We start from the raw sequence: 72,089 nt of genomic DNA on the forward strand, positions 1-72,089 counted from the left end.
CAATATGGCTGGCGGCTTTATTTCAGGAGTCAGTTTTTCAATCACATCCTGTATCTAGTCCTGGTTAAATAAAAAAACAAAACACGCCAATCACGCAATCGAAAATTTTCAAATTTCTATGGCCCTGAAGTGTCCCGTAAATTAAAAAAAAAACAATAATTTCAAAATTAAAAGAGAACCTTAGAATAAACCATCTATAAATAGTATCAAAATCTTCGTAATTTGTAGCTAGCCAGAAACACTGTTTGTCTCGCTCGCTCTAATTGCTTGTTCGGACCCGTGAATCCAATTAGTAGAGCGGGACCGTGGTATCCTGAATTTATTACGCGGCTCTTGTTTAGTTTGCTGGTCTTTTTAATTGAAACGAAGTGCGTAACTCGCGCGGTCGCCGGTCAGCTAATGAGAACTGCTGCTTTGGGATCGTTTCAGTTTGACCTTCTAATGAAAATGCTGGTCTGTTTTTCTAAAGACCTAGTAGGTATGACTGATATTATTTGTAGTAAGCTGCGTTCACATCGAGTAAAGAAAGCAAACTAGGCAGAACCATGCGTACAATTCAAAACCATGATACATCATTCCTAGTTTTAAATTCAGTTTGGCTATCGAGGATAACAATGCAACCTGGCGCCATACAATCATTTAGATAGTACCTAACTCGGCTTTATTTAAGTATTTATCAATTTATGTACCTACACAAAAACAATAAACAGAAGTAATATCCTAGTAGTAAGGTACAGATTATTTCAAATTAAATCTCTGCCTACTTTAATACCTACAAATGAAAAGAATTCATAAAAGGAATGTCTTCATACCCGACAGAGTAGACAGAACCAATGTTCATAAGACTTAAACTGAGTTTGTGACTAATCACACAATTAAGTCTAAGTAGATATGTTTTAGCTGCATAATATTAAAAAAAAAACATACTTTAATAATGTATTTATATCTCGTAAAAGTGGACTTAGGGAATAAGCGCATTCAGTGTAAGTTTCCACCTTGGTTTCTAAAGAAGAGACATGGTGTGCCAGCTGGTTCTCTTCACGCACATATATAAATCAAGGCAAAGGCATAAAACTGAGAATTCTTCATATAGGCGATGCAATCCCAATTCCGTTATTCAATATCAGCTGAACCTTTGAATCATTTTGAATCTCTACAGTTCTGTTTAATACTCTGTAAAGACTAAATGATGTATGTATAATAAATGAAAATATTGTTGAAAAGCCTAGAAACTAGTAATCACTTACAAAAGCTCTTTGATTATGTAGCCTACTTACTCGATATTTTCCTATTTACGTACACCTTCGTACACGATAAAATATTTGCCTGCCATCTAGCGCCCAATAATGAAATGTTGAGATGTTTGTCCATGACATCTAGCGTCAAGTAGCATACAATTTATGGTATGACAGTAACTTGCTTTTGATTTACTTTTCAGAATCGAGTTTATGATTCGGGATCATTCATTCTTTTCCTGTCATTTTAAAGTCGCTTCACTTCGCTAAATTGAACTGTCAAACAATTTCTGTAAAAACTAAAGTTGTGTGGTCAAGTGTGGTGTGAAACTGAAAGGATAAAACTTTTACGAATGTAAAGGTTTTCGAATTTTATGTTTAATACAAAAGAAACAATCAAGCAAAATGTAAGTAACTCAGTTGTGTTAATTATTTCGGAAGCATTTATTGGTAATTCTGATTTGAAATTAAATGCAATGAAGGTAAGCATGTTTTTACTTTTTGCAGGAGTTTTGTCGATTTGGCGACCCTGACTATTCATCGGCAAAATGAACTTGAAGCCCGGGTAAACTCTTTTCTAGATAAAAGTAGCCAAGCTATCAACCAAATCAAAAGATTAGAAACGCAGGTATGTCCATATTTTATTGTGTTAGCCATGCTGTGTAAGCAAATTTTTGCGTGTACCTACCTTCTTGCAATTTTAAAAGTTAAAACTAGTTCTGGTTTTATTTAATACTGAACATACTTGAAATGTTTTTAAGGCGCTCTCCATAAAAGTCTAAATGCAACAAGGGCTAATGCCACAGGATGATGACACAAACATCATAGTTTTATTTTAATCATGTTGTCCATCATGTTTCTGTCTCGGTCCTGCTGGAATAGATTATCCGAACTCGCGTCATGGCTCTAGTACCCCGCAACTAGACATGTAGCGACAAGTTAAAATGTGCATCCAAATGTTTACTCCCGTATTCATCTCAAAGAAGAGACTGAAACTGAAGATGAATGTCAAGGACCATCTCACGCAAAAGCTTTTGAAGCTCTAGAAATAGCTTTTAAGTGGTTTAAAAGACAGGAGGAATAGGATTCCTTACAGTTGTTACAACTGAAGCGCATCAGGGATTTGGCTGCAATGAAATGATGTGATTCACTATGTCAAAGTTCAGTAACAAGTTATTTTCAACCAAAATTGTAAATAACATTGGTACATATTACAATGTCATTCATTATTATTTGAACCACACATACATATGTATATGTAATTGTTTTTTAAATCCTTTTGTCTAAAAGACAAGGTACATATGTCAAACTCATTACATAATATAACATTTAAATTTCAAATATTGTTTGACTATAAAACCTATTATCCGGATTTTCGATTATCTGAATTACCACTGGTTTTAATTGATTCGGATAATGGAGCTTCTACTGTACATGAATAAAGTGCACAGGGTGGGTAGAATAAAACATATAGATACTTTTACCCATCATTTCAATCAGGGCTGATTTCTATCTGGGACGCAGCTAGTACTATTTTAATTATTGTAAATTGACCATTGCAGGCTCAGAGCTTTGTACGGTGTCTGAACTGTCAGCCATCAGAGCTGAAGGAGAGGTTCCTGTCCTGCATGCACCAGCTAGAGGAGTACACGTATCTCATAACTGACTTCAACCTCGCTCTTGCGAAACTTGGTATGTCTTTTTGTATCTAGCCCTTCGATCACGTATAAAAAATATTAAACTTATATTTTTTATACTTGATCTTACTCATTGATAATATTTTTTAATACTTGATCGAAGATGTAGCCAATTAAAGTTTGTATTTAGTATGAATAATAATTAAACTATCTAAAGTGACGAAAGAAAACAAAGATAATACACGAATGTTTTAATTTTATATTTTCCCAATAGATAACACCCAATGCATGGACTTTACCCCAGTCCTGGAACAAAACTGCAACTCTAAACCGCCTCCGTCATCGACCCCGTTCAACATCATCGACATTCTCAGCGAATCAGCTCCATCAAAAACAACCACTTGCCCACACTTTTGCCAAACAGCGGAGTTGAAAAAAGTGAAGGTGCCCAAAAAGGAGCAGATACTGATTGAGTTCTCAAGCAATTCGTGCTCTTCGGAGAGTGTCCCTTCTAACAAGTGCGAGGATAAGGAGGTCCAGTGCGAAGTGGCGACGGGGATAGAAAACATTAATATCAATGGTAATATTTTTGTTCTTTTCTTTTTATATGATGTATTTAAGCTTTTACATACAAACATATAACCATGTCAACATTTTTGAAATAACTTATAGGCCACGTTCAGCTGTTTGGCTTAATGATAAAATTTAGAATCGAATAGTGATAGGTTGCTAGCCCATCTTAAAAAAGAATCAAAAGTTAATAAGGCTATCCCTTAGTCCCCTGTTACGGAATCCAGGTGGTGGTGGTCCTATTCATTTTTATATTAGTGCCGGAAATCTATAAGCTTTTTGAAGCAAGTAATCTTTGTCTATGGATTTTAATTCATATCGGATACCTACATATATTTTTTTAATAATCATTCAATTTTCAACGCTCAAAATGAGTGCAAATGGGAATATTCTTTATTGAGTTTAAAACTTTTTTAGACAATGTTGAAGAACAAATTATTGCGCGCTTCAATTCCGTGAGAATTTCCGGTACAAGTATCTTATGTTACTCCTGTAGGTTTTGTTGACGTGATTAAGCTATACCTTGTATCCTCTTTTGGAAATACAACCATTTCTATTTGTCTGTCTCTGTGCCAAATACCATCAAAATCGGACCATTTAATTTTGAGCTTATATTCTCTTTAATAATGGAATTAGTATGGATTTGTCTATGTATATATTTATTAATCAAAAGCACATACATTTACAGAAGGTGCATCGACTTCATCGGGCAATGACCCATACAACCTGCCTGCACAAACTATTCTTGAGACTGACCGTTTGTATCCAGCCACCATTATGAGTGTGGATGGAACATCATTCTGGGTCATCATTGAATATCCTGAGGTTGTTTATAAGTGAGTACGCATTAGTCATGACGAATTTTTGCGAATGTCTTGCGTTTTTTTTTTTATTACTAATCGTCACCATAGCTTCGAAAACCCAGAAAACAATTCCACTACTGTCTAACTTCAAAGTCTGTAGTCTTACTCTATGATTTTTACACATAACACAGTCTATATCCCTTGCGGGGTGGACAGAGCCAACAATCTCGAAAAAAACAACAGGCCACGCTCAGCTGCTTGGCTTAATGATAGAATTGATATTCAATTAATGACAGGTTAGCTCATCACCTAAAAGAATCCTAAGTTTAAAAGCCTATCCCTTTGTCGCTTTTTACGACATCCATGGGAAAGATGGAGTGGTCCTATTCTTTATTCTATTGGTGCCGGGAACCACAACTTGACTTTTGTTATCAAATTTTTTGTCACAGGTTAATGACATTACTACAGGGTGATTCACGTTGATGTAACGAATATTCGTATCTGCGAATATATGCGCTCCCTAATTTTTTATTTAAATTTTTATTTTCTTCTTGCACTAGAATTTAGAAAACGAAAAGAACAAATCCACTTTAATAAAAAGTTTAATAAAATAAAGAAGGTCTCTTATTCGGTGACATTCGCGTGTAAGTAAATACTATGATTTTCTTTTACACAGGTTGATGACAGACATGACAGATTACTACAGGATGAATCACGTGCCGATGACGGTGACGGAAGTGACGTCACTTACCTACTGCGCCTTTTTAGATGATGAAGGCAATTCGTACTATCGCGCTTTCTTCATCAAACTCGTTGAGGTAAATTAAAGCTTGCTTTACCTGTAGATCAATCTATCTGCGTATATATATATATTTATATCTTATATATAAAATTCTCGTGTCACAATGTTTGTCTCCGTACTCCTCTGAAACGGCTTGACCGATTCTCATGAAATTTTGTGAGCATAATGAGTAGGTCTGAGAATCGGTCAACATCTATTTTTCATACCCCTAAATTACTTAAAATAATTTATATGGCAAAACAACGTTTGCCCGGACAGCTAGTAGGTATATACATAATATAATCAGTTAAATATATACAGGACAAATTACATAAAATGAGTTAGCATCGAAGTAAGTTTGAAACTTGTGTAACGAGATACCTACTTACTTGAAAATACTTTATTTTATAATAAATACTTATATAAATAAACATGCAAGAACCAGGCTAATCAAATAAAAAGTTATTTTCTTATAATACCCTGGCCAGACTTCGAACCCGGGACCTGTGTTACAGACAAAGTCTTTGTCGGCCGCCAAAGACGTTGTATTTATATATATGTTTTGGTCGGTATATAGCATGTTTGTTCTTTCAGGACTTAGTTCAAGTGTTTCTCCTGGACACGGGTGAAATGCGCTCGGGGCCCATCACAAGCGTTCAACCGCTGGTGCCTCAGTTCTGTGAGAGCCCGCCTTACGCGCGCTGCTGCCATCTAGCGGGGGTGAGTGTTACATACATACATATGTAATCGTGCCGTGTGGTTCCCGGCACCATCAAAAAAAAGTATAGGACCACTCCTTGGATGGATATGGATATCGTAAAAAGCGACTAAGAGATATGCTTATAAACTTGGGATTCTTCTTTTAGGCGATGGGCTAGCGTCTGTATTTAAGTCTCAATTCTAGCATCAAGCCAAAAAGCTGAACGTGACCTGTCAGTCTTTTGAAGACTTTTGGCTCGTGTCTACCCCGCAAGGGATATAGACGTGACTATGTATGTAGGTACATACAAACTACGTCACTTTGGAGCGGTCGATGGTCTAATGGATAAGGTGCACGAGTAGAATCATTCCCATCGTATTTTGAATGAACATTAACATTTTAAAACTAAAAATTTACGTATAGTATTTAATTACCTGTATTCTATTATGTTATTAACGATATTGTTTTAAGACCTTGTCATAATCCCTATTCTAGATTGACTTGACGGTAGGCGACGAATCTGAAGATCTGACAGAGAAGCAGGAAGAGTTCCTAAGACTCTATCTCGGCGTCCAGTGCCACATTGAAGTCGATGACAAGTAGGTTTACCTATTTATTTATTTTTTAAGGTTCACCAACAGTATTTATCTATGACACTAGAGCCGCCCGCGACTTCATCCGCGTGAAATAAATCCCGCGGGAACTCCGGGATAAAGAGTAGCCTATAAACATATAGGAATACCCAGACCCAATTTTTACTATTTCTTTTTATCTTATTATCGTAATGTTGTATTCTGTTATGTGTAAATAAATAAATAAATTAGTGGTGCAGAATTCCTGTAGCAGATTATTAATTTATATTTTTGTTTTAGTACTTCGGAATCGATGGGTGTATACGTGATTCTTCCCTCTTGCCCGGAGTCTCTCAACCATCTGATGGTAAAAGAAGGACTCGCTGTTACAAGTAAGTATTTATTTTATACATTTTATGCAAAATTTTCCTATAGAGATACGTGCGTGTCGCTCTTTTGAATACAACGTTTTTCACTTTGCAAATTTACTTTTATTTTATTAAGAAGTCAGCAATTCTTCATTATTCTTTTTCTTCCTTCTCCTGGCTATAACATTATCCTCATTTGACCATGGATCCTGAATTGTGTGTCAGTCAGGGTTTTTACAACGAAGCGACTCCCGTCTGATCTCCGCCTTTGCAGGGAAACCAAACTCGTGGGCCATGGTTGTCTGAATGTGCAGGTTTCCTCACGACGTTTTCCCTCACCATAAGAGCATCGGTTCGCATTTAAACAAATGTACATAACTACAGAAAATAATCATTGCTACATCTTTATTATACATAAAAATATGACTTAATGATTGATGAATAAAAAAGAATAGGATCACTCCATCTCATTTCCCACGGATGTCGTAAGAGGCGACTAAGGGATAGGCTTATAAGCTTGGGATTCTTATTTTAAGCGATGGGCTAGCAACCTGTCACTATTTGAATCTCAATTCTATCATAAAGCCAAACAGCTGAACGTAGTCTACCGGTCTCTTCAAGGCTGATAGCTCTGTCTACCCCGCAAGGGATATAGACGTGACTATAAGAATGAAAAAAAAAATATGACTCGTTTGTACGCAGTTGACAAGAACGTACCTACGACGGGCCCGCCGGAGCTGGTGGACAGCGATATCGATAACTACATCACAAACTGCCCCGAGTATGAGGATCCCGTGGAAGCTGTCACGGTAAGTAAAGCTTGACCATAATTTAAATAAAGCTGACCTGTCAATCACGGCAGATCACCAAATAAAGCACATCAGAGCACCATGCAAAGCTTGACCAGAACTAAAGCTGACCTGTCAGTCACGGCAGATCACCAAATAAAGCACATCAGAGCACCATACAAAACTTGACCAGAAATAAAGTTGACCTGTCAATCACGGCGCTCGATCTGCTTTTTATATAGCAACACCAACGGTCAGGTCAGATGGCAGTCGCTTCCAATTTAAATCATACCTGGTCCACTTCTCATATGCAAATCAAGGCGAGGTGGCTTAGCTATCTCATTCCTCCGTACTACAGACTCTTTCTCTCAAGAAGTGTAACCGACATTTATAGTACTCTGACCAACTGCAAAATCCTTTTTCTCCGTCACATTTTTTGCTTTGGAATTGTTCATCTGAATTTTTATATTTAAAATCATGTTTACCTCAGATTTATTAAGCTAGAATACTGTATTATAAGACAGCGTAGGTGGTCGAATTAGTAAGTTAACCTGGTATTTGTAATGCGCAGAATGACACAGGTTCAAATACCACTTCGGCCATGTACCAATGACTATTTTGGAAGTTATGTATGTAAGTTAAGTTATGTACATTAGTTTGAATACTAACTGATGCTCTTTAGGTGAGGGAAAACAGGTTCCCTACCTGCACATTTAGACAACTGGATGTGTAACCATGATCGATCTAATACGGGTTTGGTTTTCCTACAAAGGTTGCGGAGGTCAGATTGGAGTCGCTTCGTGTAAAAACCTGATTGACACACAATCCAGGATCCATGGCCAAGGCATACCCTGGGCTCTTCTCCAGAGCGTTGAGAATGCAACCGGGACTAAAGCCAGGAGGAAGTTGAAAGCGGTATTATATAACGGAACTAGCTGTGCCCGCGACTTCATCCGCGTGGAATAGTTATTTTGGGTATCGTTGAAGCCCTCAAGGATGATTAATTTTCCCCGTTTTTTTTTCTCCTTATAGTTGCAGCGTGATTTTATGTAGCCTAAAGCCTTCATCGTATAAATGGTCTATTCAACGCAAAAAGAATTTTTCAATTCGAACCAGTAGTTCCTGAGATTAGCGCGTACAAACAAACAAACTCTTCATCTTTATAATATTAGTATAGATTATTTAAATCTGTGTTACTAACTCAGGGCTACCACAATCGCGACGAGTTCGACATCTGCAAAAACTACAAGGGCGGGCAGGACAAGATGTGCTTCAAGGGCTCCCGTTGCAAGAAGAGGCACGTCGTCAAACACCCTGGTAAATTATAATCTAATATATTATATAACTGAAAGCCTAACTCCTAAGTATTTTTTTAATACAATTTTTTTTTAATATTTATTGCTATACATCTCTTTCTGATTATATGTCTGTCTTTTATTTTTTGGTGGTTATAAAGAGACTCCTAAGTATTTTTTAAATATTAAAAAACAAAAAATTTGAATATTTTTGCTATATATCTCTTTCTGATCACACCGTCTTTTATTTTTTGGTGGTTATAAAGTAACAGATGAAATTTTAAAAAGTCAAGGTAATTTTTTCCTGGCTGAATTTTGGATATAATGTTAGATATATAATTCCTAAACGCCACCTACAAAAACCTACAGGTTTTTCGCAAATCCTATGAGAACTATTTTTTTACCGAGATGAAAGATTCCCTAGATGTCCCTCTCTAGACTCTTAAATACATATGATATTTCAAGAAGATTAATATATTTTATTCGATGCACCTGTGTCTCTTGTTTTTTGATGTAGTTAGAAAGAGAAAAATGAAATTCAAAAATAATAAATAGTTTTAAATTATGGAATAACATTTTTGTTAGAGATGACTTCTAGTAAGCATAAAGATATTTTCAGTTAGAATTCTATAGTTCTTTTTTTCTTATAGACGGCTGGACTCTTGACAAAGTGGAAGCGTTTGTATGCCAGACTTTGCCGCTGCCCGCCCCCGGCACTTGGCACAAAGTGGTTGTCACTTACGTCTGCCACTATAACAGAGCCTACGTACAGTTTGTCGACGAAAATATAGGTATGTATAGAACGATATGAGTTACCTGCGCAGACGGCTTAATTTTTGCATAGCGCCTATCAGGTGCCATATGGCACCAATAAAAAAAGGACCACTCCATCTCGTTCCCATGGACGTCGTAAAAGGCGACTAAGGTATAGGATTATAAACTTGGGATTCTTCTTTTAGGCGATGGCTAGCAACCTGACATTTTTGAATATCAATTCCATCATAAAAGCATACCAGCTAATAATATAAACCTAATAATATGTATGTATGTACTTGTTAATGAGGTCGTCATTTTATTGAGTTTTCATTTGGCATGTTGCGCTATTTCACGCAGTCAAATATTATCGAGGCGACTTATAAAAGTGGTAATTCTTCAATCGTATTTGTTTTCGCAGAAGAACCACCCGTGCCGAGTTTCGGAGTGGTGTTGCCGCCGACCACATTATCGGCTCTGGTTCGTGACATGAACAGTCCTGCCTCACGACTGGCATATAAGCCACTGACGGTGAGTTTATAGCAACCCCCTTTTTTTAACCGACTTCAAAAAAGAGGTTCTCAATTATTTTATGTATGTTACGGCATCTCCGGTATTTATAGTCCAATTTGAAAAATTCTTGCATTCGAAAGAGTAGTGTCCGTGTGGTCCCATAGAAGTCTGAGGGGTCACTGCTGACTGCACTGTGAATTCTTTCTTGATACACCATTATATACAAATTTACTTAATTGCAGAACTTATTCTCTTGATTTTTGAGGTGACACTAACCCCCTCTGGTCATAAATGTGAAAAATATTCCAGAGAACACCTCAAAAATCAAGAGAATAAGTTCTGCAGTTAAGTAACCTAATTGGTGTATGCAGTGTATTAAACTTACTTAAAAAGAGCTAACGTAATGCTTAAGGGTAAAGGAGAGAAAGAGAGCAAATGTTATGCAATAATCATGTCATTGAACTCACACTTAAAAAGGATTAAATATAAAAAATTAAAACAGACTAATGAAACACCTAATCTAAAAATAATTTAAAATAAACTAACAATACGTCGTACCTAGTATATATGTAAGTGAATTGCACCTAACCTACCTACATCAATTTTTGGAGACAGTGCTCTTGCCAAATTATTCTTTGTTTGTGCAGTGATAGTGTGTGATAGTGATATTGAAAGGAGAGTGAACGCGGGGAACATGGTGAATGGAGCTTTGCATGCCTTTATGAGCAGTCAGAAACTATCCAAAAAGGCTCGACTGGCTGTGCACAGGGGCGTGTTGGTCCCGACATTAATGTATGGGAGTGAAAGTTGGGTATGGCAAAAGAAGCACGAAAGCAGAATAAATGCAGTGGAAATGAGAGCGTTAAGGAGTATGTTGGGTGTGAAATTGAGTGACCGGATAAGGAACAGCGTGATAAGGGAATGTTGTGATGTGAAAGAAGATGTAGTTACAGGAATAGAAAAGGGTATGTTGAGATGGTTCGGTCATGTGGAGAGGATGAATGAAAACAGGTTGACTAAGCAGATATACAAGGAGAGTGTGGAGGGAAAGGTCGGGGTGGGAAGACCTAGACGAACATATCTTGATCAAATTAAGGACGTCCTGGTGAAGGGTCAGGTCAAAAGTGCCCGAAACCGCCGAGCTTGCATGAAGAGAGTTATGAATGTGGATGAAGCAAAGGAAGTATGCAGGGATCGTGGCAAGTGGAAAGAGGTAGTCTCTGCCTACCCCTCCGGGAAAGAGGCGTGAGTTTATGTATGTATGTATGTATGTTGTGCAGTATATGGTAAGCTATTTTCATCGAAGGCATAAATTGTCTCGTCATCATCATCATCAATTATCCCACCAATCGTATCCCAAATTTTCACTATAAGATACCTTAGATACCATTACTTGTTTGCAAAAAGCTAAACGTTAATGTTTCGGAGCCAGCCACGAATCGCCCTAATTATTCAAAATAAAAAACCAAATAGGTTCCCCAAGAAGAAGAACAATAAAATGGAAATCACCACTGTTTCAGATGATTCCAGCCCTGGGCGAGATGGTGGCAGCTTTGTACCCGCTAGACAACAATTGGTACCGAGCGCGGGTCGTCAATTTCTGCAGGGCTGAGCAAAATGTTGAGGTAAACATACTCTTCTCTTCTTCTTCGTCGTTACCTTTTCCCACTTTCTACGTGGGGTCGGCACAGTATGTTAGTTTTTTCCAATTACTTCTGTCAATTGCCATCTCACTGGTCACATACTACTACTACGTCTACTGGTTGAGGTAAACATACATACATATATAAAAACGCCACTTTCCCGGAGTGGTAGGCACAGACTTCATCTTTCCACTTCTAACGATCCTTGCATAGTTCTTTCGCTTCATCCACATTCATAACTGTCTTCATACAAGCTCGTCGGTCACTGGTACTGTTGACCTGTACTTCTGCCAAAACGTATCCGATTTGATCAATGTACGTTCGTTTTGTCCGTATACTGAGGTGAAACTACAGAATTATTGATTTAAATATATAATAATCCTATCATCTTATCTTTATTCTACAGGGTGACATTTAAAACAACTGCATCCTTTTAAACATAGACTATACCCATGCTTCTGAGCTGTTTGAGCCTATTTTTATTTAAATTAAACGTCATCATTTTCACATTTAAAAAACCCTCAAAAACTACGTCACACGCTTTATTAAAGACCAATACTACAAAAAGAATGTCTGAAAAATAAATTATTTTTCTAGTATCAAGATCAAGTAAAGTACAGAGTTGTCGAGATCGCTCAGCTGAATGAATTGTGTCGTTGACCTATGAATCTTACGCGTCGCTTTTCCGCCGGCCGGGGTGATATTTAGGATCGTGGATTTTGATACTTTTATTTTTTCGTACTTTCTGAAATATGAACTGATATTTTTCTATTAACATTTTTAAATATCCTTTAGATGAGTACACTTAACAGTTAAATTTATGCAGTTGAATTAAAAGTCACCCTGTATAAGAGTCCACTGATTGACAGGTTTTATGTCTAGGGAAACGTGGCTCCGACGATATTGAGTCTTAGAGTTCAAATTCTCCGCTGTAATTGGTTGATGGCATTTGGCTTAGAGAGGGCGCCACAATCGCATAGCCTTATAACACAGTTATTTGAATCAAACTATTATAATCACAGGCGGACCCCGGAGTCTTCCTACACAGGACGCAACCGAGACTTAAGCCATGAGGATGATTAAATTCAGCCACACACATTATTTCTGTACAAAATTAGATTCATTGTATATTTATTTAAAATTTTATTATTTTATTAGCCTAGAGATAGAGACGCGAATAGTCCTGCTTTTTTTGTTCCCATGGGAATTTTGGGAAATCCTCTCGCACCCTAAATCACGTATTAATTAATCTACATGCCTAAGTTCATGTCTCCAGAAATAGTGGTTCGGGCTAAGCGTTGATGTCAGTTTGTCAATGATATTTAATTATATAGAAGACAAGCGACCCGCCCCGGCTTCGCACGGGTAGCATACATAAAACCTTTCCTCTTCAATCACTCTTATTTATTTAAAAAGAACTGCAAAAAGATGTAAGCGGTACGCGGCAAGCGACTTTGCTTTATATTATACTATGTAGTGATACTCGTTTTGAAAGATATGGGTGATTCTACAAAATACTTTAATAATTTTGTAGAATCACCCATATACATATATATATTTAATCTATCATTAATCCAAATAGCTAAACGTGGCCATTCAATCTTTTCAAGACTATTGGCTCTGTCTACCCCGCAAGGGATAGAGATGTGACCATATGTATGTATGTTAATTATTATCTATATATTTATTTATCTATAACAGGTGATGTACGTCGACTACGGCAACACGGTCTGGGTGAAGGAGAACGACATCCGAGCGTTGCCGCCGCGCTGGTGCGCCCTGCCCGCGCAGGCGGCGCGCGTGCGGCTGGCGGGCGTCGCCGTGCCCAGCAGCGACAGCAAGCTGTGGGCGCTCGCCAAGCAGCGCCTGCACGACCTGGTGTACCAGCGCACGCTGCAGCTGCACGTGGTGTCAGTGCTCTCTCTTCTATCTCTGACTCTCTCCCCAGCAGCGACAGCAAGCTGTGGGCGCTCGCCAAGCAGCGCCTGCACGACCTGGTGTACCAGCGCACGCTGCAGCTGCACGTGGTGTCAGTGCTCTCTCTTCTATCCCTGACTCTCTCTCTCTCCCCAGCAGCGACAGCAAGCTGTGGGCGCTCGCCAAGCAGCGCCTCCACGACCTGGTGTACCAGCGCACGCTGCAGCTGCACGTGGTGTCAGTGCTCTCTCTTCTATCTCTGACTCTCTCCCCAGCAGCGACAGCAAGCTGTGGGCGCTCGCCAAGCAGCGCCTGCACGACCTGGTGTACCAGCGCACGCTGCAGCTGCACGTGGTGTCAGTGCTCTCTCTTCTATCTCTGACTCTCTCCCCAGCAGCGACAGCAAGCTGTGGGCGCTCGCCAAGCAGCGCCTGCACGACCTGGTGTACCAGCGCACGCTGCAGCTGCACGTGGTGTCAGTGCTCTCTCTTCTATCCCTGACTCTCTCTCTCTCCCCAGCAGCGACAGCAAGCTGTGGGCGCTCGCCAAGCAGCGCCTCCACGACCTGGTGTACCAGCGCACGCTGCAGCTGCACGTGGTGTCAGTGCTCTCTCTTCTATCCCTGACTCTCTCTCTCTCCCCAGCAGCGACAGCAAGCTGTGGGCGCTCGCCAAGCAGCGCCTCCACGACCTGGTGTACCAGCGCACGCTGCAGCTGCACGTGGTGTCAGTGCTCTCTCTTCTATCCCTGACTCTCTCTCTCTCCCCAGCAGCGACAGCAAGCTGTGGGCGCTCGCCAAGCAGCGCCTCCACGACCTGGTGTACCAGCGCACGCTGCAGCTGCACGTGGTGTCAGTGCTCTCTCTTCTATCCCTGACTCTCTCTCTCTCCCCAGCAGCGACAGCAAGCTGTGGGCGCTCGCCAAGCAGCGCCTCCACGACCTGGTGTACCAGCGCACGCTGCAGCTGCACGTGGTGTCAGTGCTCTCTCTTCTATCCCTGACTCTCTCTCTCTCCCCAGCAGCGACAGCAAGCTGTGGGCGCTCGCCAAGCAGCGCCTCCACGACCTGGTGTACCAGCGCACGCTGCAGCTGCACGTGGTGTCAGTGCTCTCTCTTCTATCCCTGACTCTCTCTCTCTCCCCAGCAGCGACAGCAAGCTGTGGGCGCTCGCCAAGCAGCGCCTGCACGACCTGGTGTACCAGCGCACGCTGCAGCTGCACGTGGTGTCAGTGCTCTCTCTTCTATCTCTGACTCTCTCCCCAGCAGCGACAGCAAGCTGTGGGCGCTCGCCAAGCAGCGCCTGCACGACCTGGTGTACCAGCGCACGCTGCAGCTGCACGTGGTGTCAGTGCTCTCTCTTCTATCTCTGACTCTCTCCCCAGCAGCGACAGCAAGCTGTGGGCGCTCGCCAAGCAGCGCCTGCACGACCTGGTGTACCAGCGCACGCTGCAGCTGCACGTGGTGTCAGTGCTCTCTCTTCTATCTCTGACTCTCTCCCCAGCAGCGACAGCAAGCTGTGGGCGCTCGCCAAGCAGCGCCTGCACGACCTGGTGTACCAGCGCACGCTGCAGCTGCACGTGGTGTCAGTGCTCTCTCTTCTATCTCTGACTCTCTCCCCAGCAGCGACAGCAAGCTGTGGGCGCTCGCCAAGCAGCGCCTGCACGACCTGGTGTACCAGCGCACGCTGCAGCTGCACGTGGTGTCAGTGCTCTCTCTTCTATCTCTGACTCTCTCCCCAGCAGCGACAGCAAGCTGTGGGCGCTCGCCAAGCAGCGCCTGCACGACCTGGTGTACCAGCGCACGCTGCAGCTGCACGTGGTGTCAGTGCTCTCTCTTCTATCTCTGACTCTCTCCCCAGCAGCGACAGCAAGCTGTGGGCGCTCGCCAAGCAGCGCCTGCACGACCTGGTGTACCAGCGCACGCTGCAGCTGCACGTGGTGTCAGTGCTCTCTCTTCTATCTCTGACTCTCTCCCCAGCAGCGACAGCAAGCTGTGGGCGCTCGCCAAGCAGCGCCTGCACGACCTGGTGTACCAGCGCACGCTGCAGCTGCACGTGGTGTCAGTGCTCTCTCTTCTATCTCTGACTCTCTCCCCAGCAGCGACAGCAAGCTGTGGGCGCTCGCCAAGCAGCGCCTGCACGACCTGGTGTACCAGCGCACGCTGCAGCTGCACGTGGTGTCAGTGCTCTCTTTCATTTTCTCTCTTTCTCCCTCTCTCTTTCTCCCCCTCTCTTTCTCCGTCTTTCTTTCTCTCTCTCCTCCTCTCCATCACACACTCTCTCCTGACAACGGCTGCAAGCTGTAGGTGCGCGCTTGGGCATGCACCCGGTTCCCCTTTGACATATAAATCATTATTATATTATGAAAGAAAGATTTTTCAATAGAATCTAGACGAACGTATGCATCTTGATCAAATGAAGCACGTCCTGGCAAAGGGTTAGGTCAAGAGTACCTGAAACCTCCGTGCTTGCATGAAGAGACTTATAAATGTGGATGAAGCGAAAGAAGTATGCAGATATCGTGGCAAGCGGAAAAATGTAGTCTGCCTACCCCTCCGGGAAAAAGGCGTGATTTTATGTATTTTTCAAGGTCTGATTTTATCAGTAAATCAGGTTTACACAAGAAGCGACACCTGTCTGACCTCCGCAACCTGACTCTCATATTGGATCATAGGCACACATCTAGTAACTTGAATGTGCAGCTTCCATCACGATGTTCCCCTCGCCATTAGAGCGTCGACAATGTTCCGAGATAAGATTAACGATTCCCCCGCCGACGCCCTGTAATCATCTATCACAAAAATACTATTTATCGAATGTGAAATCACAACAGTAACTTGATCGCAATTTTTTTTTAATATCCAGAGGCCGCGACTACGACGAAATAACGGTTGAACTATTCGACGATGATGTCAACCTCGCTAATGAACTCGCAAAGTTGGATATAGTGGTGATAGAGGACTACTCTATAGAAGATGACACCAATGTGAACAGAAAACAAGTGTTACCTTGACCCGATACGAAGCAAATGAAAATTAAAACCACTCGATTGTAAGTTTTCTTGCCAAAAGCATGTTCTGAGTTTAAATTTGTTATTATACTTATATTGAATAGTCTGAGAAATTCAATTTTTAAATTTATTTTTGAGAGTTGGCAAATGTGTTCTTCGTTAAAGTGTTAGGTTTCTTATTATTGAATTTTTTACCGAAATTGGAAAGATTGTTCTGTTTTTCTTCCATTGTAAATTTTTGTTAGAACTGTGCGTATGTTTTAATAAAGTGATAACTAGATTTAAAGCCCTTGGTGTCATATCATTGATTAATTTTTTTTAATACTATGTAATTGTTTCGACGCCGAAATTCTTTTGATGTTTCAGAATTAACGTATGACAAACGTTAAGTTTATTTAGTTTTATGTTGACAATGGCAAAGGCCGCATTATATGAAGTATTATATATTTTGTTTGTATGCTCGTCGGTATGTTAGCTTCTTCACTTTCTTGTATTGTTGACGTATTCATAAAGGTGTAGCAGGCCGGATACATAGTGCAAGAAATAATTATATATATATATATTCCAATCTAGGGGTTCCCATGCAAATTACACATAGGCTACCGGTAGTCGCTTCGTGTAAGAACCTGACTTATCCAATCCATGATCATGGTCACTGGCGCAGCCCTGGCTTCTCTCCAGAGAGATGTGGAAGCAACCAGGACTAACATCAGGTCCCAGGAGTTTAAGTACACGGCAATTTACGTAGGTTGGCACGAAATGCCATGTATTTTAATTAGTGATGTGCCGGATCGTTAAAATGTATCCGCGAATACGGATATTTAGTATCAAGATCCACGGATACGGATCTTTATTTTTTTACTTAATCGGTGTCGGTGCATGGTATTGTTTACGATCTTCATCGTCACAGACTTTTGGGGGACAAAGCTGCCAAGTTACTCTTTTTGAAATACTTTGAAATACAATTAACCATTACTTAATTTCAATTATGATTAATAATGTTTTCAAGTTCTTGTAATTTTCTTGTGTTCACTTGTGTCATCTAATATTTACACTTTATATAAGCAGCAGTATTAATTTACTTTATTAGAACAGTCATTCAATTAGAATTAATTTTTAGTTTTCTCATCATCTCATAGTTAGTAAAGTGATGCTATAAATTATAATTTTAATGGTTTATGGAACTTAATAGTTTTTTTATTCTACCTTATGTCCTATTACAAAATAAAATTAATAATGTAAAAGATCCGTCAAAAATCCGTGAGAAAAGTAACGGATACAGATACGGATCTTAATTGTCCCGCGGATAATTAATTATCCGGAACATCACTTATTTTAATACTGCTGGTCAAACATGAAAATCAAAATGTAGATCATCACTAAATTAAATAAAAAACAAGTGCGTATTAATTAAATCTTTTTTTATCAAAATCTGTATCTGACCTTTGAGTAGTCCAAATTCAAGCCAATCTATCAATTGAAAAACGATAGACTCGTGTATATTTTTATAGTATGTTTGAAAAATTGCGCCTGTGATAGTGTGAATGAAAAAATGCTCAAAGTACTCAATTTTATGAATACTCATGAGATATTTAGATTTAAGGCGGTATTCTGAACGACAGGATAGAAGTACAGAAATTATTCTTGTAATGCCATTAATTTGGATATCCAACCAAATTATATATTAAATCAGGGTTTGGTACCATACCCTTTGTTACCCTTGGCTGTATATGTAAATAAAAGAATAATCACTGCAGTTGCAAGCAAAAATACAACATTCAACATTCCCAATAATAAAACTCTTTAGAATTTTTAAAATATAATACATTTTATAAAATCAATTTTCTAGTACAACTAATATTTAACGGGTAACTATTGCAAAATTATCGCATATTTTGGGTTATTATCCGACAGTTTTGCACAACTTACATTAAATGTAGGGCTTGTCTAACATATAAATAGTGACTTTTTTTCCTTGTATGTGAGAAACTTGTTCCAGTATAAATGTTATTTTTAGTTATCGAATCGATACGATGTGTTGAATATTGTATGTTAAGTAACAGCTTTGACTGATTACGAAATAAAACTATTTTTTCCAATATATCACATTGTTATTATTTCCAAAAGAGGTTACAATTTTAAAGTTAAGCACACCCTATCTCCACCACCCCACGGGCCCTCTTAAGGCACTTCCTCTCTCGCCACCACCCCACGCTGCGTATTTCGAGCGTCGACGTATTGCTGGCGCCTACGCAGCGTGCGCACACGCTGTCGTATACTCATAATAATTTTAATTAATAATATATTATAGCATAGGTACTTTTAATTAAAGACTGTACCTACGATTCAGATTTATATAAGCCTATCATAACTTGAAATGAGATTCACATTTTGGATAAAGCTCTTAACTACGTCACATTTGAAAGATACTAGTAAGCACAGTCTAATTCAAAGGTTGCTAATAAATTCAATGCCGCATGTATGATAATATTAACGTTTTATGCAACTTACATTACACATTAAACTTGCATTTTTGAATACGGCCTTTGATTTTATCAAGTATGAATAAAAACATTTTAAGAACATGCTAATTTTAGATAATGCACACAATGCTAGTAAAACTCGGCTAAAATGTCAAGAATTCAATTTTACGATTTAGAGATTGATTTAAACTTTGGTATTATATATTGGCAACTGAGATTATTATTTTTTTAATTTTAATCTTATTTATGATTTATTTTCATTTAATTAAAATACTACTTAAGTTATCTGCCACCTTGTCTTGGTGTTTAAACTTTAATTCATAACACATTAAACATTGTTACTTTGGATTTAATCTCTGAATTAACGATGACAAGCATTCTGCGTGACTGTAAATTAACTACACTATTTATAGTTTAATATCATGTAGGTATTTGTATGTACTAAATATAGATATTTATAGAATATTATTCTGATACATCGATTATATAATATGTAAGATTGAAAATGACTAATTGATTACATTGAACACTCCAGGCAGAAGTCATATACTTAATGAAATAAAAATATTCTACAAACTAATGACTATAAAAAAATTCTCAAACCACTCCCAAATTCTCCTAAAACTAGGCCACGGGGACCTTGGGAGTTATAAGAGCTGTCTCATCCAAAAAATATTGCATAGAAATTCTTACACAATACTAATTTTGTATTAATCAAATAGGCATAATGCCTGCATGCACTTAAATATTTATTATCAGAAATCTATCCACTTATTATTTAAAAACACGAACTTGATTATATTGAATATAAGCTATAGCAATGTACCTTATTGCAACTTAATATCGAAACTTATAAGTCAACTCCAAAATATAAGTCAAGGGCAAGCAAGCTAAATTTCTTAAAATGACAATTTTTAATTTATATCTTTGTAAAATCCGCCATTCATAAAATTAAGTTGCTTTACCTGCTCTAAACATATATTAAATTCAATATGGCAAATACTAATGTTAAAACGGATGAATACTTGTACAAACTAAATGAGTATCAAATTAATTGTCAGCAACAAACAGTTTTGGTAATTCAGATTCTAAACGAATAACTCTTACTATTGAAGTTAGGTGCCAATTGTCATCAGGATTAGTGTTTTTTGGGCTGTTAGGTTCAGGAGCAACGAATGTGCTGTAATAGGATATAAGTTCATGCGTCCTATCTCCGTCTAGGTCTGCAATCGTCAATGATTTCTCCTGGTACTCTAAGTCAGGCTGGCAAGTAGGCAGAGCTGCTTGCGTGTCAATGGGGCCACGCACACAAATCTGCAAGATATCTGTCTGGCTTACATTCACATTGTGCGTTTGCATCTTATCAAATGACACAAGCACTATCCTCTCAGAAATGTCATGTGCTGTAAAATTGTCATATTTTATGAATGATGATATAGAAGCCACATTTATAGTGGGCCGGTAATAGAAAATGTCGTAAATGTTCTTTGGGCTCTGGTTCTGAACATTGTATTGTATTTCATCAATCTTTAGTGCACCCTTTGCCAAGTGTGCACTGTTCCACTGTCATAATTTCAGCACAAACCCCCTGATAGAGTTAGCAAAAGCGAAAGAGCTGGGTCTCATGGCATACACATGGTTTGCAGAGTACTCCCAGCTCACATTGGTGGTTCCATTTCTCTCAAGCAATAACTTTATGTTAACTCTGCATGAATAAGGGCACTCTCCAGAATTTTCCACAATAATTTTCCCAGGGCCATTTGTGAATATTTCTCTTGTATTACCGATCTTTTTCTTTAAACTTAGATTCACTTTTTTGGTTGATGAAATAGGAGGTGTATGATTTGTATTTTGATCAATTTTCAATTGTTTTTTGTAAAGAGATGTATACGTAATTGCTCTGACTGCCTCAGTGGTTCCATTCTTGCAAATGTAAGTTATGGCATCTGACTCTGCAAGAAGTTTGACTGATATGCAATCTGGGATCACCAAGGGTTCCCCAATAATGTTGCCAGTAGCACCTGAGACTACAACCAAATTATTATGATTGGAACTTGGTGAGATGGTTGCTACAGTCAAAAGATCATTCACTTTGTCCTTATCTATATCTTTAAATAAAATCGGAAAATCAATGGCGACTATGTTTGTAAAAATCTGGCCATCTTTATGGATATACCAGTAATAAGTACCAGACAAAGGGTTTATAGCTGCCAAAAGGCCCTTGGACCCTGAGAACACACAATCCTTTTTCTTATCCCTGTTAACATCAAGAAGGTGGCAGTTAATTTCTGTTGGTATTCTCTTTTCCCGTATATACCAGCCCACTTTGCCGGAATTTCCAACAATAAGAAGAACTCCATTGACATTGTTGTTGTCATTTGTCTCTTGTTTCATGTGGTTGCCTCTATAAATGAGTATCAAATTCTTGGTATTTGGTAAAGCGCCGTCTACGATTTGTACAGCGCCAGATAGCTCGATTTCGTCGTAAGGAAGCTCCCAGCTAGTGGTTTTGTCATGCCATTCAATATTAGCACAGCTGCCGGCTTCAGTGCATGGTATAACCCACAAGAATACGACCACGGTGAATATGCAAACTAGAATGGATGTGATAAAGGCGAACCGCCGAGGAAAAGACATCTTATTTGAAACATCTGACTGCAAGAAACTAACATTATCCATTGTACTTTCAACAGTGTTTAGATTTGTATTGAACTCGTCCATATCACTGAGGCTATAGTTTTTGGACGACTGCAAGCCGCTGTTGAAGTCTAAATTGTTGCAGCTGTCTGTAGATTTAATGTGAGCAGCATTTTCCAGTTTGTCATCTTCGGACTCTGAATCTGAGAGGATCTGTTTCAAGGGCGCATAAATGCCACCGTTCCCATTCGCTGACATGGCGTTTTATAAATTATATTAGCACATCACATTCTTTCTATTTCTCAATCATAATTATGTTTATATTTTATTCATTTATTAACAATTTGAAAAAAATCGATAAACAAATCTTCCCCGCTTTGTCCTCTGCTGTCCTATTTTTCAGCGAAATTAGACATTGACAAATTGGAGTTTGATAGTGACAGAAAGTGTATGATTTTTTAAATTATCTATCTCTTGAACGTAACACAGAACTGCACTTTTTAATCCATGATTATAAACCGTGTCCTAATCCTATAAAATATATTGCTTTCTATTTGCTTGATAAGATTATGAAGGACTATGTACCTATATTGGGTAATTTGCAAACAAAGTCTGCGGTAACAAGCAACCAATAATAATCTCAACAGATTGGAAGCAAGGCATATCAGGGCTCTCTTCAATCTATTGGAAACAAAAAAATCTAAAGAGAAAGGAGATGAGATCTCTCTCTCTTGATTTCATCACCGTGATTTCACATGTCGACGTAAGCTGTCTGTAAAATCATAGGAACCAAATAAGTAACAATAGTTCTATTTTTACTGTTTTCCTATAGACTAACTAGGAAAGACTACTTTTTTCTGCACTTCTTTGATTGTCCAGTCAGACAAAGCCATAACTATGTAGCTACAGTACCTTTGAAACTTTCATACACCTGACCCGACGCTGTTTTTCGTAAGCATCTCCACTACAAAATATTGTGTAATCATATTGGCCATCATCTAAACTAATATTATAAAGCTGAAGAGTTTGTTTTTTTGAATACACTAATCTCAGGAACTACTGGTTCGAATTGAAAAATTCTTTTTGTGTTGAATTGACCCTTTATCGAGGAAGGCTATACATACATTACACTGCAACTCTTGTAGGAGCGAAGAAATGGAAAATGTGAAAAAGACGGGGAAAATTATTCATCCTTGAGGACTTCAATGATGCCCAAAATAGCTATTCCACGCGAACGAAGTCGCGGGCACAGTTAGTTAAATAATAAAACTTGTATAACATTTTTAAGAGCTAGCTCTTGTCGGTGGAGTAAGTGCATCGTATTTACAGATTACTCTTAACTTTTGCACTATATATTTCATTGATTTTTTAATCTAGATCTGGTCTTTTTCTCCTTTGAGATTTTCAGAAAACGAAGCAATGCTAATAGCAAAGAAACTCCCGAAGGTGCCAATTTTCAATAAAATTGGTTCAGGACCTTTTAGATTCCAATTCTAAGAATGTGTGCATCATCTGTTTCAATAACAAGAAGACATATCCCGTTCCTAAATGCTTATTAATGTAAATATTAATACACTCTGCTGATGAAAATACCTACCTATATAAAAATCGGCATAAATATATTTGATTGATAAGTAATAGTCATTTCAATTTATATGTCTGTAGGATTCATCCTCACAAGAAGGGGAACCAGGACAATGATTAAGATAAGTAATCCGGTTCGAATGAAGAAAGATTTCAATAAAACTCCACCTTTAAGACAGAATGTATATTTTGTATTCTGTAAGTATATAAATTATTTGCAGTTCTTTCGATACATTATTCTACAAACATTACACACAAGTTTTTCTATTATGTCACACTTATTTAGTTGGTGCCCTCCCCTTATAAAACGGTATAAAAATAATCTTGTTTCAAAATATAAATAACAGTATCCATTTAGGAGGCTAGCACGCGACTTGCGGTGTTAATACCATTAAAAACCCTTTTCGAGGGCTGACAATAAAACTTTCGTATAATGAGTTTAGTAACGGAGCCCAGTGTTGCTTACCTCTAAATTGTTACCCCAACCATCGCAACATTACTCATAGTGTGTGATTGTCTTGAAGTCGGGTGTAACATCAGAAATTTTAGTATTGTAGCTCTTAAACTAACAACCTCGCATTTTATTTCCTCTTGAGTACTTTCAACTTTTATAACCACAACTAAAACGTTGCTTTTATAATAGAAATAGTTCTTCAGAAAAAAAAATGCGGGTAGTGATTAGTGTTAGAGTTGCAACTTTAATTAATGCCTATTTATGTACAATATGGATCTACTTAAAATTAATTTAAATACTTAGTTAGATACATATGGTGGATCCTAACTGAGATTATGTAAGGTACACAATTAAACCTAAATTAGTGATTGTCACTAGCCTGCGTTCTACTTCTGTACATAACCGACAACCATCAAATGATTGCGGCAACTTAACTAACAGCAGTTTGTACACCATTTTTTTAGCATTCCGAACGAATCCGATCCGTTCGATTATAATCCATAAGAATACAATTCGAACGATACAAATAGTATTTTATTAAATTCATATACATTGTGATATTTTGTAATAATATAGATTCGCTCTAAATGGTAATGATATCCTCACACTGCTTTCACTATAATTAAGGAAATAAATAGAAAACAAGAACTATGTTCAGCCTCAAAAATACTTCCATTGGATAATGTTAGCGGCTTTTCGTTTTGATGGCACTTACAATTTAAAACTAAAACAGTGGTGTCTGGGACAGGAGAAACTAGTCTTAAAGAAAAATAGGAACAAGATGAAGTAAGCATTTGCAAGATGCGGTTTTCATCGATACGGAGATGATTTAGTATTAAAAAAAGGCATTTTCACAAAATGCCAATCATAACTTCGGATAGAATTTTAGTAAACTGATGTATAAACGCAAGTTAATGAAACCTTTAGAAACCGAATTGGATTTTAAAGATTTCATAGACTTTGTATAAAATATAATTTCGCTGCACACCAAATCTAATAATACCAAATGCGTTTCGTTGAACACCGATTCTTAAACTGCTTGTTTATTTACTTATACTAATGTATATCCCAATATTAGTGTTGATGGTGAACAAAATGACGACATGTATCAGTTGATTTGATTCCATAGTACAATGAATCACCAAACTCAGACATGCCTGGGATATGTAACCTAAACCTAAGACGAAAATAAATTAATAGAAATATAGATCTATAATATAATGTGATGATTTCTTAAGACAATGGACAAGAATTGGCATTAGTGAACAATTTCCTATAAAATCAATAGTGGAGCCCTCTTGCTTCATAAAGCCGCTTAAATTTTTACTCAGGGTAACATTTTTATCTCTACATCACGGCAAAATATGAACAATTTTTTTCTCAAATCATATTTCACCATATAAACTGATTAGTTTTTAATTAAAACGAAATAACTCAGATATTTAAATAAAATTTTTAATTTGAAATGTCATGTGTCTGAATTTCAGAGTCACCAAGCCTGTACTTGATGCAGAATATCCCTCTAAAAAGTCACAATATTTGGTTAGCAGAGCCTTAAAGCGGAGAGATGAAGCGAGGAAATATGCTCAATATTTCCTTTTTTTAACAGAATTGCAAAAAAATCTCCGCTTCGCAATCCTGTCTCGCGCGTCAATGGACAGGCAGCCTTTATTTCGTTTTTTATGATAAAATAAAAACTTACCCTGAATATTAATTACTATAAGCAACCTTAGGCAGACTTCGGGCGTTCATTCAGTATTACAATTAGACAATCATCAGTCTTTGTGTTGTTTTCACGAATCATCTCTATATACAAACAGAATCAACTTATAAACAAAATAAAATTTGCTTTAACATTCCACTAAATACCATAGTTGAGTCCCATATTAAATACTTATGAATAATACAGTTTCTTTAATTTTAATTTTTTATTCAAATTAACGTTAGTAGCTAAAGAACCTGACCCTTTTTCTAGCATCCTGTTCTACATATTTAAATACAATGCATTTGTACAAACTGAATACAATATTATGATAATGCGCGTATCAAGATCACGCGCCACATTCAACCGTGCGGCGTCGCAATAGATGTCAATGCTAACTTAATACGCATTTGCATACACGTTCGTAGCATTCCGCGCGCGCGCACTTCCACAAACTAATATCTTGCGCATCGTTGATGCGATTTGACTAAATAAATAACTAAGGTTAGATTGAATAGGGATATTTGCCGAGATATTCTATGAGGGTTGCAGGGAGAGGTAGGAGACGATATTTGGGCGCGCACCACAGTTTAGGTTGGCTAGGATTCGAATCTAAGGCTTTGTGGACTGCTAACCGCGCGCAGTGGAGTAAGCTTGGCGGTGATTTCCTGAAGGGGTTTCTGAGGAGTACGGGGGAATGCTCGCAGCCCTCCCGGTTGACCCACACGGTGCCCGCTGCTCCTCGCTCGCCTAAGCGGGTGTAGTACTGCACCAGATCCACGACGCAATGAAATTTTGGCATGTATTTTACTAACGGCCTGTCGCAATCTAACCTGTAAAAGAAAAAGGAATTAAGGATTAGAATTAATTTGTGTTGTTTTAGTACAGCTAAGATTTATTGTTTGACAAACTGTAAATTTTGATAATAATACCTGATATGTAAATAATATTTGCTCCTATTCATAAGAAAAATAAAAAAAGATTTTAAAGAAAACGTTTATAATTTATTTCCACCAGTTCCAAACCTGGATACCTTAGACTTTCACTTTCATTTAAAACTATTAAAGTAGTAAAATAAAAAAATATCAGATTCTCACCTAAAGAAGCTATGTTCGTAATGGAGGCGCACCGAAGTGGGCCCCCGGTCGGTTTGCACGGACAGTGAGAAGATGAAATTCCTGTCTCCAGAATCCCTGATCAGGAACGCGCCTACGCTGGCATCCTTGAGCAGGTTGATTGCACCCTGGAAATAAGAGAATAGTTAACTATTTAGTAACCTGCATTAAAAATTTAGCTCAAAAAAAGATCCGAAAAGTCGCATAACTCTCATATTATTTTGGCTGAAACGACTTGCAGCAATATTTGCGGACAAAGTGTGAGAGACTGACTGACTGGATGAATCTCTCAACCCAATAACACAAGCTAAAGAAAAAAGACGACACTTTGATATTTGCACAAACAGATTGCCAAAATAAAGTTTATATCGTCCTTATATTGTCACATGGGCATCATTGAAGATTTGTCATTATGTGTGTATATTTACAAACAAATATAAGCTAATTTCTCGAAAAGTATGTTATTTATAGTAATGAAACTATTGCATTAAGGAAATACACAATAAATATTTTTATATAACGTTAAATTTATTAATATTGTTTATTTTATATTCGAGAAATCTTTAAAAGTTGATATATAATTTAGCCGAAAACCGAGATAAACTCTTGTTAAATTCATTGTGAAAATATAACTCGTGTTTTATGGAAACTGTTTTATCTTATAAGAATTTATGTAAACTTGTATAAAAATGAAAATTGTTATGACTTTATAATGCAAACCAGAGAAAATTTAATGAATGTACCTATCCTAAGCGCAGCTATGCACGACACCAAAAATTGATATAAAAATCGAGGTTCTTGTGAAGGTATTACTCCGACCCACGATAGTAATGCAATTGCATTGTAGTGCAATTGTTCCAGTTTAAAGTGAAAATCAAGAAAGAAGAAGTCCTCAAGAAAGAAAGTCTTCAAGAAAGAAAAAGTCCTCAAGAAAATATAAGTTGGAGTAATACCTACCTCATAGTGAAAATAATAGTGCCCAGTAGTGTAATATAGTTAAGAAAAATAGTATAAGGTGTTGTGCATAGTGCGTGGACGGACAAACTGTTTAAATTCTTTTATTATTTAGTTAAGTGGACGTTAGTGTAAAATCTTATAAGACACTGTGGTAGTGAGTAGGTATTCCAATAAGTGAAAGTGCTATTGGATTACTGTGATTGGACTAAACTGTAAGTATTTCAGACCTTATTCAGTGACATAGACGCTACCTTACAGTGAATGAATTTGCATAGAGATAGCTAACAGTGATACTTTGTTAGTGCGGTCAATGACCCCACATATGGTCAACGTATTTGTTAGAAATGAAACGCAACAATTTTTAGTTCCATACTTTTGCCGTATGTGGCAGCACTTAATTTTTTTACTCTCTGTCTTTCTTCTTGCCAAAACTGTATTGCACAAATAAAAGTAGGTACCTCAGTCCGTTAAATATTCTTTGTTTTAATATCAAACTACGCAAATAATCTTACAGTATTGACAAGGTGCTACTCATTGCAACATTTGAATAGTAGAAATTTACTTAGACATAGGCTTTTGGAAGTAAGGTTGATGACCTCATTTTTACACCATCTATCAGTCAACGATTCTTTGTTGGCATCCCTGCCGCGTTCGCAATCGTTGACTGCTCATCCCAACGAAGGTGCGGACTCCTACTGGAGCGGACTCCGGGATTCCGTGTGAAGTGAAAGGGAGGCGAGGGGAGGCAGGAACCTAATCAGGCTATTCTGTCGTTTCGACCCGCAACGAACCCCATATAGGTATATTGTTCATTATTAAAATAAAATCTATGGATCTCCAAAAAAATTTTTGAATGTCGGTCTGTTGTAAGCTATTTCATTTATATTTGATTACGAGCCCAGTTAATTTAATATAGGTAGTCAATTCAGCATAACTATATATATTAAAATCGAGAACTTTGCCACAGAAGTGGGGCCAAGCCAAATCCCAGTAGATCCCTTCAAAATTGTATCAAAAGTATATTAACATATGGTTATCAACGCGAAATCTGTAAGAAAATAGTACTATCTAATTGACGTATATATTATTCAGATTTCTTATCATATAGTACCTTGAAGCCCTTTTATTAGTCATATATTCACAGTATATTATATCGAAACACATTACAGGAATTTATCACTGGCGTCATTACTGCTATCTGTTATTTCAGGAATCGCTAATTGCTACCAATTAATTGCTATACTTACATGGAACTTTATCGGAAACGTATTTTGGTTTAAATTTGATAAATTTCGTAACTTTGTTTAATTAAAACGAATACATAATTGTGGTGTGTGTGGTATGATACGGGGCGGTGATTGACCAAAAATATTTAACTTTGTTATTTTAATTATTTAATTTTAATATCCTTAATAAAGAGAGTAAAATATGTAAAATTAAAAAATACATTTCAGCCAGGGAATGTCTCTGAGCAGTAAAAAAATTAACACGCTGGCAACTTTTCTAGTATCAGAGGAAAAGAGCAATAAAAAATAATCGATCGAATGAATAGATATCAGAGTTATTAATATACATATAAAATGCAATCCTTAAAAAAAGTAATTTTTTTTTCGAACCTACCTTTTCCCGACTGTGTGAGAAACAAACTCAGCATAAAACGCTTTCATGTATACGACGTATCTACCCTCACCAACACACTTCTCAATTTAATAGCTTCATTTCTAATGTTAAATATTTCCTACATAGCCTTTGCCTCTAAAATGTGCTACGTTTCAATATAATGTGAAATTATTAATACGTTATGATGCTAATGCGGTTTTGATGAACAGCAATACGAATAGCAGTAAACGTACCTAGCAATTATATGCAACGTTGAACCGGCAAAACCGTTTTGATAGCATAAGCTTTTTGCTGTTATTCATACCGGGAAGTGGACGATAAAATTATAGACTAAGACTGACGCTCCGATACAATATACAATTCTTTCAAAAAGAAAGATACGCAAGTAGTAATTTAGTTTATTTATGTAGTTTCTTTGTAAAATATTGGTTCGCGCGCAAATGAAGTCGGTTTGTAAAGTTCCAACATAATGGCTATTGTATTCAGCACTTGTGTGTATTTTTGTACCTATTTCAATTGGCAGTTAACGATGACATGTGTTAGTGGTACAATTTAATCCCTACTATTATTATAAATTCGAAAGTTAATAGTCCGTTTGTTTGTTTTCTCTTCACGCGTTATGTACTGAACCAATTTTCTAAAATTTTGCGTATATAGGTATAATTAGGGAGTCTGGAGAAGGACATAGGGTACTTTTCATCCCGGTAATAGTAAGAGTAGCCGTGGAATATGCGAAAAAAATGTATTCGTATCGAACCTGTAATAATGTAATAATTCGTATAGAAAAAAAAGCAGCTTGTAAAACAATGACAAGTAAATATTTCCCCTTGGATTATAAAGATAAAACTATTTAATCAAATAACTTAATTTTTTATAATCTTACAGAATACCAACTGTATGCATATCAAATGTAGACTTAAATTTACTTTAACATTAGAAAGTTCAATTCACTCTCGATTTCTCAAGACAGATAGATAGTTGCGAACTAAGGTTAACTTTGTTTTCATATTATAGTAATACGTAGGTAGTAGGTACATATTTGAAAGCAACACGTCAATGCTATATTTAGAAAGGATCGCGTGTATGGCTCAGCTGTTCCGAGGGGGGTTCCGTGCTCTCTCTGTTTTATTTTAGATCTGGCCCCAAAAATTTCCTAAACAAGGTCCATAGATAGGGTAACATTGTTATTTTTGATACAAGGAAATGTCTTACATTCTATATTTTAACAAGAGATCGCATTAGACTAATTAAATAATATAAATTCTTTTACTTTTAATTGTTTTACGAAAAGTAGAAATATTCAGAATAGTTATATTAGAACTTATTGGTGCAACAATATCTACAGAAGCACATTTTCCTAGTCATGTAAATATTTGTGGCGCCTTATTTATCAGTTAGTTATGACTTATGTGTATTTATCATAATACCTTTCCGATTAAATACTTCAAATTATCGAGTTGATAAACTTATAGAAGATAATCGATTTGATTCTGGATTCACAACATAAAAAAATATAACACAAAATGTTCTACAATTAAATGTTTCGACACCAAAGGTCCCGGGTTCCCAGCCAGGGTATGGATGAGAAACGACTTTTCTCTGTTTATCTATATGTATAAGTTTTTATTACAAAATATAGTATTGTTGGATTAGTATCTCGTAACAGTCTTAAACTTACTGCGAAGCTAACTTAAGTTGTGTAATCTGTCCGTATATATTCATATTTAACACAGTTCATCTTATCCACAGTAAAAAACAATTTTTAAAATATTAGCTTGTAGTATGTGGATACAATAATAATCAATGATAAAAATGACAAATGCTACATGATGCCACTGATTTTCTTATTACTGATTAAGGTTTACAATATTCTCAATAGCTTGACTCATTGCAAAGTGTGAGTAATGCATGTCCGTTTTTGTCGAAAGTTTTTGTTTTCAATATTTATACATTTTTGGGGATAATTATTTCTCAGATTAGTTAATTCCTCAAACACAATTTCAACCAAAGATGTGTAGTTTAAACAAAACCCAAATTGTTTGTATACATAGAAATTCTTTTTAAATAACTTAAGAAACCCATAAAACCTAAGAGAAATCTTTAACAAAAATACATATTTAATTTTTTTTCACTGTCACAACAAACAGTTTTTTATGTAAGACAATAAAATACCATCCATTGTGGTTCCCAACACCAACAAAAAAAAAAGAATAAAACCACTCCATCTCTTTCCTATGGATGTAGTAAAAAGAGACTAAGGGATAGGCTTATAAACTTGGGATTGTTCTTTAAGGCGATGGGCTAGCAACCTGTCACTAGTTGAATCTCAATTCTATCCTTAAACCAAACAGCTGAACATGACCTATCAGTCTTTTCAAGACTGCTGGCACTGTCCACTCTGCGAGGGACATAAACCTGATTATATGTGTTACGGAACATTCAACTAACCTGTAGGTCTAAATTTCCATAGTACCATCCAGACAGCCTCAGCGCATTCAGGGTGTCGGCTAGCCTCTGTAGTTCATTATTGCAGGTGGTAGGCAGCAGTTTTGCAGAGTGCTGGTTGTAGATTTGTAAGTTGGGCAAGTATGTAGGCTCGAAGCGGTCACGTGATGAGATGACAGGTGAATGTGGCCCGTGGAGCGGTCGCTTCACAGGGATCACGGGGATCACAGGGATGGGTGCGAGGGTCACCCGTAACTCGTTCCTGCAGTTGGGACAGTTGCCCACTGCGGTTGGCCAGCCATTGTATGGCACATGCACATTGACACATGAATCTGGAAAGAAGAAATTCATATTTTAATTTTGTAGTAAAATTTGTATGTAACTAAGATTACTACTTAGATAAATTTATGCATGTATTTACATTTAATATCTGTAAATTTAAAGGGCAAAGATCAGTGACATATGTATTTATAAAAGGCAGCAGAAATAATCCGGATTTCATAACATGTGTCATGTTTAACTAACATGGAAATTAAAAAACTCATTAAGTATAATCTGTATGCAAAATTTCAACTAATGTGTTCAGTAAAATAACTATGCCATGAGATGTGTCAGATCAAAAATAATTTCCATTACACAGATGAGGGTACAAACATGTTGAGCCATAAACAGATGGCACTAGTTTTTGCATTTATTTGTCATATTATATAAAATTATTTTCAGTAGATTATATTATATCACATATTAGTACCTATATACCTAGATTAGTATGTTTATGTACACACTTTCCATGTGTTTTGAGAAATTGATGTGTTCTGAGAATATTTTGACAAACAAAACACACACAGATAAATACAGAACTTTATATTAAGCTAATCACCCAAAGGCCTACTTTTCCCAAAAAATATATCTTTTGTTTTATCAATCTTCATTTCAAAATTCATCAAAACTGATTCCGTACCATATCTAGGTGTGAGTCATATTTATCATAGTATACCAAGGTATGCAGGTACTACTTATCAGACACTCAATAGACTTGCCTATTTAGAAACTTATTCAAACAAGTTACTTTTATTTTCTGTAAATGATCTCTCCCTGATTAATTAAAAAGGTAAGTATAAAAAATTTTGTCTATAAGTAATATCTTAGCCAATGGCGAATGCAAGTAATTTATCTTACAAGAGGTTGTAGTTAGAGTATCTACTTTTTTATGAAGCAATTCAATAGCCACTCGCAGTAATTTATCGCAACGCGATGGCGAAAGGATATTAAATCATTATAAATATACTACTTACAATGCTTACTACACAGGCTCGCAGCCAAAGTCATATTCAACGGTTTTAATCTAATAACTTCCATTTCTTTTACGCAGATTTAAAATAATTCTAAAGGTAGGTACCTACATACTATTCTTTTTCACTATTTCCTCTTATAGAGTGGGTACACACGCTCAGATTTTCTTTCCATGCACTAAACGTGAAGATTTTAACCGAAAACCAAAAATTTTACACAAACAACAATCCATAAATTTTAATATTCGTTACGAATTAAGGCCACACACAGGCAATTAGAAGTTAAAGAATGACATAGGTCGCGTTCGCACTTTACAAAGGTTTATAATCAACTAACGCGGCGCGGCGGACGAGACGGGACGAGTTTCCTCGTCGATCGCTTGTACACGAATGGAATGGATGTGGAGGGGGCTTCGCACGAGGACGAGGCCGAGCCGCTCGAACTGCGATACGAAACTTGAACGTTCACTAACTTCTCAGAATCCATTCACAATAATCACCCAAATAAATTACTAGTCATTGTTTATCATTGTATGTAGGTATGTAATAGCATCGTTTCTTTGAAAAATGTAATTTAATGTGCTCTCTGGAAATAATAAACTTAAAAAAATCTATTGTAGGTATTTTTGTAAGTTTTTTAGAAAGGAGTACCTATTTAGCTACTTCTGGAAATAATTTATTGGTAGGTAGAGATAGGTCACAAAGCAATAAAATAAATGGTTTCTACGAACACGGCTAATACATACGTAGGTATGATGACGTCTATGTCCCTTTACTGGATAGACATAGCCAACAGTCTCGTAAACACTGAATGGCCACGTTTAAGTGTTTGGGTTATTCAACTAATATTACATTAACAATTAAATAATGATGATTGCACAAATTTCAAGGTTCTCCAATGGGGTTTGCTTTACAGCGCGCGAACGGAATCGTTCGGTAATCGGGATAGCTATGTAGATTAGATATAGGTATTAAGTCCTACAATAGCCCACATTGGTATTCGCTCTGCAGTTGGCAGCGAGAGCGGTTTCCCGGTATTGTGATTATATTCGGCGTTCTTGGAAGCCCTTACCTGCCTTTCACAACATCTGCCGCTTGTCACCGCGTGCGGGTGCCTACTACGTTATCAACATATATTATCTGTCTGTGGCGGACGCAGCTGCGAGTGTTAAGTTTGCTAGCTAGCGTTTTATAAAATAAATCTGTTATAATCCCCAGTTCTCTAAAAGCTATTGTAATACAAATGTGTAGTTATATACCGTTTTCAAACAAACTATTGAACCTTGGGATAGATCATTTCGTTGTATACTTAATTATGCTATCTTTTAATAAACCAAACTATTTTCTAACAACCAACGACGTCATTTTCCATCACGAAGTCTGACAATCAGTCAGCTTCATTAAAATCACGTTACTAACCAAACCAAACCAACTAAAAAGATTCACCAATCCGGGATCTATGGTTAACCTTTTAACCGCCACACTTAATATTAGTTGTCGTACCCCCAGCGCCAGGCACATCAAAACGAAAAATAAATACCTACAACAAATACGAGTAGACTATGTTCAGTAGTACCTACCTATAGGTATCGATATTTGTTTCGAAAGGGGCATGCGTCTCGTTCGAAAACTTACTATTTTAGGTAAATATCGTAACAGATAGATAGAAAGCGTTACTTTGTAATTTATTGTAATTTTATTTCCAATATTGGTAGGGATCTTGATAACACAATGAAACAAAAGCATATAAAAAAAATATTATTTTGAAAAGAATTACGTTATAAACTCATTATTTCTACAGTAACAATTGCTTTTTTTGTTTTATATTAAATAAGTAAATATACTTCAACGGTAGTAGTTTAATTTATGTGGGTTTTTGGGTCACTCAATTATTGTTTTGTTTTGACTACGTTAAGTACCTATGTCGTTTTTTCATCAGGGATTAATTCTGGCGAGCGAAACAGAAGTCAGATCAACTGATATTGCACACCCTGGTGTCAGAAAGTCCATTCTAATAAAGGTTGTAAAACCGCATCATAACCATTATCTTACTAATAAGCTTGATTTCTTAATTTATAAGCTAGAAGCTATTATGTAAGCACAAGAAATACTTGTATAATGTAGGTAATATTAATTTCAAGTCTATTAAAATACTTTTCAGAATTTTTAATTAAATAATAATAACTAGATTTATAGATTACATACATACATACATACATAAAATCACGCCTCTTTCCCGGAGGGGTAGGCAGAGACTACCTCTTTCCACTTGCCACGATCTCTGCATACTTCTTTCGCTTCGTCCACATTCATAACTCTCTTCATACAAGCTCGGCGGTTTCGGGTACTTTTGACCTGACCCTTTACCAGGACGTCCTTAATTTGATCAAGATACGTTCGTCTAGGTCTTCCCACTCCGACCTTTCCCTCCACACTCTCCTTGTATATCTGCTTAGTCAACCTGCTTTCATTCATCCTCTCCACATGACCGAACCATCTTAACATACCCTAGATTACCATATCGTGATTTCCATGTACCTACTAAGTTAGTACAAAGTTTCTAAATATGAATCTATATTATATTATATATATTATATTAATGATAAACATGTGTGGCCCGAGCTGGACATAATGGCCTCTTAAATGCTTGTGTATTTTTGACATGATCTTGACATAATTTGTACAGTATGTACATATTTTATTTTATATTTATTTTATTTGACGAAATATTCGTATTGACATAATCAGTTCTACATTCATACATGTTTTTTAATGTAGACAATGTGCATTCGTCCACGATTTAGATTTAAGAGATCTATATTTGTAAATTGACGTCCTATGAAAATGCTGCAGTGTAGTTTGTTCCGCCGCTTCTTCTACACATGCGCTTTGGAAGCGGTAGTAGTTATAATTAGATTTAAGTTATGTGACGTCAATAAGTGATACCTTGTATCCAATTTTGAAAATAAATCTATTCTATTCTATTCTATATAACTCCTTATATTATGGACACTAGCAATCCTACATTGTCCCAATATGGTAGACACATTACATATAAATAAGTACATATAGTCACGGCTATATCACTTACGTGGAAGGCAGAGCCAACAGTGTTATGTATGTTTCTTGTACTATTAAGGAGTCATTCTATATAGTTATGAAACTAATAGGCTATGGAGCCTATGGAGTCTAAAACACCGCATATTAAAGTTTAGCTTGTTTCTAGTTTACAAACACAGACATCTTCAAGTAATGTTTTTATATCTTTGTTTGCAAAGGACATATTCATAATTCCATTTTCGTTCGAAAGCTTCGTCAGAGGCAATTAAAAAAAAACTGTGCAATAACTGACCACAGATTTAAAAACATGATTTGACACTTACTCCATAGAAATGAGGATCCGGTTATTATACCTGCAATAAGTGTAAGTAATCCGGTGTACACTATTTTATTATATAACCTTCATTCCCTCTTCTCATTCTTTAACTTCAAATATTTTAATTGCGAAAGTTTGTAAGGATGTGAGGATGTATGTTTGTTACTTGTTCAGGCAAAATCTACTGGTCGAATTGTGATAAAATTTGGTATACTGATAAAATATAACATGGAATAAAATAATAAGAACTTTTTATCCCGAAATTCCCACGGGAGCGAAGCCCCTGGGCGCAGCTAGTTAAGCATAAATAGGCACTACTTTTATTAGTCGTCACGGACAGAGGCGCGTCGGCGTCGCGTTATTTCGCCCTGCGTCACTTCACTACTCAGAAACGTTCACCTACTTTCGACATCGGATTTCGGTGAATTGTTAGCTCTACTTAAAAGTAGTTGACGAATAACGACTAACCTCGTTAAACTAACCTCTCCTAAAATTGCCTTAGACTATAAAATTACAATGTCGTCATGTCAGCCGTAACGTCCTCCAGGTGACTTCTGGACATTTTTTTATACGCTAAATAATTCATTCTTTATTGACCGGAAGTCAATACATTTATCTTTCAATCCATAACTACACGGAGGTATCGTTGCGCATAGCAATAAATTTTTAATTTCAGTCTACCTACTGTCTTAAATATTAATGGTTTTATTGATAGCAGCCGTTTGGCATACCGTCGAATCAATACGCAGGAATTTCAGTTGTTTTAAGGCCGCTATACATATTGTGGTAGTAGCCAGTGCCACAAAACATAGGTATATAAAAATAATAGAAATTCTAGACGCCATTAGCGACGTAACATCGATAAGAGAACTGTACAGAATCAGACATGACAACGCATCACTTATAATTTTACGTATCACTAAAATAGTCGTAGCGCTAGTTTCAGTAATGCCTCTGAATTTAAGTTTTATTTTTAGCCTTTACTGTCCCACTGTTAGGCTAGGTTTTCCCTTCTGTTCGCTATAGATTGATATCTGTCCAAGGCCACACTCTTCCAATCTTGTTAGATCATCCGACCACCTCGTTCATGAACGGCTCTCTTTCGACACCAGTCTACAGGGAGTGCTTACTTACCGAAAAACAATCTTATCCTAATATGAATATCTCGGATCCAAAGAAGGGAACGAATTTTTACAGTGAAAGCGGAAAGCGGTTGACATTTTGCGATAAATGGCCGTCCGCGCTTGCCCAATGTATGACGGTCTAGAGAGGTCAAAGTATTCGTGGAACAACCGCACTCCGATTTCAATTTCGCTTTGAATACCGTTGTTCTCGGTACCTCTTTGAGCGGGCTGAGTAAACATTTACTTAGAAACGCCTCTATACTGTCTGAGTACAGCCGACGGTAAAAGATTATCCATTCCTTTCTTAACTCTGTGCAGAAAAGTCGAAATTGGTATAGAGCTGCGTTGAAACTTCTATCGTTAACTGTAGGTATTTCGAAATAGCAAAGTGAACATAAGTATTTTCAATATTAATCATAGCTGTTTGTTCTTATAATATAATCCTTAATAAATTGCTTCTTCAATAAGTATTACGAGTATAAAGTTGATGATGATGACAGTAAGAACACGATTGTCAGCATACCTGTTTACCACCATACCACCAGGTGGGGGTCACTTTCGAACCATATGATACCTACTCCTAAGTTACTACCTAAACCAATATAAATAACATTTCACATGTATTTACTTAACTAGTTGTTTATAAAAGTAAAGATTATTGACGCATTCACGGTTACCTGTAAAGAATTTACAAAAGCAATGAGTAAAGTTCACGTTTATTTCTCTAGGCAGACCAGACAGACATCCAATAAGTATATAAATTTAGTTCCTTCTCCGAATCCGCTCCTCGACTTATGTACTTTCGATCTACGATTTGCGCGGGAAGAAAAGCAGCTGTCACATTCTTTTTTTTTTTTATTCTTCCAGACCAAGGAATAACAGGAACGAAAACAATTAACTTTTGCAAATGGTGCATAATGAATAGTGTTTCTCGCTAATAAATTTTCATTTGTCATATCAAAAAGTCTTATCTTTAGTCATGTTTTAAAGATGAACGATGCCATTCAAGACGTTTTTTAAATGTAGTTTTTGTGAGCCACTAGGCCACTACAGACAGACCATTTAAGCACGATAGTGATCTGGTCATGGTCAGGCGTTGTTACATTTTACTTGTGGAAAGGAAATGATAAAAGTAAATTCGGGATACGAAAATTGCTATATTTGCTTGAATTTGCCATGTTATTAATTTCGTAAAGTCGCCAAGAATTGTACTATATGTTTAATTTTGTTTAATATTTTTCATCGATTTTAATTTTTTCATTCAGGAACAGTCATTGTAAAAAAATTGGGCATGTATGGGATGGGATATATACAAAGAAAACCTATGATATGATAAAAGTATGACATGAACCTTACAGAATTAAGGAGGAAATATTCTGCACATGGTACTTACCTAAATAGAACTTACGTACCTACTGAAAGACGAGTGACAGTGTCATTAAAAATTATATTTTCTAATACTTATGTCGTCGTTAGATATGTCACATGTTTTGAATTATTTGGAAAAGAGGTTCTATTTCAGTTCAAATCAACATACATCATATCGACCGCCTAGTTTTTGTTATAAGTACTTTTACAATTTCTGCGAAACCATGTAAAGCTGACAAACGTGTGGCAATACAATGTACGTGAGTTATGTAGGTACAAACACACATATATACATACACGATACGCTCAGCCAACTGCGAACGCGATTGTATTCGTAGAATCGGCAAACGTACTCGGAATCATTATAATGTATAGTTTTTTACACTTTAAATATTCCAGCGAAGAAATTGTTTGAACAGCCGCGTCCAATACAGTAGTCAGATAATACTGGCTGATTTAATTTATTGGTTTTTTTATAACTCATTTATCGTGAGTTAAGCAAGAGTTGACTTATATAAGATCTACGTATAAGATGCAAGTACCTACTAGTAAGGAAATACTTTAAAAACATGGAAAAAGATCAGTAGTCTTAGACTGTCCGTGCAAGAATTCATGTTGAAGGTTTGTGTAGTAGCTATATTTACGCACAAACATTCCTGACAATGTAAACAAACAATTGCTGTTAATCGCACCGTTTCATACAACAGCAGATAATCGAATATGAAACCTGCACATTTAGGCAACTGAATGTGTAGCATACGAGTATATACATTTGTATCACTTCTTTATCCCTTACGGGGTAGCCAGAGCTAACAGTCTCGAAAATACTGAAAGAAGAGGTTTAGCTGATAGAATTGAGATTCAATTAATGACAGGCTTCTAGGCCATCGCCAAAGAAGTAAGAGCTATTACAAAAGAAGTATTCCTCCAACGTTATGTAGCTCATTGTGTATTTATCATTTAGGCAGTAAAAAGATTGCTTATGTCCTTCAATGACATTCCAGAAACCTTGTTATCAGCTAAGCGACGACCTCTTCTCAGAATTATATTTACTGGTTACCTACGTGTGTGTGTGTGAACAATCACTGTTTTCAGAAACAAAACGACTACCTAGTCATTATATAAAAAAAACATACAGAGGCTACGGCTACGAGACAAATTCAGGTAAAATAAGGGTCCGTTCACACCGAGATCAGACACTTCGCACACACACACACACACAAAACTCTAAATCTTAATCTTATCTTGTTACATTTACCTTTTTAACATTTTCGCTAAATTATGACATTGCCTGTACCTTGTTTTTGCTCGTACACCTTATTTTATGGTATTATACAATTAACTTGTGAATCCAGAACAGTTATTTTTCGAGAACAACGGTACCTTTCTTAAAAAAAAACAACTATTATTTCTTAAAAAAAAACCGTCTACACAAACTGAGGGAAAGTTTTTACTGACATATAGTAGTGAAAGTAAGATAAATTTAGGTTGAAATGTACAGTTACACGGATTTAAGTGGTGTACCTACCTAGGTTTCGTGGACAAATTTAGAACTAAAGCATAGGTACTCCAAAATGGACATATTACTTAGGTATTTACTAATTTTAATCGTGTAGCTTATTTGTTTTCTGTAACAAGATAACATACATACATTTCTTGATGCCTTTTTCCGGAGGGGCGCAGGCAGAGACTACATCTCTAACAATTTAGAAAATCCTCACTTTGATGGTACCTATGTCTTATCACTGTCTAACAAAATTCAGCTTCAAATCCGTTTAGTTGTATTGTCTGTTCGTCGATAGAATGTCAATAACCTTTCCCTTTTTTATGCAGAAAATAAATACTGTTCTTTTTTTGTAGCATCCTTTAGCAGCAAAGCGTTTTCTTAATAAACTCTCAATTCAATGACGGTATCGCTTCTTAGAATATAGTACTTATGCTATTGAGTTCTGAGATGCATGAAGTGCTAAGGAATTTTGTTTAAATTCATTTTACACGGAACACGTGAATAATACTTGAAATCATACCTAAAGTTTGTTATGACTAATGTTGTTCAACGCTAAAACGGCCCTAGCATATACAAGGTGTAACGCGTTACACATTGTATAATTCCTATGTGCTAGCTAGGTCGCCAAGGAGCGCACCAAAATGGAATAAGTTGTCTGTGGTGAAAAATGTCCACCTGACTAAATTCTGATGTCCTTAATCAACAGTACCTAACTAATTCAATCTTACAATTACCAAAAAAGAGATAACTAAGGATAATAACCTATAAATAAGACAAGGCACTCGGCATTTTAACGACCTATAAATATTGGGTCCCAACCACCTAGCGTCCACATTGTTTAAGATAATATTTTTGGCATAAAATCGTTTAGCACAATATAAAATGTTTCTAAAACAATTATGCCATTATACTTTACGAGACCTAATACGAACCCGTCCTGCGCAAAACCAAAATAACATAAAGGCGTGGATCTACAAATAATGTTATATTCTACAGAACTGCTTTAATAAAATGAGTAGGTATTACAAAACAGTAGGTACATGCGTAAGCTACTGTTTTGTAATGTAACCGCAATATTCCTGAGGGGATTTTAAACATTTCTGTCTCCGTGTGCTACTGTGACACAAGGTTGAACACGTAATGCGGTCGGCAGTGACCCTAATGGTGACATATTTACAGCCCGTGTGGTTTCCGGAACGAAAATGGAATCAGAATACTAAAAACCTTTCAGTGCGGATATTGAATAAGAAAAAGTAATTTCCTCTTGAGCGAAGCTTTATAACTGTAAGTTTGTAAATTAATTAAAAATGCCTAGCTAAGTGATTTACTACTATTAAAACCGTTCATACTTTAATTGTAATTCATGTCAAATATTATAAATTAATTTTTTTATCTACTACATACTACTGAGATGGACATAAACGTTGTTCCTGAAAATGATATCGTACCCGCAAGATTTATCTCCAAAAATTCATGCGAACAAAGCCGCGTGCAAAGGTAAGCTTTTATTAATTAAAAATTAAATTGTACTCAACTACAGAGAAATTTCTAACAAATTAACTTCTTTGATACCAACTCAGTACTAAGGTAGTTACTGCACTGCGCCCCGATACGGCGCTTCATGGAAAATTGTGGATATTCTCGTACAAGCTCGGTCCTAGCCTCCGGGCTATGTTAATTAAGTGCATAGTTGCCTATTGTTTACTTTGAACATCGAGCTGCTGGTATTAATTTCAGTCCCGGATCAAGGGGGCAAGTCGGGGCATCTACCCCGGGCGGCAGTGTTAGGGGCGCCAAAACTTCAGCATCATCCTTCCTTTTCTAATGAATGCGCAAGTTTGTAAAAGGATGACATGTGTGTTTGTTTACTCTTTCACGCATAATCTAAGGGACGAATTTCAATAAAATTTAGTACCTACACTAAGAGATAGGATAAGAGGTAGAGAATAACATGAAAAAATATTATGTGGTACTTTTCTCTCCAAATTCCCAAAGCGAAGCCCCGGGCCGCGGCTAGTACATACATACCATCACGCCTCAATCCATCATCATTATTTACTTCCGTGGGAAACCCCAAGGGAGTAAATAATGATTATGGATTAGCACTTTCTACAACCTTTCAGACCTGAACTTCCTCCACACTCATTTTATACATACCGACGCTTACGGGTCTAAATCTCCTTTTTAAAGACGTCAATAATTAGATTTCTTTTTGTTTCGGCGCGATCTGGTCTATCAAAAACTTACATTCTTTTTACATTTAGGGTTAAATCTTTAGCCGGAGGAAAAAAAAAAGATAAGCCCATATGTCATAGCCAATAAATACCATACCAATATATAAAAATATATAATTCAGTGTGCGCAGCACTTAAATGAGTTTACAAAAAGCTTTTTCAATCATCTATCAAATCCATCTTTATTTGTTGCTTTATTGTGCACGGTACTAAAGGTAAGTCCCTCTCGCAGTTTCCAACGTTTTATTCCCATTTGTTCCCTATTATAATCCGCTAACAATAGGCACTCTTACAATGAGCTATCGCCCCAATGTACAGTCAACAGCACATCGAGGTACCCATTCATAGCAATTTATCCTCTATATTCACGGCATAAAGATCCATACAGGATAAATTGTTATGTTGACAGTACTTAGAACAACCTCTACTCGGAAACCCCTCGTCAGGGTCCGTTGAAGCCATAGAAATAGGAATAAAATAAGACTGTAGAAGTGGTAATATTTGTTAGTAAATGTGACTAATGGTTGTGGCATAAAGTTTTAATAGTGTCACTTTATTGTAAGGTTTCTTTTTTCAAATTTATTTAGAGCCGCGCAATGAACGGCGTATTATGCAAAACTATGACACGTCATTCCTATAATTTCAAGTACGGTATCGCATTTCTACGATCTTTATAGGATTCCGATTCCTATGGTTGGGACCACTAGGAACATAGCAAGGAAAACCGCCCCTCCCTGTTCAATTCAATGCTGTGTCATTGGCAAATAATGAAATTCGTATTTTTTTACTGTGCGTCTGCTTTCGACAGTACAGATAATGAATATTCGTGGAATACTCCGAATGAATAGTGATGTACGAATTTACCTACTTTTTTTATTAAACTTTTCCGAGTGCACAGAGCACGGAAGCTATAGAACGTCGATTCAGCGTGCGTAATTCTGTTGTGTTGATTGAGCGAGCAAAGACAAAGTTCTTAGTTACTGGAATTTGCGGGTTATTTTCAAATGTATGTTCCTCCTCGCAGTACTCGTTGTTAGTACCTAGTATAAAAAAGTTTTTTTTTTTATAACGGGTGGCACTTGATCTTCATTTCTTAGAGTACTAGCGCAAATGTGATGGTACATTCTCGTAAGACGAATTCCACGTAGGCAGACGATATCGTGGGTAAAGATTAATTTCCTGTTGCTTTCAAATTTACAGATCATCGACATATAACTATCTACAACCCTATCTGTACGTTCGTAAAGAACCCTAAAATAATATTAACATAAATTAAAACAGGACAAAGAACAAATTACATCATCTGTCGTCAGGCCGTTGCCGTCACCACGTGGTATCCTCAGATGACGTACTTACCTACACAGAAAGTGCACAAACCCACGGATTTGCCGCGATGACTCAGTGATGACTTTGGTGACCAAATAAGATATAAGAAAATTGTTACGAATGCCTAATGAATTCGAGAGAACAATCTTGAATGAATAGCAGAATAGTTAGCCCCTTATATAGGTACATATGCTGGAGTATACTTAGCTAGTTGTTTTTTTTTTCAATCATTATTGAATTAGACATTTATCTTCCATCTCAGCTGATGGTAAGTGATGATGAAGACGATGATGTTTCATGCCTATCTAAGAGATAACCATTCAGTGAAGGACAAGTTGCTAGCCAGTCGCTTAAATCCCAAATTTATAAGACTTGATTGAGTTTTACAATGATTTCTGGAATCTGGCATACCTACTACTTACTGACTTACGATATAGTACGATGAAGTAACCAAGGATCATACTATCAGTGCACGTGTACTTACAAAAATATAGGATTAATAATATCATAAGCGATAACAAATACTATGAATGTACTTACGCAAGCCACTGTAAACTGATATGCAAATAGTTCTCGGAAGTGAGGCGATTCCACATAAATCTGAATAATCAGGTCGCCGTCGAGTCTCAGGAAGAGATCGCTTTTGAATTTATCGATACAATTTTAAATATTTATGAGCAACTATTTTCGATCATCATAATGCTCTTATGCAATTAAGTACGTTGGTTGCATTTAGTTATTTTTAATTAATAAACATTTTTTAAGAAAATTCTATTGTAGGAATTGCACTAGGGAAGATATCGATTGGAATTTATCGACACTAATTTAAATATTTATGAACAACTATCTTCGATTATAGATACCTAGGTAATGCTCTTAGGTAACAAAGTGTTATTTTAAATAGGTTAACGATAGAGTTTACCTCTTGAAAAAAAATTCAGCTGTCATTTGATTGCACGCATGAAGTGATATGGGTTCGAATTTATCGATACCGTTTTAAATATGTATGGGCAACTATCGTCAATCAACGATAATGATAGGCAACTATGTCGCAATCTAATGTTATTTTTAATAGGCCTTTTCCTTTTGCAGAAAAAACACTACGGCAATCAACATAAATATCACTTAGGAAGAGATTGATTTTGAATAAATTTACTGTTTTAAATATTTATGAGTAACAATCTTCGAGAAAATGCTCCTGTGCAACTGAGTTAGATTATTGCTAACAGTTGTTTCCGAGGTAATTTTATACAATTTTTCCTTCCACACAAGCAAAAATTTTTCCAAAAAAATAATGAATATCAAGTCAAACTATTATGGCGAATAATAGCTCCCAAGTAGGCATCTTCCCCCAAATCCAGCCTTGCTTATATTTCCGAGAACTGGAATCAATTCAATATTATCATCCTCCTCAGAAGCGGAGCCACGGCAAAATACATATCATATAATAGAACAGACTTCGTAGAACTTTATACATAGATAAGAACGACCAAATGATAAAACATAATATCAGCGATTCCTAAAAATATTTGTTCTGAGAAATATAATAGGTACTTAAAGATCCGGCCGGCGACCAATTTTCATGTTTGTTACTAACTACTATTATGTAATGTGAGCTTACTAGTGTAGTGAGGAGTCACGCCGAAATCAACAATGATTTCGTCATCTGTCACTACCTGGTCATTACGTCATTTTTATGTAAGGTAGTATTTTTTTTATAGTTTTATATGAAATAACTGTTTGAACTAACATGGTCATAGGCAGACAAACTCCAAGAGAGTGATAATGATGTGTATGATATGAAGTAAGTATTTGTCAGATACAAGTCCAATTTAAGATAGCAACTCGTTTAATGAGAAATCATCCTAAATTATTATGAAATTTATTTATATTCACTCAGTATTGTGCAGATTGTAAAATTCAATCAAGACAAAGGCTAATTAAGGTTCATTTTTTTCATTTGAAGTGATTTTAAGTGCCTGTGTCTATTTCTACCCTCATTAGATATTGTACTGGCATTAACCAATTATTGGGGAAAGCTGTTGCGATTATCGAACGAGCGATCATAGAGTAAAGATACTGAGAACCTCTTTCGGGGAAACATCGTGAGGGTACAAAAATAGATCCTTAGTATTAGGACCCTCATACCATCTTTATCAAATGATTTCTTCATTCCGCAGTGGATCTAGTACAATACGTAAACCAATTTATTCCTGCCTTATAACCAATACCTGTCTGACCAAAAATAAGTGTTTTATTTCCTTATTATTAATTTATCGTTTATTTTTAAGTCACAACAGTTGAGGTGAGTCATATAATAACTTTTCTTTGTCCTGAAACATTCAAGGCAAGTTATTTTCGTGGCGTCAGAATGATCGATGAAATATTATTTCAATAGCACGACCAAATTAGCATGTAAAAAAATAATTTAGAAAGCGTACGGCCTATTAAAGCCGTCTTTCTCAGAAATGGGTGCGTCAGGCGAGTATTGTTGGAATTAGAACTCTAGAAATACGTCGACCTGCCTGACTCACGGGGCTAAGGTTGGCCATGTCGCCCATTTTAGGTCAGCCTACACACTCCTTTTATACTACTACATCATAATAGCTATTGATCCGCCATAATCACTCGCAACGCAACGCAAACTACCAACTATAGCGTAGGATAGCTTCGTGGAACCTGCAATATCAGATTTCTTAATGTCATCTTCTTTTAGGCAATGGACTAGCAATCTGTCACGATCTTTGAATATTAATAATTTTAATCTTGATAAGCTCTGTCTACGCAGTTATAAATAAGGGAGAAATGTGTTTTTTTTTGACAAAGAATTAAGTTAGGCTCTAATGTAAGTGAATTTGCTACGAGGAGTGACACTGAAGTCTTGCTCGTTGTTAATAATAATTGAAGTAAAATTATTGAAAAATAGAAAGAGTAAAGTGAAAGTTTACACATATCTTTCTACTGTTAAGATGATAGATAATGCAAGAGAATTATCTGTGACCCTATAGGCATTATTTAAAAATTTTATAGGTACCTACCTAGTTAGTGAAGAGTAAACACTGAATTATTAGGCGCAATTCGAAAAGCAGGAATTTCAGAATAAGTTTTCGTAACTTTCACAATTTTACTAAGAATTCGTAATTTCGTCTACGCAGTTTCGCATTGCCTTTGGCGGATTTCCTCAAACTCCTGAAATTGGACGCCAAATTGGATTCGTTTCATCTACATCTACCTATCTCATTAAAACAGGCTTTGATCATACAAATGATAATAATATATTCTTTCTTTGTAGTTGTATTGAGTTGGAAAATTATATTTTTACTAGTTGATGACCGCGGCATCGTTTGCGCATTTAATTTTCTTATTACTATCTGATTGTTGGGACAAATTAGTACCTAGTTGCCGTATAATGTAGATATCTAAATATAGTTCATATACCTGAGATAATATATCGACTACGAGAGCATTTCATATAAAAAGCCGCGTCTTTAAATGTATTGTGGTAGTGAATAAACCTTTTATCTATCTATCTTCTTCTTCCTTCTGGCTTCTTATTCCCGCTTACATCGTCACCTCCCTGGAGTGGAGCTCGGGGTGCGCCTTTTTGAATATGATCCCGGATTGGGTGAGTATTTTCACGAAGCTACTCCCATCTGACCTCCGCGTTTATATCTGGGCCACAATTTATTAGAAATCACGACGGGAAGTTCATGCGACCGAAGCCATAGATAAATTGTGGTACCTACCTCTTATTAAGCCGTAGTATTCGAAGCCGCACATTCAATAATCCTTACAAATCCGCGAAATGCAGTCGGGAGCAGATAAACCAGCGGGTTATTCACCGAAGGCATATGTTTTATTTTCCCACTCTAAATTTCACTAACCTGATAAATAAGATAGAAAGATAGGGAAGATAAGATATGTATATGCTCTGTCAACATTTATCACTAATTCCGCATAAATAGATTTGACTACTAAAATAAAATCATATACATTAAATAATCTGACTAAATTTTTTACTGTTGCAAGATGCAGTCTAATGTGGTATACCTACACAAGCTAAAATAAAGATTATTAACTATTGCCTGAAAAGTCCCTAAATTATAGGTGTCGACTTAAAAGAACTGGTTTGTGTTTAAAAAGCGACTGTAAGGGACTACGCGAATAGATTACAATTTTTATAATGCAAGCTTCAATATTGTCTGCTCGCAAAGAAAAAACAGGGTGAGCCAGCTGCTTCTCTTCTTAAAAGTCAACCAAGGGAATGGCTAAGTAACAAGGGATTCTTCTTTTAGGCGATGGCCTGCAACCTGTCACAAAATGAATCTCAATTCCATCGTTACACCATTCAGTACAGCTGAACGGAACGTTTTAGTTTTTAAGACAGTTGGCTTTGTCTATCCCACAATATTATATGAGTATGTATAAAACAAGAGTAAGATAAATCTGTCGATGGCTGTACTTCGGCAGGTTCCGGTAGCTAGTAAATTGGTACTGATTGGATTGCATATGGAGCTGCCGTGAGTAAAGTGGCTCTTCTGACGCAGAGTGCACTGCAAATATATTGCAGTTTGTTACCGCTTCTTCTGCACTGACGCCTTGGAAGCGGCAGTAAACTTAGTTTTTAAGTAATTTATTTGACGTCAACCAAGTTGTTAAACCATACGACAATTATTAAGCGATATAATAATATCCTATAATAATGAATAAAAATTTTGAATTTTGAATTTTTTTTGAATTTTGAATTGAAAATTCCATTATGGCGCATAAAAGGGAAGCAGAATTGTTTTACAAACTAATCCAGATGAATCCATTAAAGGATCTGTTTTAGTCAAACAGGTAAGTATTTGAAGAAATATAAGATAGCTAAATATCTAACCTTTTTTTAAATGTAAAAATTAATATCTTTTGATTATATCTGTATGCATTTATAGCTTCAAAGTCTAGATTTCGCTGAGGACAGCAAATTGATACTTAGTTACACCTGAAGTAAGTACATGCTTCGAAAAGATTTAGCAAAGTTTGGCCAGGTGCAGTAAAATGGGAGTAGATCTGGTGAAATTTTCATATTGATAACTATCACAAAAATGACTTTAAACTTCTCATAAAACAGCAAAAAATGAGCGTTCATGAGGCTCGCTATCGTCTAAAGCATGGTCTACAAGCTGGAAACCCCTTTCTCTCTTAAAACAATTGGAACTGGGTTCAAAAGAGTCCCTCAAACTATACACACACGTATTACACAACGCATATTGTTGACGCCATAATTCGATGGTTCTATATCAGCCCACGTATAACGGAATGAGTCTATTTTAAAAATCGAAAACACCACGGGTCGTTCGTAGAAGCGCGGCCCATCGCAGCGCTATGTCACAGTGTTTCCAACTAAGCACTTTCGGCGTTAATTCTGGCGCTTTTTTTAAATTATGCATATCCGAAGATATCAGGCAGTTTTGAGGTTAATGGACGACTTTATTTTATTGAAAGATTTTTAGCGCTAGTTTTTAGCTTTTGAGATGGTGGTTCTTCTCATTAGAATTTCCAGAAAAAAAGCCCATGTTATTTCTTAAGGTCTATTCTATCTGTGTACCAAATCGTTACAAACATACAAAAATACAAATATTTTCTCTTTATTATTAATTACGTGTGGATGTAGCGTTTTCTCATTGGAGACAGGCAGCAACACGTCACTCCTGCGCCCGCGTCGACCGGTCGTGCAGTAGAATGCCGACAGACGTTTACAGGCAGACAGTCAGACATTTTTTGCTTCTGATGGTCTTACAAAAATATCGATTTTTTGCTAATATCTTTCAAACACAGACTTCGCATCGGTCAGTTACTATTTAATTACATATAAATCTATGTATTTTTCTTTAAAATATTGATAAAATAGTTCCCTACAGAGTTTTAAGCGCTTTGGAGGGAAAATAGGTCATTTAAATAATTCCACAATCTTTCGGAGTTCATCTAAGGTACTCGAGGTAATGCACGTTTCTGTCGTGAAAGGGTTCATATCTGTGATCTCTTGGCTTTCTGAGGATCATTAGGGAATTCCTCAGTCGTTGTTGGCTGATGGAATCAGTGGAGCACGATGTAGACTATTGAAGTTGAATACACAAACATAAGTTTATTGTAAAAATTTAATAAACTAGGTAGTTGTTCGCCGCGAATTAAGACCTCCGTAATACGTTATTTTTTTTGCAAAATCGTGAATATCACAAAAACTACTATAACTTGAAAATTCTTTTGAGAGATCCTAAATATAAATTTCTGGATATATAGTTATACATTCCTTTTGCGTTCAGCTCAGCTGATCGGCTTAACGATGGATTTGAGATTCAAATAGGTTGCCTAGCCCATCGCTTACCAAAAGAATCCCAACTTTATAAGTAGTCGCCTTATACTACATCCATGAGAAAGTTATGGAGTGGTCTTATTGTGAAATGCCGGCAACCACACGGCACCAAAATATGTAGAGTGCGTATTTATAGACGTCAGAGCACTTCCGAGAATGCGCTTGTACACGCGAATATAACTCCATTACCAATGCCAAAATTAATTTCCACTCAAGCTAGCGCCAGTATTTACAGTAATGACTCATTTTAATGTTAGATTTTTATATATTTTTTAATGGTTTGTAAGTATGTATTTATTATAATATCATTACAAATGAATTATAAAATTTACTTAAACTAAATATAATGAAACCAAATCTAAAAAAAAGGAAATGATATGAGTAATTATATGATATTTATAATACCGTCTCAAGGTTTCGTGAAATGATAATCATGCGAAACATTTTCCGTTGCGTATAAATGTTAATTCAGAGTCATCAGATCATCAAAAGTTACTCAAAAAATGTAGTACCTAAGTTTTGCGTAACTGGGTACTAGTCAAAATTAAATTTTATGTGAAATTGGAATAAAAAAATTGAAGAATATATAATATCTATACATATGTAGGTATATATACATAGGTTTATTATATATATTCATATATATATTTATCCTACCTATATGTATATATTATAAAAAATATTTGTTTGTAACGAACTAACTCAAAAACGAAGCGCGAAAATTCTTTGAGCTGTTAAAAAAGTGAAAGTCCCATAAATTTTGTGATTATTATTTTACACTCCCACCTCTTGAAGCAATATGAAAGGTATGTGATGACGTCACGGCGGAGAATGCCACGTTTAGCTGTATGGCTTAATGAAGTTGAATGCAAACCGTAAAATATTGACGAATATTCTCTCAACCAGAATAACTCTAGCTTTAAATATGCATTCGGGGCAGATGCTACGAATATCTTTTTTTTGTACCAAGACTCGATTTATTATATACAACTTGAACGATAAGTACTTACCTACATATCCCACTTGATGAAAAACCCAAAGAAATTGATATTTAAGAAATTCTTCTAACGGCTTTCTTTTTCTTTTAACGGTTTTTGATGTAGTATAATGTTGAGTGATTATATAATTCTTTTGATCAGACGTCGAAAATAAGGTCTGTAGATTTACACAGGTGTGTTTTATATAAATTATTCAATCCATTAAATGTTTTTCTCTCTCTCTTCGGTTCTCATGGCGGCTCCAGGCACACTCCATTTTATATAATGCATTAATATAATCTTAATTAATACACTCCACTGTATATTATGCATTAATATACTCTTAATTAATACAATCCACTGTATATAATGCATATTATGCATTAAATTCTGATTACAAATTTACCTATATACCTGCAGCATGTACTAGTGCGCGATATACTCAGACATAGGCAGTACAAGTTGACTTCTATTTTACCTTCGCTCAGTTTTACAACATTAATTATGTATGACGGAGGAATTTAAAATCAATTTTTATCAGTAATTTTTTGTTGTATTTTAACACAAAAAATATACAAAATACACAGTACCTACACTTGGGTTTAATGACTGACAGACAAGGCTATACAACTCACAGACGTAACGCAAGTACCTTTATTTTATCTCGGACGTTTCGAATCATGTTACAATGATCCGTGGTCATCGAGCGACTCTTTGAAATAGCAACGCGAGTTAAATATTCTCAATTCTATCAATAAGCCTTACATCTGAAAATATCCTTTGGCTCTGTCTTCCCCGTAAAGGATAAAGAAGTGATTGTATATGTATATGTCAAGTAAAATATGAAAGTAAAAGTAAAAGACTTTCACATTTATCTATAAGTGAAAGCTTATTTGTAATTTTTTTTCTGCGGCTCTATTTACTGGAACTCTAGTACAGGTTGGTTTGGGGTGAAAAATTACCGTTTCTCGTTATCGCGGGTAGAATCGTATGCAAAAGTTAGTATGCTATAAATCGATTTACGCAACATAGCATCGCATACAATACAAACCCACTTACTTATAACATTGATAGTGCCACTAGCTTTGGAAGTGGGTCGCATTGACCTGATTTTATTTATTTAACTATCTATGTTACTTATAATATTTATATTTGATCGAATTGATTACGCAATATAAACTAGCTGTTGCCCGCGACTTGGTAATGGCGAAAAGTATATTTTCCTGTTCCCGTTTTTCGAAACGAGCGAAATCTTTCCACGTTTCGAAAACCCAACAAATGCGAAATGGAACGGAGCGCTGAAATTATTACAATGTTTTCGGACTACGAATCTCAACCTTGTATATACGAAATAAGTGCCAATTTATAACGGCAGCGATGAGATCAAAGGCAGTATTTCTATCTGTTCGTTAGAGTTCGGCCAGGCAGGCCCTGCCATTGAAATTTAAACTAGCCGCTTTTCTTGGAAACCTGGCGAGCAGGTTTATCTTTTTTCTCCGTTTTCCTCACCCTATCCCAACATACGTACCTAATTACACATCGGGATAATTGGAAAACCTGAATATATTTCAAGGTTTTAGTATTATTCTGATTGCTATCGTTTATACTCTGAAATAGTTATTATTTTTTCTGCACAAAATTTTACATTTCAACGAAAATTATTGACCCGCGGGCCAGGATGTTAAAGGATGTAGACACAATTTTTTATGATGTAAAATGAGTTCTCGGTTCTCGAACAGCTATAAAAGGAAGTGATTCTGAGAAACTCGTCCATATTGGGTTAAAAGAGATTCGAAGCAGAACCGAATCGATATGCATGTTAAATAAAACCCATTGTCAGTCATTCCGCGAACAATGACCAAATACAATTTTCTAAAATGAGACAATGCACAAAAGGAATAAAAATAATACGGCGTTATCTCATAACTACCCTCGGGTCGAAGGCTTCCAAGGATTAATTACGAGTTCCGAGTAGGGCCGCCACCGGGCCATTCGATTCTTAGTAAGCTCGAATCGAAAAAGAAGCAAAAACCGAGCGACGCGTTCCGAGAATACGCATACCTGCGCCCGCGCAGCCAACCCACCTTGTTCCGTCCGATGGTTCAAAGGAACGCACCATTTTCCTAGTAGACTCCTATACAGCTTTAAGGTTCTGTGTAAACTGCATCTTATTAGAAAGATTGATAAATAATTTATTTATTTGATTTGCTACTCACAATTTACAATTATGAAATACAAATTAATAAGGTTGTGAGTTTGAGCAATAAAAAAAGGTCATAACTTAATTAATTTATTGGTATAGAGCAATTGCTGATTTTCAGTTATGACCTAGGTGCTAGTGCAATCAATTAATCAAAAATCAGAAGGTCAATCTGCGCACGTAAATAAAGAAACAAAGACTCGTGTCGTGACTTACAGTTCTATTGTATATGTGTGATATATGTAGTGGCTTAATAAACAAGTGAGTATCCTTAAATATTATTTGATAATATAATAAACCAGTGACCCGAGTGATTGTTGTTCCTTTATTGAATTTATCTATGTTAAAATTTATACGATACTTTTACATATCTTAGTATGAACAATACATGCACTATCCTCAGTTTATCTATTCTTAGCTATACTGCGTATTGTTACTATCACAAAAGACGTCCGTTCCTTTATCCATTATCTATTCAAGTTTTATTTTATCCGTAACAAGTTTTATATAAAGGCGATTCTAACACTATACTATTATTAATGTTTTCATGAGGTCTCAAAAATACTACAAAGTTTACTGTTTCTTGAAGATATAATATACTGCTTACTGTAGTCACCTTGAAAGCGTAGACAGTTCTTTAGCGTTTTCCTTATCTAGATTTATTAAGACATGGTCTCCACTGTCAGACAAATATAAAATAGTAAGTAACGTTGTTTCCTATCTTACATCATACCTATTATCAATTACAGTCCTTTTACTCTCTTCTTCTTTCTTATCTACTTTGAAACTTATAGGAATGTTTTCAAGTATTAATTTGAGAAAAATGTATTTTGTACATATAAGTATTAATTCTTATTCAGTTTTCTTTGCACTCCGTCCTAAAAAATCTTATTAATTCGTAAAATAACCTAGTAGACAATACGTTTAACATAAAATTGAATAAATATTAACTCTTTTTCAAATACTAAACTACAGTAATGTACTACTAAAAACTAAACTAAGTTCATTAGTAAACTTAATCTTTATGAGCAAAAAAAAAGGTTATGGAAACGCTCTACAGAACCATACGAGATAGAGCGAAGTATCTACCATTACTAATAATAAAATACTTATTTTTTATGATCCGTCAAATTGACTTTTATAGTAAGTAGGCAATTTATCAACGTTATAAATTTATTAGGATTTACAACTAACAATAGAAACGGCCCCATTCAACCTTAAAAACAGGCAAAAAGTATCATTGTCTCCTTTCTTGTATAAACAAAGACGGCCAAGCAGGTTCCCGGTGTATAATTTACCTTTCTATTCCCGGTTAATCGTGGACAATGTCCTATTGTATGATTACACAAAATTGTCGCAGTTATGAAGAGGTTAACATTAAGGGTAAAATCAGATAATTTAATTCATCTCGGGTTATAATAGTATGTTTTATATTCATTCATTCATTCTCCAATGCAGAATCTAATTATTATTTTAAAGCTAAGATAACTTTTTCCAAATAATTATATTTTGAAGGTAATCTTTAACAAGTACAGAAATCATATGGAGATACTAAACATGTACCGATACCATATTAAGTTAATAAGATTTGCCGAGATATAAGCAATTTCATTAACCAAATTGCTCTCGGCGTTTCAATTTATTAAATGTATAGTACCTATTCGTTCAGACATAAACTCGCACATCTCTTTATTAATTTCATATTAATTCAGGGAAACGTTTCCTCTGATTATTTATTACGCCATAAAATGAATCTTAGAATTGTTTTATCACCTGCAATTAATCACTGAACGTTCAACGTTCTCAGGAAACGATCGTATTATCGCGTGATACTGCTAATTGTTTTCAAGCGAAGCCAGTCTGAACTCATTAGCAGATTGGACACGACGTAAATAGACGTTAACATACTTAAACAGTTTATCACAAACCACTTCCTGATGAGGAAATGTTCTTTAAAAATAGAATGTCGGCAGTAGTCATTAATGTAATAGTTAATACGTAAAAATTTTCGCAAGGAAATAATTCGCTCATATAAAAGGATTTCAACAAACATTTCTAGTGCATTTCTATAATGCTTACGTATTATTTACTTGTTCTTTTTATCAATACATATACGTATCGTTAATACTTTTGGTATTTTAAGATGAACTACATCATTAGTTTCTAGTAAGCGTGGCTAAAAATATAATCATCACGATCCTAAGGTTTGTTGTTTATACAGATGATGTCATAGTTTATGTAACAGTTGAGGGCCGCCTGACGTAGGCACACATGTTTTCTTTAGTGTCATACGTAAATAAGTGTTTTATCGTGGTTAAATGGTTTATCATAATATGCGCTATAATGAACTCGTGTGACTCTTTGGCGCCACTGTTTTCCATTACAACTCATAGACATGACGACGCAATGTCTTCAATGATCTTGTAAGAATGCAAATTTGTTGTTATTAGGTTGTAATGTGTGTTTATTCTTTAATAAGATTTTGCACTCAAACTCATTGTAAGTATAATATTATTTTTATGATACAATTATTTTGAGAAATTAATTATTAACTTATTGACTGACTGTATACGGATATATACAAATAAAATATAATGCTTTTAGAAATGTATCTAAAATATTAATTCTTCTTTACCAAATATCGTGTGCCTATAAAAGTTATGAAAAAAAATATAAAATGATCCGGCTCGAGGAATCAAAACACAGCCATTTGATGATTAGCTAGCAAAAGCAAATGTTATGGGAGGGACTATGATTCTATTCTTGTGCAGAGTGATATTACTACAACTAAGTTTGTATTTACTAATAAGAATGCTAGAAGATAAGCTAATGTCTTATTTGAAAGATTGAATAATGCATGCAAAACTATGTTATTATTACAAGAGTTCTCACCTGGTAGTTTAACCACCATCGGAGGTCTAATAGGGTGTTTGGGATCCAATGTAAACGCCTTATTATCCACAGAGCACAGAAACACACAAGCTCACTTATAATTACTTATATTTCCTCAAATCCACTTTATAGCCGTTTCGCTTCTCGGTAAACTCTTTATAAACAGTTTCGTAGAAACCGAGTGCACTGGAGAAATTAATTTGCAGAAATCAAAGCCGCTGGCGGTCGCCCGTCCGCGTGCCGTAACAGAAACGCTTTCCAAGAACGCGCACATTCAATTTCACTCAATGTTAGTTTATTTATCACAGATAAGCAAATCGCGGCGGGAGGTGAAAGTTCGGCGAGAAGAGTCGCCGCTGCGAGAACCGTACTCTATCGTATGTACAAGAAGACTGAGCGCGAATGTGAGGCACTTGTGTATAGCCGACCTCCGTCGACTCGGCGCGGAGTAAACACAGCGCAGGCGAGCGGGGGTGCGCGGAGCGGAGCGGGGAGGGAAGCGCGACGCGACTACAGAGCGGGGAGTAGTAGAGTGCGACGGAGAGCGCGCCACGCAATGCTTACCACCGCGGATTTGCTCGCAGCGCGGCGTGCCCGCTTCCCAGAACCGCCAACCTTGGCACTTCTACGAAATAACTCGAGGCATTGTCACTAATTTATAAAACTTATGTTCTTCCGACCAAGGCTGGTGAGTGCGGCCGGCACGCCATGGCTACATCGTGACTACACCATAAACCTATACGTGCGCGGGTGTTGACCCCTGTGACCGGCAACGGCAACACAGTAAAATTAGGTAACTTGTATCTATCTGTCCATCAATATGGGCTAGGCCCGCCCGCTCCATCAGACGCGGGGTAATAAATGACGGTGGAAAGTTCATTCACTTCTTGATCTATTTTCTACAGATCAAGATAAAAATTGTATGCTTAAATTAAACCAATTGGTTACGCGCTGGATGTAAAATATATTCAAGTTAGATAAACTATCTATATATGACACACATATTATAATAAAACTGTCGAAATGGTTCGCCTTAATGACTGAATACAGCGTCTTACAAATATTTTTTGCATGGCGCAAAGGCAAACATGTAATACTTGTAAAATGTAACAACGAATTGTACTTACCATGTTTATGCAAATAAAGAAATATTATTAATAAAAATGTATTTCCAAAGAAAAAAAATTCAGGACAATTCTAAAAATATTCAATGAAAAATTAAAAAAAAAAAAATCTGTTTATTAGTGTACTAGGAGTACCAGACCATATCTCGAAAACGACTTTTTTTAAAGAAGATTTTTTTAAATCTTTTTACCATAGGTACCACCACTACGAACCACACTACCTTTCGTTACATGTGTGGAACCCTAACTGTAATTATACAAGTACACGCGGACAAAGGCCAGTAAAATAGTTGTAAAGAATTACACTTCTTAACAGAATCACAATAACATGTTACGAATATAACAATTAAGTAGATCAAAAAAAAATTTATAAAATGGGCCAAGATATTAACAAAAAGCAAATAAAATAGGTGTATAAAAAATCATAATAAGCACGTCAAGAACTTTTGTTTTTTTTATACAGCACAGAATGATTTATGACATGCTAGCAACCTGTCACTATTTGAATCTCAAACAGTGGCTCTGTCCATCCCGCAAGAGTTATAAACGTTACTATATGTATGTATGTATTCTTAATTCCCAATCATCGACGATACTAAACTACCTAAATTACCTATGGTCGTTGATCGGAAATTAATTAATTCGTAGTGAGGAGTTCCGATACTGTATGAAGACTGTGAGGTAAGCTGTTATACATACATACATACATATGTACGAATTATTTAATTAATATGTTCAGTTCTCCGTATACATAGGCAGTACTGAGAACCTAATTAATTTCATTACCCGAATTTCGGAACACCAATTAAGAGGAAATACAAGGCACCATTATTTAATTAAAAATATAACGTTTCATGGGATTTCATTCAAGGAATCATGCACGTATGTACCTACATGTCCACACATGTATCATGAGCAGGAGTAGGCCATGCCCATCCTAGAATTAAGAAAAATGGACCAGGCAGGATCCTCATTGTAAACTACTTGTATAATATACGGCCATGCAAAAAAACCCTATAATTTTTAGCATTATCTGCATAAAACCACGGCGTCCTTTCCTATTAGAAAGCTCTAATTTGTAATGAATAACTAGAGTTTTACCTAATGTATAAAAATAAAATAATGACAACAATTATGTTGGAATAACTTTATTAATGGATTTGTGTATTTAAAATATGGGCTAATTATCCTTATAGTCCCCTTCCTAGAACAGAACATAAAACTGTGGACCAATTTTTTGCAAGCAACCTCTGCTTGATTGAAAAATTGTGTGCCAATGCTCAGAAACATCATTTCACAGTGGAAATGGATACCTTTTAGGAGCATACAGTCTGAAACATTTAAGTTATAATTCCGATACTAAGAAAAATCAAAAGCGGGCGGACCTAGGGCTTCCCGCTAACCATGAACTTTTTAAAAGAAATATCTGAATAATATAAGGCTATTTCGATTTGTATGGTTTTTACAGTTAGGTACTTTTAAATATTGCTTTGATTTCATAGCGTCGTGTGGTTCCCGGAACTTTAAAATAGAACCACTTCCTTTCTTCTCATGGATGTCGTAAACAGCGACTAAGGAAATGCTAATAAACTTATCATTCCTCTTGCGCTGTCTGTAGGCGTTGGGCATATTATTACTAATTGAGTTTCAATTCCATCAATACAGCTGAACGTCGGCCTTTCAGTCTTTTCATGGCTGTTGGCTCTGACCCGCAAGACATATAAACGTGACTGTATGTAAGTATGTATGAAGCGGCGAAAAAAGTATTTCGTAAAAACAAAATATTTAACTTTAAATGGATGAAAACCAGAAACTTAAGGTGTGACTAACGGGTGTGGCATAACATCTCAAATGCCATCATTAACTCTTATTACCCTGTAACTAGACGGGTTTTTTCCCGGGACCCCCTGCGAGCGCCTATCGGGACACCATTCGTAAATGTCAGAAGCAATAACTCAGTAATTCACAGTTCAATTTATAGCGAGATCACAGCTGTCGAACGAGCCTATTCTCAGAGTTGCTCGTTATCGTTCGAAAAGTACGCGTATGTATCCGATATAAGGTATTATTATCTTTTTATAGATATAAAATGCATTCTGGTGTTGCAGCAAATGTAATGTGCCGGCTGGGAAAATAGGGAAGGTGGGATTCTTTTTTAGACAATGGAACCTTAATTTTAATTAGATAACTATTTAAAACATTGTCGAATTACAATATTTAAGGTACGTTCTATTTGAAAATTTATTAGGAACTAGCATGTTTCATACTATGTAATCCTGTGTTGTAGCTACTCGTAGTTATAATTCCCTTTCATGTTTAGTTTAATGAAATTAGCTGAAACGATTATAGGATTTGAACGTGTTTTTTGATTGGAAATAGAAAATCCTTTTTACGCGGCCGGAACCACATGAAATAGCATTTGTAATCCACTATAACAGCAGGAAAAATAAATTTGTTTCCAGTAACTAACGATACTACTAACCAATTTTGCTTCGATCAAAAACCAATTTAGTATGCAATCGAAGTTATGCGACAACGGAAGCGTCTACTTATAACGATTTCGTATACGACTAGTTTACATAAGAGATACACCCTTGTGTTGAGAACCGTTAATTTTATAAATAGTAACAACTCAAACACCGTTCGTAAAGGGGGTACAAAGGACAATTACTGAGTTGGAATTTAAGTTGAGATTTTTATTTATACTTAACTTCGTTCAGTTCATTCGAATTTCTGGAGGTAAAAGTAGCGCTTACGAAGGTCTGAATTTTCATTCTGTCAAATTTAATTAAAAACGGTTTCCATTCCAGTTAAGGTAGGTTGTAAAGAAACAAAGCTAAGAATGCAACGTTAGTCACACTGAATGAAAGTTTAATTATTACTCACCTGTTGACAACACCTTTAAGTACCGGCATGGCATTTTCACACACACACACACACGCTTACATATATACCACAACTTTATTGCTTACGGTGAAGTCAGAGCCAAAAGCCCTGAACGATGACTTAAAGGCAACGTTTATATGCATTAATATATACTCAATGGACTTAAATCCGAGAACGCCGAAAAGAAAAGTCGGAAGGAGGACCTAGAAGTCCGAATCACTACAGTGGTGGACTTGAAGGCTACGTTGATGACGATGACTCCTAGATGTAATTTCTGGGAACTTTCTTTTTAATGTTCAGGGAACTTATAAAGGCATATTTTCTAGGATAAGTACGTAGTACCAGAGAAAACATTTCCGCGAAACATTGTTGTTTTGTGAGCATGTCATGCGGTCCCGATTCCGGGAACACTCCATTATCTGATTCGTATCGATTCCAGCCTCATCCCAGCTGCCATTGTTGAGCTAGCATTGATGGTATGTGAACATACATACGTATAGTCACATCTATGTCCCTTGGGGGTAGACAGAGCCAACAGTCTTGAAAATAATGAAAAGCCACATTCCGCTGTATGGATAAATGATGGAATTGATTAAATCTCAATTCCATATAGTGTACCACATATAGTGACTAACTTCTGATCTTTTACTATAGGATTATGTTAACTTTCTCTGTGGCAGACTTACGTTTTTAACCACAGATGAATCATGTTAATTACTTACACGGTAGACAGAGCCAATACCCAAAAGACTCCAAGGCTAAGTTTAGCTATCGGCTATATGGTTTACTTTGAAGAAACAGGTTGCTAGCTTATCGCTTAAAATAGAGATCATGGCAAGTGGAAAGAGGTAGGCTCTGCCTACCCCTCCGGGAAAGAGGCGTGATTTTATGTATGTATGTAGAAACTTTTCCTTTTTACAATCTAAGCGGGAAGAGAAACATATTATTTTGCTACCAGATAATCGTGGAAGAAGCCTTCCACAGAGCCAAGGCGTACCAAAACTTCTAGCCTTTTGGATGGCCTTCGATTTAGGTTTTAGTCTGAAACTGCTATTTGTAGCGACAAAAGCAGACGATTGCGCACCCACTGTCCTACCCTGAATGTCCTAGCACCTGAATGATCTGACCAGACTATGCGTATGCAAAATTTCATGCAGATAGGTTCAGTGGATTAACTATGAAGAGGAAACAAACGACTTCACAGGTAATGTCACAAAGGTCAAGTACCTTATATAAAGTAATGGCGACGTACCTAGTTCCGTTTCCTCCATTTATTCGTGTGTTGCCAAGCTGTGGTCGCTACCAGGTACGGTCGAATTTGAACAGACACCTCTGGCTTACGATTCGATAAAATTACTCACTATTCTCTCTACCTTTACCACTCGACATATGGCACACACGTGCAGCTGTCGCTGGCAACAGTTGGGCAACAAAGACCTTTTGTGTCCCGAAATGTCAAAATTGAGGACATTAATAATAGATTTACCAGCTTTACGAGTGCCTCGAAATGAACAGTTGTATTAATAATAACCGGTTTGTTTTTACTCTGTTGTCTAAGAGAGTGTTTATGTTTTTACGGAAAAACGAATGTTTAAAGGCATGCACGTTCCTTGGTTAATTTTTTACCTATAATTATAGGAATATATATTTCTAACATGGAAAAATGGTACCAGGGCAAATGGAGCCCAAATATGTTACAGATTACTGCTGGACAATTAAAAGAGACCAACCGTAAGCTAAATATTCAAGAACATCTTAGATTTTTTATTAAGTCTTTAACTAAAAAAATATAAAAATAATCTGTGTTTTTCTTAATATTTTAAATAAATTAATAGAATAAAATCCTTGTCTAGCAAATTTTTAAATTTAATTTAATTTTTTCTTATATTCACCGATTTAAGTAAAAAATTGTAAAAATATCAAAAAAGTTCGTGTGGCACGACAAAGTTAAAATTTTGTTGACCAGTGTAATTAAGACGGGAAAAATTCCAGAAATGAAAAAAAAAACAAGTTTCTGTTAAAGTCATTTCGTAATTTACGGTTCATTACTTCAAAGAAATCACTAGTCAAAATAAATCCGACTCTCCTTTTTAGGGTTCTGACTACAGCAATAGGAAAATTTTAGTAGGTATATATTGTAGACCAACATAAAATATATCTACCTAATTGAATAGAATTTTTTTTAATAAAAAACCGCTCTAAATACAATTTTGTTAATTTTGATGGCCAAATAAGGAATCCACATGGCGCGTTACTCGACCCCCTCTTGATCTCAGAAAACATTGCGGATAAATCAATTTGAACTCTAATGTCAACATTACAAGATAATAAGCGAAAAGAAAGTGATTCTGAGAAATCTCAATAACACATTTAATGAAGCTTCGTGGAAAGAGTCATGATCTTGGAAAACCATCAGCATCGGCGATGTCAGTTTAATGACAGGCAAAGACGGGAAATTCTGCAATGTTACTTTGTCGCATTTCCTCGCAGTGGGTTTTCCACGCGTGATTTAATTTAGGAAAATAGTTGAATATGAGTTGTTTTATGTTATGGTTGAAAGAATAGACCTTTTTGCATGTTTTCTGAAATATTTCATATACATACTTTAACTGCTTTGTATTTTTTGTGTCATACCTTTATAGTTGATATTGCTTCTCTGTCTGCATATTCTGTAAACATAACTTTAGCATGATAATAATAAATATAATTAGACAAGACTTTTTACATAACATTATCGTATAGAATAGGATAGAATAGGAGAAACAAACTTTTGTAACCTATTTCGATCCTATAGCTTTGGTAGGAACTAGGATTATCTTAGACAGTCTATTTCTATTGAAAAACAACACACATGTAAAAAAAAATTACGCAGACTTTAATAAAGTCATTGATAAACATAGTAATGATACTTATCTACTAATCTTTTTATGCACGCTCGTAGTTCTTCACCTTCTTTGCCATGTTCATGAGAACATGGCCGGTTTAATTTTTCAATCTTTTCTATCTTTCACCCTAAATATTTGGTACCTAAATCTGCTTTTATTCATCGTCTTTACATGCCCAACCTTACCTAATCATTTCCTTTTTTATTGATGTACTTATTATTAATACGAGTAGTAGGTATCCATAAAAATCGTTTTCAAAATCGGATTGCGAAATAAGGGAACGAACAATCAAGAGAAAAATATTTGTGTGAACCTTCAAAACATGATACTTACTCTTTTTCTTTTACAGTCGGATAATAAAAACAGCGGATACGTTCGCTAAAATTAAACCGAAGAATTCTTTCGCCGAATCATCTTCTAGGTTATTTCATTAGAAGTCTGGTAAATAACGCTTTGTTCGTACGAATGTTATCTTGACCCAGAATTTTAAGAACTGTTATTACCATCGCTGAGTTATAAAACTCCTGGACTGTGCAAAAATAAACGTCGGGATTATCTTGAGCTATCAAAGAGTGTTTAATGAATATTTTCTTGACACTTTACCTAGATCTTAAGCTATGTAACTATGAAAAAGATTTTTGTGTTAAGACGAATCGTTTGAATGTCCACAGACTAAAATTATAAATGTCGGAGTTTTATATTCCGGATTTTATGACTGAAATAGATAAAAAAGTTGCCAAAAAGAAAAGTATTTTGGCTATAGGTACCTAATAAGAGAATGTGAAATTTATCTGTAGCCTCGTGATTAAGGCAAGCTGACCCGGACTTTAAGATATTTTTAATGAATAGACTTCAGAATAAAGATAATTTATGAGTCAAAGAGTGCGCTTTAAGAGGTTTAAAGTGAGAGGAGTGCATACCGCCCGTGATTGGGCTCATTACAAGCAAAAGCTATAGGTTAGTGCGTACGTATTTATGGAATGGATAGTTATAATCTGAGGAGCACACACTATGTTTTGTTTAATAATACACGAAATAAAATTAAAAAATATTGAAAATAAATTCATCGTGTTACTCCACCGTGTGAGTAGGCACTTTAGGTTATCACAAAGTGTCATTATCACATTTCTGGGAAAAGGTAGTAATTTCGTCTCCCATGTTCCGTGTCCCCAATGACAGCCAATTACACGGCGATTAAAAGTGCATTAACGAAATTACCTGTAACTGAGAGCGTCGCGGCAGGGTTCGGTCGCATGCCGACGAAATCCAATTTAAGCATTAGGTAGGTATGTTTCAAAGAAACATTATATTAATGACATAGTTAACGGTGTCTGTCAAGAGTATGAACATAATTCTGGACAAACACGGCATAGGCATGTGGTGAAATCTATACGCCACAAGTCCTAAATCGCGAAAGCAAAGATTTCACGGATTGGAGCTATATATACAACCTCCGACACAACATCGTCGGAGCCGCGGTTCGCCAGGCATAACACCTAGCCTGGCGGAAGATCTTCCCTTTGGTGGCGGTCGGGCCGAATCATCGCTCCCATTACAGACGTAATGCATCATCCAGCGAGGCACCCTGATGATTACGTTATGAGTGTAACCCAAATTCACGGGCTTGTTTGTAAACTTCTTATTGCATGATAATTTATACGCGGGCCTTCGCTCCCGTCCAGAAAAAAACCTGTGTTACTTTATTATTCTATATAGTGTGGAGGGAAAGGTCGGAGTGGGAAGGCCTAGACGAACGTATCTTGATCAAATTAAGGACGTCCTGGTAAAGGGTCAGGTCAAGAGTACCCGAAACCGCCGAGCTTGCATGAAGAGAGTTATGAATGTGGATGAAGCGAAGGAATGTGCAGAGATCGTGGCAAGTGGAAAGATGTAGTCTCTGCCTACCCCTCCGGGAAAGAGGCGTGATTTTATGTATGTATGTATGTAAGTCTATTCTATATCTTTGACAAATTTCGTGAAAATCAGTCCAGTAGTTTTTAAGTTTATTCGTTACGAACATGTAAAAATATAAAAATCTTTTTTCTATATTTGATACGTTTTTAAATTAAGTTTTGTTATCAGTAATTACACTGACATTAGTTGCACTTAAGTTATTATTGTGTTTCAAATATAATTTCATCTTTTTTTATAGATGTCGTAAGAGTGAACTAAAAGGATATCCACTTTCATCAAGCTGGTGCGACAACAAAGCTGTATTATTTTTTTCTACTGTGTTCAACAGGATCGCGGAAGTAAGACGAAAGCGTGAAATAAATAATGTGAATACTTAAAGTATGTATGTACCTACATATAAATAAAAAACAAAAAAAAATTATTTAGGTAACCAAAGGTAAGTACATAACACAAGTTGTGGGAGTCTCCTTTTAAGCAAATTTTGCTTGTGCCAGGAGGCACCGCTCTTTCATAACATAACAATTATTATTACTACTAAATAAACTGTTAACAAACTTACTCTGTTAATATACCAACGTTACGAATTTAAAGCTTATGTTTAAGATCTCAACCGTTCTATAGCTGTATTGTTTCATGTCTTGATGTGCTCTTTAGAATAAATTATTTATTTACTTACTTACCTCAATAATGTTTTAACGACAAGATAAATTTCCATCACAATTTATTGAAATTTTTATGATTTAACCCTTTATTAGAATGGAAGTTTAATCTCTACAGATTACCGAATGGCTTAAAAGATTTTCCACGGAAACATTCCTGTCTGAACATCAGGTATGTGCATTGGAAATTCCGAGAACTCTTATAGCTTCCCAACCCTGAAGCTTTAGTGCTAACGCATCTGCTGAATAGCCAAGCCAAGCTATTATAATCTTAAAGTTATATGTATAAGGTTGAAATTGTTTTGAGAGTGATTTTCATGCAGTTGCAATTGCAATTTCAGGGGTTACCGCAACACTAATTGATCCATTTCCAGCTTTCAATGTTCTGTGACAAAGAAAATTACTTAGTAACAACTTTTTAAATAACACATATTGTGTTTATCACTTACGGGGTAGACAGAGTCAATATTCTCAAGACTCAAAAGATTGAGATTCAGAGTTCGGGTAAGTTGCCATGCTAATTTTGAGCGATATATTTAAACAAAATAATAGAGTACTGTGGGATCGTCGCTAAATGAGTAATAAGACTGGTCATAAAATACTTTATGGCTCTCTTACAATGAAAAAAATAAACAAATTGAATCATAAATTTTGAATTTAGAATAAAGTATTCCTTCCAAGTCCCTTCAGACCATTCCATTCTCATTTATCTGTGACGTGTTTGAGATCAGGTACCTATTTATATCTTGTGTTGAAAACTGATCGCTGTGTATCAGCCAATCAACTTTTTTTAAAGGCTTAGAATCACAATAATCCTTAATAAGCTACATTTTCTTGAACGAGTATTTAAGTAGAGCCACACATTATCGTCATTACTAGACATTTACACAGGCGAAATAGCGGGGAAAGACTACCTATTATTATATACAATTGTGTCGCTTAACTTCAAAGTCGGATAAATCCACTCTACACATTTAGAAGATATTCAGAAAACAGTGATAATAATATACACACTTTGATTTCTAAGGCAGTTTTTATTTTAAAATGGAAACAATAGTTGATAAAACCGTCCCTTTCATCAATTATAATAATTGATCAATTCGTCTTTGCAAAAATTTAATTTTAAGATTGGATCTACCCATATTCGATATAATGGAATGCATTTTATCCATCTTTGAAAAAACTTATGATGGATTTATATTATTTTGATTTAACCTGTCTGGATTTAACTAGATTTAAAAAAATACGACCCGAGCTAGGGATGTGCTCATGACGATATCACGGTAAATTATCAAGGGTCAAACGTGTTAGCTAACTGAATAGAAAGAAAAATAACATAACTAGGACAAACCATTTTTCTATTAAAAAAAGGTGTGACAAAATTGATTAAAAACGATGTTTTTTTATTATAAGAGTGAGTAACTAAATAAATTATTTTAAACAAAACTTAATCCTGTAGTCCTGTATACCTACTAAAAGATCGGAGAGGTCGTATGTAAAACAAAACTTGTTACATATTTCGTCACATCCAAATTATTCTGTAATAGTAGAATAACACAATAGTAACTGTAGATAATTGAGTCGATAATGGCTAGCCACATCACTAGCGCTGTCTGAAGATTTCAAATAACGCTTGCATACGTATTACAAATTTACCGAATTTTCGCTCTTTCCTCTTTCTTACGGCGAGTTTTTATATTAGGCCGTTTACGGGCATTACTGGGTGACAAAATTTTAATAGAATTATCCATGGAAACGAAGTAATTACCCAAAATAAACAATAAAACACGGGAGCGCAAGCTGTTAAAAGTCGTAAACTTTACGTCAACTGTCGGACATATTGGATAAAAGCAATGCGTTGATTGGTCGTCATGGATATACCATCATTTGAAAAAAAATGGACAGTGGATGTATCTGGTTTTCATAAAATTATATGACTTTGACTCTTAATTTCTCACAAACTATCTGGATTTATACACAACTGACAAAATAGATTCAAAGCTTGTGTTTTTTTCTTTTTAACGATACCAAAATCTTAAAAATCTTTGAAGATGGATTTATCCAAGTTTGAAGTTATGCGACACAATTACTCTCACCTCTCCATCGGCAAGTAATGCGGAACCGTGTAATTAATCCCTGTTTAATTGCTACTTCAGAAGCCGCCATTATAAGGTTCCCAGTAGCACTTTCTTACCGCGAAACTCGTTGCGTTGCGACGCATTCTCTTAATCTTTGTTAACGTAACGATGTTAATCGTAACTGTTTTAATTATTTCGCAGTAGTTATTATTACTTTTATTTCTATGTACTTTCGTACTTGGCGGCACTGTAACAATATAATTGACTTACCTAACTAGCTAAAGAAAAAAAAACACATTGGCAATTTACTGCAGTAATGGAACCAAAAATAAGTTAGTCACAATCACAAAAATGTATAGGTTTAATTAGGCAAATAAATTATTTTACTGCTAGTTAGCTTGGATTTTGCTTTGGCGATGAGATAGTAACCGGTGGCCATACCACAGAATACATAGGGCTTTACTGTTAGCTCTGTCTACTCCGTAAAGGGTAAATTCTCATTTGGTAAAGGTCATTGGGTAATTCCCATTGATGTCGTAAAAGGCGACTAAGGGATGAGCTTATTAACTTGAGTATTCCTCTTGTAGGCGATGGGCTAGCAACCTGTTACTATATCAATTCCATCGAGCTGAACGTGGTCATTCAATCTATAAGTACTCCTAGATGTGACTAAGTATATGTATGTATGTAACACATACCGAATACCTATAAGTATTTCCTTTATAATAAACAGAGGAAAACCTATAAGTACTTTGATATTTTCTATTGTAAGCAGGACAAAAAGATCCTTCGTCTAAATCCGTATTTCAATTCTGTGCATACCTATAAAAGATTTTTCCTAAAAGATTCTTTTGTTGATGTAAAAATAAGGGCTTCTCCGAGAAATGCCTGCTGAACCGGGATGCTAAAAAGAAGGTTATATAAATAGGTACTTAAATACACAAAAGCGACGGTTTCCAGAAATGAAAACTTAAAATTATTTAATTCTACTGGCTTGATCGAAACCCAAAGTAGTGAATGTAAAAGTTGTGATAAGTATACATACATATTTAAATTAAAAAAAAATATGAAAGCTACCGAGAATTTTAACAAAACTTTGATAGCGCGATTCAGCCTCTCTTGATGTTGGGGCGTAGATCAACATCACCGCATACTAATAAATTTAAAAACATAATCACTGTCCTACCTAGAATTTGCCAAAAGCCATTGATTTTGAGGCCATGTAGATTTCTAGGTACTGCAATCGTAGGTCTAATTACATATCGTCGGAAATGGCGGCCTCTTTGCCTGCTGCTTCTCCGAAAACCTTTGCGTCACTGATGGTCGGCATTACTTGGTAATCCTAACTTCTAGGGATACATAAATATAATCACGTCTATATCCCTTGCGGGGTAGACAGAGCTAACAGTTTAAAAACAGCCACGTTAAGCTCAGCTGTATAGCTTAATGATGAAATTGAGACAGGTTGCTACTGCCTACAAGGAGAATTCTAAGTTTATAATTAGGCTGTATCTTAGTCGCCTTCTACGCCATCCATGGCAAAGGTATGGGAGTCATATTATAAAGTTCCAGGAACCACTCGAAACGTTTAACGATAACATTCAAAACTGTAGGAATACCTAAAGGCTATGTAACAATAGTTTGTTCAGACAGACAACTGTTGAAAAGGCAGGGTTTCCATGATAAACTTGTTCCACCAAACAATTAATATAGTTGCGTCTGAGTGATAACCTGACTGACAATGGAAAGCTGAAATGAATGGGCATAGCATACGCAAAAATTGTAGTGGACTGTCATTTCGAATTTGGACTGTCAACTATTTTGAAAAGAGTCACAAATTCGTAAATTAATATTTTGACGCAATTTTCTTCGACAAAACATATAATCGTCTCTCCGACGTCATCATTGGGACGCACCCTCGAAGAACAATACCTTCGGAGAACCGTTCATTCTTCGAAATGCGCTTTTTTGGTGAATGTTTATTACGACACACCTTCGGTAAATACCTACTTACCCTCATAAACCTTAACGATGGCTTAATGGTGTACGTAAAACATTATAAACCTATATAGATTTATGATGGTTACTGAGCGAGAAACTGACTAAGGTGAGTACGTAATATTTCTTAATGTCACAGTCATTTAATTATCGCGTCTACATTGTACTTAACAGTGGCGTGTACAATAAGGCTTAACTACAACAAATCATTCGCAATCATTACAACTAAGAATAAATAAATATAGTCTATTTGTATGATAAATATAGCATAGGGCATGACTTCAGATGGCAACTGTTATTTCTTCCAAGAACATCTTACAAACTTGAGTTATCAACATACATTACATATCTACATATCAGGTCTATATCCCTTGCGGGGTAGACAGAGCCAACAATCTTGAATACTGATAGGCCACGTTCAGCTTTTTGGCTTAATAATAGAATTGACATTCAAATACGAGTAGTGACAAGTTGCAAGCCCATCGCCTGAAAGAAGAATCCCAAGTTTATAAACCTATCCCTTAGGCGCCTTTTACAACATCCATGGGAACGAGATAAAGTGTGCCGTGTGGTCCCCGGCACCAATATAAAAAAGAGTTATAAACATTAGCAAGAATATTAAAAAAAATAATGCACAAAAGGGACCTAACGTTAACAAAGAAAAAGTTATAATAAGGAAGATTTACAATTATTTCTGTCAAACCGCACCGGTTTTTTTTCTTTGAAGACAATAAAAAAGTAGAGCTGTAAAAGAATGAGTGAACTTAGGCAATCGCCAATTGTGAGAAACACTTAATATGCACCGAAACACTGATAACCTTATCAGTTATAAGTATCGTGATTTAGTGATAAGATATCATTCATTAGAAAGTTATTATCACCAACTCCTTGCAGTTATCTGTTTTAGGAACTATTAAGACTAATCCTTTCTTTGAAACTTATGGTTTTATCAAATTATTGTTGAAAATTTGTTATCTGTTACATACAAAAGTTCTATGTGCAGAAATTTCTGTATTATTTGACTAAGCATTTGATTATTGATATGTGTATATCTGACTGACTTAGAATCGGAAGGAGGACGAAGGGTAATTTATATCCCGATAAAAACTATAGATGCCGTGGGATTTGAAAAAAACGTGTATAGCGTAAAAGTTAGTTTATTATAAATAGTACCGTTAAGTTAATAGATATACCATATCAAAAGTCTCGGATATAAAAGTCGAATTTAATCTGTCCGGGCTAAGTCGCTGAATCGATTTTTATAAAATTTGGAATATCGTACCTATTTATTACCTAATACCTACCTAACACAACAGGTCAAATTTTGATTGAAGTCCAATATTATCGCGGATAACAACTAATCTGCTAAAAATAAATCTTATTTTTGTAAAAAAGATTCAACAAGTAATCAAATAAAGCATTGGATATAATAAAATCGGTAAGTATATTAAAAATGGAGATACGAATATACACACACACGGCTGATTCACAACCACGAGCAAAACCCACGCTTCTTTGAACGGCTTTATTAATTTCAGCTCCACGTCATAGATCTTCAACAAATAGATACGCCAAGTTTTATGGAAAATTGTAAACTCTCACTCGATGCTATTCACAAATTAATATGTCAATTACACCTTAACTAGATATTACAGTTCTACGCAGACTTAGAACATCATATCCAGTTTGTTTTTCTTCCCGCGGGATTTTCTTAAATCCTCTCTTAATGCAGGCCTAAACCACATAAGGAAACTTAATGCAAAATTTCAAAATTGTTGGGCCCAGCAATTTGTGCTGTACTTCGGTTTTTAAGTCACACATTAAGTTTCTTACATTTCTAATTGTCCGAAGTTCGTACCGCGTTAAATTGAAAATGCCGTAAATACCCCCTTCGTAATTTTGACAAATCTGTACTTTCTGTCACTGTAGTTTCTTCGATACGTTCTCATATGATCAGTGACTCAGTCAGTTAGTAACGCAGGAGTAGGTATGTATATAGATTAATGAGGATTGATAAACATATTGCGTTGTGCTGTATAACAATCTCATTGTTATGAAAATATGCAATTAAATAATTTGTCATCAAACTGTGAGTTCATCTCGGTATAAATTGATAGGATATTATTCTTTCATTGTAGCTTCACACACCTTACCTAGCTATAATGTTGTTTATGATATGCTTTGGTCAGTATCAGAAATCGTAATTTTTAAGTTATTGCCTTCTATATCCATACGAATAAATGTAATGGTCTCATTAAAACCACACGGTATAAGGACTACCTACTTAATGCAAACCTACCAAATTTCTCAGAAA

General features: G+C 36.0%; 3 protein-coding genes across 4 annotated transcripts; 1 reads left to right on the forward strand and 2 right to left on the reverse strand.

Moving 5' to 3' along the window:
- The first annotated feature begins 1,502 nt into the window (after window positions 1-1,502).
- LOC106142548 (maternal protein tudor) lies at window positions 1,503-18,616 on the forward strand. Its single transcript, XM_013344342.2, has 16 exons — window positions 1,503-1,642; window positions 1,743-1,863; window positions 2,798-2,927; window positions 3,147-3,452; window positions 4,131-4,278; window positions 4,922-5,063; window positions 5,621-5,746; window positions 6,222-6,325; window positions 6,599-6,690; window positions 7,369-7,475; window positions 8,660-8,771; window positions 9,400-9,540; window positions 9,924-10,033; window positions 11,536-11,640; window positions 13,360-13,568; window positions 16,439-18,616. Coding segments are annotated over exons 1-16 (2,103 nt in total). The 5' UTR covers window positions 1,503-1,640; the 3' UTR covers window positions 16,587-18,616.
- Window positions 18,617-18,742: 126 nt separating this feature from the next.
- On the reverse strand, window positions 18,743-22,131 carry LOC106142549 (uncharacterized). Its single transcript, XM_013344343.2, is given in 1 exon segment — window positions 18,743-22,131. A coding segment is annotated over 1 exon segment (1,845 nt). The 5' UTR covers window positions 21,962-22,131; the 3' UTR covers window positions 18,743-20,116.
- A 1,325-nt stretch (window positions 22,132-23,456) lies between these two features.
- Window positions 23,457-56,638, reverse strand: LOC106141663 (suppressor of cytokine signaling 2). 2 transcript variants are annotated; one of them, XM_060946844.1, is made up of 4 exons: window positions 56,232-56,638; window positions 31,584-31,912; window positions 26,541-26,686; window positions 23,457-26,276 (listed from the first exon to the last, which is right to left on the reverse strand). In XM_060946844.1, the coding sequence occupies exons 1-4, from the start codon at window positions 56,248-56,250 to the stop codon at window positions 25,949-25,951; spliced, it is 822 nt and encodes a 273-aa protein (XP_060802827.1). In that variant the 5' UTR covers window positions 56,251-56,638; the 3' UTR covers window positions 23,457-25,948. The 2 variants fall into 2 exon arrangements, with proteins under 2 accessions (XP_060802827.1, XP_060802826.1); XM_060946843.1 differs by lacking the exon at window positions 56,232-56,638 and adding an exon at window positions 32,876-33,278.
- Between the last annotated feature and the right edge of the window lie 15,451 nt (window positions 56,639-72,089).

This window comes from Amyelois transitella, chromosome 12 (assembly GCF_032362555.1).
Source record: "Amyelois transitella isolate CPQ chromosome 12, ilAmyTran1.1, whole genome shotgun sequence".
Lineage (NCBI taxonomy): Eukaryota > Metazoa > Arthropoda > Insecta > Lepidoptera > Pyralidae > Amyelois > Amyelois transitella.

Coding starts and splice junctions, on each gene's coding strand:
- LOC106141663 (XM_060946843.1), bottom strand. CDS start 32,939: ATGGAAGTTATTAGATTAAAACCGTTGAATATGACTTTGGCTGCGAGC. Junction 31,913..32,875: donor GAGCCTGTGTAGTAAGCATT/GTAAGTAGTATA, acceptor TCTTCTTTCCAG/ATTCATGTGTCAATGTGCAT. Junction 26,687..31,583: donor ATGGAAATTTAGACCTACAG/GTTAGTTGAATG, acceptor TCTTATTTCCAG/GGTGCAATCAACCTGCTCAA.
- LOC106142548 (XM_013344342.2), top strand. Junction 6,326..6,598: donor CACATTGAAGTCGATGACAA/GTAGGTTTACCT, acceptor TTTTTGTTTTAG/TACTTCGGAATCGATGGGTG. Junction 11,641..13,359: donor GGGCTGAGCAAAATGTTGAG/GTAAACATACTC, acceptor TATCTATAACAG/GTGATGTACGTCGACTACGG.